Raw genomic sequence first — 72089 nt, 5'->3', positions numbered from 1 at the left:
TTGTAGTACTTACAAGGGGACCATAGCCTGCTCGTCATCACACATTCCGTCTAAATTTATGATATATGCAGAGATCGACCAGAAACGGAAGTGACAGAAGCGGGGGCTCGAGATGGCTCAGCGTTCTGAAGAAAATAGCATTTCGGCGCGGATCGGGCGAGGTATGAGCCTTTTACGTTATCGTAGTCCCAGGCAGCGGATGGTGCCGTGGAAAGAGTACAGGAACAGAAGAGTCCAGTCCCTAAGTGGCAACATTTCTATTTTCAGTTTTTACCTTAGTTGCATTGCATACAAACCAAAATAGTCCTCTATATATTGTTTTACTCACACTTTTATAAAAAGTGAGAAAAGGAAAAGAAATGAAAGTTTGGAATTAGAAATAACGTTACAAGAAGGAATTTTAATTCAAGCGTCGTCCTGTTTCGTTACGCGTGGTTTGCTCCCAAACTGTTCAGCGAGAGGCAACTTTTTATGAATGTACATCGCGTTTATTTTTCTATAGGAACTTTGAAACAACGACGTAATTGTAAAAATGCGGCGCTTATGACATGCGGAAGATGCCGAGAAAATTACTGCTACCCCCGTTTTTTACAATGAGTAGCACGACAGCACGTCCAAATCACCAACTCTAAAATAATAAAAGTATCTCATTTTGTACAGGGTGTTTCCGTTTGAGCTAGCAAAAATGTAACAGGACACAGATAATGCTACACTGATCAATTTGAAGTAGAAAACCTGGGCTCAGAGAAGCCAACTTGGGAGATATGGAAGTAAACTTGTCTTAGTCCGTCCGGTTAGCCGTGCGGTCTAACGCACGGCTTTCCGGACTGGGAAGGAGCGCCTGGTCCCCGGCACGAATCCGCCCCGGCGGACTTGTGTCGAGGTCCGGTGAGCCGGCCAGTCTGTGGAGGGTTAGGCGGTTTTCCATCTCCCTCGGCGATTGCGGGCTGGTTCCCCTTATTCCGCCTCAGCAACAATATGTCGGCGATTGCTGCGCAAACAAGTTCTCCATTTACGCGTACACCACCATTACTCTGCCACGCAAATATAGGGGTTACACTCGTCTGGTATGAGACGTTCCCTGGGGAGGGGGAGGGGGGGGGGGGTCCACCGGGAGCCGAACCGCACAATAAATCTGAAAGAGTGGTTCGGTGTGGGGCAGCGGAGAGATAAAGTGGACTGCGGTAGTCGTCGAGGGGTTGTCGACCACTGCGGCTGCGGCAGGGACGGAGCCTATCCGTCGTTTCTAGGCCCCCGCTTAACATACAATAAGCCAGATTACGCCGAGTTTCATTGTCTGTGGCTTGCCTACTGTCCCTTTTGTAAATCAGTTTATTACTAGGCTACGAAACACCTGCAGAAGAGGCAAAGTCCGACGCTTGGGACGGAAGATCCTCAGGTGAGTGATCTGCTAGGCTAATCTACTGCAGTTACTTCCACCACAAACCCAAACGCTACATCTTACTTGTTGAACCCTCGTAGAATAATTTTTATTCGGTTTCAAGGGTTGGAGCTGGTTCCTCCGTTGGCAGCGCTCAGACCCTAATGTGGCAGACGCAGAGAGATGACGGCGTGCCTCTAATGGGCCGTGTAGCGATCACCGAGGCAGCTGCGGGGCTGCAGGTGCCCGCAAATAGCAGTGTGTGTGGTGTGCGGGCTCGGCTGCCCTCCGTGGCTTCACTGCCCGCCCCCGCCGCACCGCCTAATCCCCTGAAGCCAGCGCTAGACCTGTAGACAGCTGACGTCACTGCGGCCGCTGCTTCCTCAGTACGACAACACGGCGGGTTCCACTCTGACGTCACGTCTGCTGAGCGCTTCTATAAATAGCGACGGCAACAAGTGACCCGTACCACCGACACCCACCCAGCCAGGGAGCAAAGTTGCAAAGTCGTTAAGGCGCTGGCCGCGCATTCACGAGCAGTTTCCTGTAGAAACCTCTTTGTGTCACAATTCCGTTCTCCACTTACAAGCCGGCCGGTGTGGCCGAGCGGTTCTAGGCGCTTCAGTCCGGAACCGCGCCGCTGCTTATGTTGCAGGTTCGAATCCTGCCTCGGGCATGGATGTGTGTGATGTCCTTAGGTTACTTAGGTTTAAGTAGTTCTAAGTTCTAGGCGACTGACGACCTCAGCAGTTCAAGTCCCATAGTGCTCAGAGCCATTCGAACCATTTGATTGCCGGCCGCGGTGGTCTAGCGGTTCTGGCGCTGCAGTCCGGAACCGCGGGACTGCTACGGTCGCAGGTTCGAATCCTGCCTCGGGCATGGGTGTGTGTGATGTCCTTAGGTTAGTTAGGTTTAAGTAGTTCTAAGTTCTAGGGGACTTATGACCTAAGATGTTGAGTCCCATAGTGCTCAGAGCCATTTGAACCATTTGAACCATTTGATTATCAGAAATGAAATTAGCGACAATTTTAAAATTAGAACTGGGGACCACGAAGTTGACGAAGTTAGGTAATTCTCCTACCTTGGGAGCAAAGTAACAAATGTTCAAATGTGTGTGACTTCTTAAGGGACCGAACTGCTGAGGTCATCGGTCCCTAGACTTACACACTACTTAAACTAACTTACGCTAACAACAACACACACACCCATCCCCGAGGCAGGATTCGAACCTGCGACAGTAGCCGTCCAGACTGAAGTGCCTAGAACCGCTCGGCGACACCGGCCGGCGCGCAATCCGTGACACGGCACCTCAAACCTCGCGGCCACTCCACGCCGCAGCAAAGTAACATATCACGTACGAAGCAAGCAGATTAGCATAGGGAAAGACAGCCTTGTAGTAATGAGAAGTCTACTAGTATCAAACAGCGGCAATTCGAGCAAAGAATTTCTAAGTATAAATGTCTGGAGCACAGCACTGTACGACAGTGAATCATGGACTGTGCGAACACCGCATAAGAAGAAAATAGAAGCTCTGAGGTGAGGTGCTGCAGAAGGATGTCGAAAACTAGGTGGACTGATGAGATAAGGAATGGAGAGGTTCATTTGTTTATAGGAGACGTCCTGAGGTATCTATGAGTGGTTTAATTGGGAATGGAGATAAGTTCCAGGGATAAAAATCGTAGAGGCCTAACTAAATCAAGTGTGAATAGATGTAACCTGCAGGAGTTGTGCAGTTCTGAAAAGTCCTTTTGGTATCGGGAGCATAGTCATAAATTTATTAAAAGATAATTTCGTTTACTACTCCGACTGCAACGATCAAGCCATTTACTGCAGACGATCAGCTGATTTCGGCGATGGGCGAGTGTCAAGCGCTTACTCATAATGCCGCCGCAGTTAGCTGAGAGTCTGAAATAAATGTCTTCTGCAGCACCTCACCTCAGACCTTCTATTCTCTTCTTTTTCAGTGTTCGCAAAGTCCATGATTCACTATCGTACAGTGCTGTGCTCCAGATACTCATTTCTAGAAATTTTTTGCTCGAATTTACGCCGATGTTTGATGCTAGTAGACTTCTCATGACAACGGAGGATGTCTTTCCCTATGCTAGTCTGCTTGCTTCGTACGTGATTGTTACTTTACTCACAAGGTAGGAGAATTACTTAACTTCGTGGTCGCCAACTCTGATTTTGGGGAATTGTCACACGAAGAGGTTTCTACAGGATAAACTAACCCGGACAGCTGTCTTCATACTACAAACCGCAACAATGTCCGCCGCTCGTGGTCTCGCGGTAGCGTTCTCGCTTCCCGAGCACGGGGTCCCGGGTTCGATTCCCGGCAGGGTCAGGGATTTTCACCTGCCTCGAGATGACTGGGTGTTTGTGTTGTCCTCATCATTTCATCATCATCCAGGAAAGTGGCGAAATTGGACTGAGCAAAGATTGGGTAATTGTACGGGCGCTGATAACCACGCAGTTGAGCGCCCCCCAAACCAAACATCATCATCAAACCGCAACAATAACAACATGAGGAAGTGCGTTCAGGATGACATATTACTCGGCACGGCGACGTGTTTACCCGGCCTTTGCGGGAACTAACTTGACGTACAGTGACGAGGTACAGTCACGTGCCAGTTCAAAATAGCAGTGCGCGTTGTTACCCCGCAGTGTGAGCGCGCAAAATACCTAGGCGGGAAGCTGCGACAACTTGCTGTTCACATCACCAGTTTTGCTGACAATGAGAAAGAGACAGGTGAGATCGTACCGATAGAGAGCGCAACGGAAGATGTAATCAAATGTTAACACGCAAATGTTTAGACAGTCAGTGGTGTGCAAATTACAGGAGGCAGAACACGATGCCGAGTGGAATAGCATTCAGATATCCGCTGCAAAAGATAAAAAACTAAATGCATTTAATAAATTTTTCATCGATGGTATAGATAAATCTGTTGCTAGGAATTACATTTTTGCGATATTATAAACAAGACAAGGAAACAGTACGAGGGTCACTCAAAAAGAAACGAACACTATTTGTTTAAATCCATCTTTTATTCTATGTGTTTGAAAGTTTTACAGTGTGTAGATACATCCTTTAGGAACAATATTTTCATTCCTCCACATAATTTACACCCCCTCTCAACAGCCTTACGCCATCTTGGAACCAGCGCTTGTATACCCGCACGGTAAACTTCTGGACCAACCTGTTGGAGCTACTGTTTGGCAGCGTGCACAAGGGAGTCGTCATCTTCAAACCTTGTTCCACGAAAAGAGTCTTTCAGTTTCCCAAAGAGATGATAGTCACATGGAACTAGGTCAGGACTGTGAAGGCGGTTGTTTCAGTGTTGTCCATCCGAGTTTTGTGATCGCTTCCATGGTTTTTTGACTGACATGGCCGTGCACTGTCGTGTAACAGCAAAACATCCTGATTTTGCCGGCGTGGTCGAACACGACTAAGTCGAGCTTGAAGTTTCTTCAGTGTCGCCACATATGCATCAGAATTTATGGCGGTTCCACTTGGCATGATGTCCACTAGCAAGAGTCCTTCGGAATCGAAAAACACCGTAGCCATAACTTTTCTAGCAGAAGGTGTGGTTTTGAATTTTTTTTCTTGGGTGAATTTGCATGATGCCACTCCATTGATTGCTTCTTCATCTCTGGTCAAAAATGGTGGAGCCATGTTTCATCACCTGTCACAATTCTTCCAAGAAATTCATCTCCACGATTCTCGCACTGTTCCAAAAGTTCGCTGCATACCGTTTTTCTTGTTTCTTTGTGGGGCACTGTCAACATCCTGGGAACTCACCTGGCACAAACCTTTTTTAACCCCAACACTTTCAGTATTCTGCAAACACTTCCTTCCCCTATGCAAACGTAGCGTGACAATTCGTTCACTGTGATGCGTCTGTCAGCTGTCACCAATTCGTTAACTCTCTGCACATTGTCTGAAATGTGTGCAGTACGAGGCCTGCCGCTGCGAGGACAATCCTCAATATTGCCGTGCTGCTTTCATCACGTAACCTGCTTGCCCACCGACTAACTGTACTGCGATCGACAGCAGCAACTCCATACACCTTTTTCAACCTCTTGTGGATGTTTCCCACTGTCTCGTTTTCACAGCACAGGAATTCTGTGACAGTACGTTGCTTCTGACGAACGTCAAGTGTAGCAGCCATCTCGAAGACATAATGTGACGGCGCCACTCACCGGAACAGGTTGAACTAAGTTTGAAAACAGGAAGAAAGGATGTATCTACACACTGTAAAACTTTCACTCATGCAGAATGAAAACTGTATTTTTACAAAAATAGTGTGCATTTCTTTTGGAGTGACCCTCGTATCTTTGCAAAAACTTTCTAGACTAGCAAGAAAGATCTGAGAAAAACTCGTTCCGTCTATGGGATTTGACGAACAGCTGATTCACACACAGTACAATCACACACGGTACACTGCGAATAAATATTGCAAAGTGACAGTGTGCGAAAAGGACTGTTAAACGTTGTTCCCGTCGACGTTTGCTTGTGAATGTGGCTACGTTTCGTCCTCACTTCTCCTCTATAGCTATAACAGGAAAGAGTCGGACTATTACGTGGAAATGGAGAAGAAAGATTAAAAACGGAGACAAGGGACGCCGAATTTTTGGCATTATTTAAAGAGTAACAACGCTCTCCTGTTTAGTCCATTGACAAAATTTTGCACGTAAACGGTAGCCTCTCTGCTTTCGCCACGCTATCTAGACCTGAATCCTACAGAACTGGTCTGGAATCTGGCAAAGAATAATATCCGTAGTCGTAACATGTCTACGCAGGCCACCGTACGGTGCGTGGCGTAAGGTGCCCTGTACCACAACTTGTCATTTGCTCTCCTGTTTTACTCGCAAATACAGCGAGGGAGAAACGTCTGTCTATGTGCCTCCGTATGAGCCCTGATTTCTCGTAACTTATCTTCGCTGTCCTTAGGCGCGATGTGTGTTGGCGGCAGTAGAATCGTCCGGCAGTCAGCTTGAAATGCTGGTTCTCTACATTTTCTCAATAGTGCTTCTCGAAAAGAACGTCGCCTTCCCTCCATGGATTCCCATTCGAGTTCCCGAAGCACCTCCGTAACACTTACGCGTTGTTCAAACCTACCGGTAACAAATCTAGCACCCCGCCTCTGAACTGCTTCGATGCCTTCCTTCAGTCCGACCTGGTACGGATCCAAAACACTCTTGCAGTACTCGAGAATAGGTCGCACCACCGTCCTATATGCGGCCTCGTTTACAGGTGAACCACTCTTTTCTAAAATTCTCCTAATAAACCGAAGTTGATCACTCCCCTTCCCTACAACCAGTTCTCACATACTCGTTCCATCTCGTATCGCTTTGCAACGTAACGCCCACGTACTTAAACTAGTTGACTGCGTCTCAAGCAGGACACTAGTAATACTGTATCCGAACATTACTGGTTTCATCTTCCTACTCATCACCATTAACTTATATTGCTCCACATTTAAGGCTAGCTGCCATTCATCACACCAACTGGAAATTTTGTCTAAGTCGTCTTGTAGTAAGGTTTCGCCGCTTTAATATCCGAGAAGCTTTTCAGTTATCCTAAGAATATTGAGGGAATCTCTTTGCAGACGGTTCAACCAGAAGAAAAATTGAGGTGGTCACTGGGAATCAAAACTGGGACGCCGGCGGTACTGGCCAGAAACGCTAACCACGGGATCACGTGGCCAGTCTGCCGTTCCTGTTGCGATATTAGGTTTTAGTATTCTGGCCCTCATGAGTCATACAGCCAAGATTTTTGAAAGAATTTTACTAAATTGAATAAGTGAAAAGATAGAAAAGGAGCTGAGTGAAGAACAGCATTGGTTTAGGAAAGGAAGAAGCACTATCGACCTGATATTTTCAATCCGTCAACTGATGGGAAAACGTTGGGAGTATAACAAAAGGGTGATAATGGTTTTTATAGACATAGGAAAGGCATATGACTCAGTTAACAGGGAAATACTCTGGGAAGAAATGAAGAAGATAGATATAGAAGATGGATACATTAATGTAATACAGACAATGTACAGAGGACACAATTGTAGAAGTAGAACATCATTGGGGAACTCTGAATACTTCGAAATAAGAAAAGGACAGGCAAGGAAGTATTCTATCTCCTGCACTTTTCATTGTTGTGATGGAGGGAATTGATAGGGCAGTTAAAGACGTAGTAAAGCAAAAAGACAAGAAGATGATTTTTGCAGATGATATGGTAATATGGGGTGATAAAGAGGTAGATGTACAGGTACAACTTGATTCGTGGAAGGAAATAATGAAAAGGTATGGATTAAAAATAAATAAATATAAAAGTGAAGTAATAGTATTTGGAAGAGAGAAAGGGATCAACGAAAATGCTACCTTGAATGGAGAACCCCTCAAAGTGGTAGAAAGTTTCACTTATTAAGGAAGTGAAATATCTAGGGATGGAAGAATAACTAAAGAAATTAATGGGAGGTTACAGAAGGGAGGTAATTTCTACCAAACAATAAAACACCTGATTTGGAATAAGGAAGTTTCACAAAAAGCAAAACTCCTTATGTATAAGAATTATTACTTCCCTGTTGTCACCTACGGTGGAAAAACATGGACAATGACAGAAAGGCACTGGAGCAGACTGCAAGCAGGGAAAATGAAATTTCTCAGAGCAGTTAAGGGAAAAACAAGAATGGACAGAGTAAGGAATGTAGAGATCAGAAAAGACCTTAAACAAGAAAGTATGAGACAGCAAATCGAAAAAAAAGGAGATTAACATGGTATGGTCATGTTCAGAGGATGCATGGGCAGAGACGCCCCAAAATTATGGAAGAACTAAAGATGGATGGGTTCAAAATGGTTCAAATGGTTCAAATGGCTCTGAGCACTATGGGACTCAACTGCTGTGGTCATAAGTCCCCTAGAACTTAGAACTACTTAAACCTAACTAACCTAAGGACAGCACACAACACCCAGCCATCACGAGGCAGAGAAAATCCCTGACCCCGCCGGGAATCGAACCCGGGAACCCGGGCGTGGGAAGCGAGAACGCTACCGCACGACCACGAGATGCGGGCTCAAAATGGTTCAAATGGCTCTGAGCACTATGGGACTTAACAGCTGTGGTCATCAGTCCCCTAGAACTTAGAAGTACTTAAACCTAACTAACCGAAGGACATCGCACACATCCATGCCCGAGGCAGGATTCGAACCTGCGACCGTAGCAGTCGCGCGGTTCCGGACTGCGCGCCTAGAACCGTGAGACCACCGCGGCCGGCAAGATGGATGGGGAAAGACCTATAGGGCGCCCAAGAACACGGTGGAAAATGGTAGTGAGAATATGTGTGGAAAGAAGACGTGTGACCAGGCAGGAAGTGGAGGAAGAAAAGTGGAGAGGACTCGTCAGCACCCAGACCCGGCAGTAGCTGGAGCGGGATCCGGATATAGATAGATAGATATTCTGACTAGATAACTAGAGGCCACGTATCACGCCAAAATAGTGTGCGATTCCTGCTGGAGGAGAGGTACTGTGAAGGGCGAGGAAACACAAAATAAAACTAAATCAGTCGGCACAGATTCCAACAAAGAGTCGGTATTATCACCAGCGACTGACCAACAGATGTACCTGAGGGAAATAGGTACATCATCAGGGATGTTAGTTTTACGAGTACTGGTAGCGAAGCTGACGTCGTGTGCAGCCAAGGCGAGATACAGTGTGCGTCCTGCTTCTGTTCTTGTACTAAATGGGCGCTTCATTCAGCAGCGCCTACAGGCCTGTAGCAAGTGCCAACACTGCAAGTGTAAGAGTACCGAAGTGTACACTGTCACCGCCTACCCTCCCTGCTTCTCGGACGTAAACACAATGGTGCTGCCACCGTAGCCATGTAACAAGTTAGCCTCATTGTTTGAAAAGGGGTTAATTTATTTCGAATGCCAGTTGCAAATGCCAAACCGCCCGTCACCTTTTTAGACTGAGCACTGCTGTAAAGGTACTGGCCATAACAATTACGTATTGCTAACAATATATCCTGACAATGTTATGTTGTGCGGCAACACTGCAGCCACACGAACACCAGCTTCGTGTACTACAGCGTTACCGGTCGCTATTGCCCGGCAATGTTCACAACACGGGCCACAAGTGTTTACACCAGGCCACACTATAGCCACAAAACGGACGGACGCGAGGTAGTGGAAGCGAGTATGGCTCTACCGCTTTCACATTACACAAGGGATAAAGTTACGAAGAAGAAGAGAAATCGGGTTTTGTGGATGAGTCCCCTTATAAAATTTTCTGAAGCATTACACTTAATTAAGTGGAAATTTAATAAGGGAACTGATGCTGGATACATACACTATGTGATCAAAAGTATCCGGATACATGGTTGAAAATGACTTACAAGTTCGTGAGCCCTCCATCGGTAATGATAGAATTCAGTATGGTGTTGGCCCATCCGTAGCCTTGATGACAGCTTCCACTTTCGCAGGCATACTTTCAATAAGGTGCTGGAAGTTTTCTTAGCGAATGGCAGCCCTTTCTTCACAGAGTGCTGCACTGAGGAGATGTATCGATGTTGGTCGGTGAGGCCTGGCACGAATTCGGCGTTCCAAAACATGCCAAAGGTGTTCTATACGATTCGGGTCAGGACCATGTGCAGGCCAGTCCGTTACAGGGATGTTACTGTCGTGTAAACACTCCGCCACAGGCCGTGCATTAGGAACAGATGCTCGATCGTGTTGAAAGATACAGTCGCCATCCCCGAATTGCTCTTGAACAATGGGAAGCAAGAAGGAGCTTGAAACATCAATGTAGGCCTGTGCTGCGATAGTGCCACTGGCCGGCCGCAGTGGCCGGCGGTTCTACGCGCTTCAGTCTGGAACCGCGCGATCGCTACCGTCGCAGGTTCGAATCCTTCCTCGGGCATGGATGTGTGTGATGTCCTTAGGTTAGTTAAGTTTAAGTAGTTCTAGGTTCTAGGTGACTGATGACCTCAGATGTTCAGTCCCATAGTGCTCAGAGCCATTTGAACCATTTTCGAGCCGGCCGCGGTGGCCGTGCGGTTCTGGCGCTGCAGTTTGGAACCGCGGGACTGCTACGGTCGCAGGTTCGAATCCTGCCTCGGGCATGGGTGTATGTGATGTCCTTAGGTTAGTTAGGTTTAAGTAGTTCTAAGTTCTAGGGGACTAAGATGTTGAGTCCCATAGTGCTTAGAGCCATTTTCAACCATTTTCGAGTGCCACGCAAAACAACAAGAGGTGCAAGCCCCCTCAATCAAAAATACGACCACACCATAACATCACCGCCACTACACACGCTGGCAGATGACGTTCACCGGGCATTCGCCCTACCCACACCCTGCCATCGGATCGCCACATTGTGTACCGTGATTCGTCACCCCACATAACGTTTTACCACTGTTCAATCCAATGTTTACGCTCCTTACACCAAGCGAGGCAACGTTTGGCATTTACCGGCGTAACGTGTGGATTATGAGCAGCCGCTCGACCATGAAATTTTAGTTTTCTCACCTCCCACCTAACTGTCATAATACTTGCAGTGGATTCTGATGCAGTTTGGAATTCCTGTGTGATGGTCTGGATAGATGTCTGCCTACTACACATTACGACCCTCTTCAACTGTCGGCGGTCTCTGTCAGTCAACAGACGATGTCAGCTTGTACGCTTTTGTGCTGTACGTGTCCCTTCACGTTTCCACTTCACCATCACATCGGAAACAGTTGATTTAGGCATGTTTAGCAATGTGGAAATCTCGCGTACAGACATATGACACAAGTGACACCCAATCACTTGACCACGTTCGAAGTCCGCGGAGCGCCCCAATTCTGCTCTCTCACGATGTCTAATGTTTACTGAGGTCGCTGATATGGAGCACCTGGCGGTAGTTAGCACCAGAGTGCACCTAATACGAAAAACGTATGTTTTTGGGGGTGTCCGGATACTTTTGATCATATAGTGTACCTGTTCCACAGGTAAACTATGTGTTCCTATAGTTTTTAATTACTGGTTAAATAAGTTTATTGGATTTCCTTCTATTGCACTATCATCACCAAATCTCTTGGTAACAGAAGTACGCAATGGTTTGTTTATTTTTGTTCTCCATCACACACCATTGTTTACTCTATCATTTCGTGTTTCAGGAACGTCTCGAAATAACTCATGACATCAAATGCAAACCATGTGGACGCGCTTCCACTCTTCCTACGCATCTCTGTTGCCCCGTCTTTGGCACAGGTTAGATGACTTCGCAATTTTTTACGTACTTCACCAAGCGTGTTTCAAAGCTCGTCGGTACGAGCTTGCCAATTTCTTTCAGATTGTGATCTTCGTATACATTACTTTCGACGTCCCACAGCCCAGGTCGGAGATGAATCGCATTTATAAAATTCATAGTTCCCCGTCAGTCTCTCCATTGCTATATACTACAAACTCACGACAACAAACAACTACAAAACATATGGCTATAAGTATGCGCTTAGACTTTCGAACAAAAGCGAAACAATGTACACTACTGGCCATTAAAATTGCTACACTAAGAAGAAATGCAGATGATAAACGGGTATTCATTGGACAAATATATTATACTAGAACTGAAATGTGGTTACATTTTCACGCAATTTGACTGCATAGATCCTAAGAAATCAGTACCCAGAACAACCACCTCTGGCCGTAATAACGGCCTTGATACGCCTGGGCATTGAGTCAAACAGAGCTTGGATGGCGTGTACAGGTACAGCTGCCCCTGCAGCTTCAACACGATACCACAGTTCATCAAGAGTAGTGACTGGCGTATTGTGACGAGCCAGTTGCTCGGCCACCATTGACCAGACTTTTTAATTGGTGAGAGATCTGGAGAATGTGCTGGCCAAGGCAGCAGTCGAACATTTTCTGTATCCAGCAAGGCCCGTACAGTACCTGCAACATGCGGTCGTGCATTATCCTGCTGAAATGTAGGGTTTCGCAGGGATCGAATGAAGGGTAGAGCCACGGGTCGTAACACATCTGAAATGTAACGTCCACTGTTCAAATTGCCATCAATGCAAACAGGTGACCGAGACGTGTAACCAATGGCACCCCATACCATCACGCCGGGTGATAGACCAGTATGGCGATGACGAATACACGCTTCCAATGTGCGTTCACCGCGATGTCACCAAACACGGATGCGACCATCATGATGCTGTAAACAGAATCTGGATTCATCCGAAGAAATGACGTTTTGCCATTCGTGCACCCAGATTCGTCGTTGAATACACCATCGCAGGCGCTACTGTCTGTGATGCAGCGTCAAGGGTAACTGCAGCCATGGTCTCCGATCTGATAGTCCATGCTGCTGCAAACGTCGTCAAACTGCTCGTGCAAATGCTTGTTGTCTTGCAAACGTCCCCATTTGTTGACCCAGGGATCGAGACGTGGTTGCACGATCCGGTACAACCATGTGGATAAGATGCCTGTCATCTTGACTGCTAGTGATAAGTGGCCGTCGGGATCCAAGACGGCGTTCCGTATTACCCTCCTGAACCCACCGATTTCATATTCTGCTAACAGTCATTGGATCTCGACCAACGCGAGCAGCAATGTCGCGATACGATAAACCGCAATCGCGGTAGGCTACAATCCGACCTTTATCAAAGTCGGAAACATGATGGTACGCATTTCTCCTCCTTACACGAGGCATCACAACAGCGTTTCACCAGGAAACGCCGGTCAACTGTTGTTTGTGTATGAGTAATCGGTTGGAAACTTTCCTGATGTCAGCAAGCTGTAGGTATCGCCATGGGCGCCAACCTTGTGTGAATGCCCTGAAAAGCTAATCATTTGTATATCACAGCATCTTCTTCCTGTCGGTTAAATTTCGCGTCTGTAGCACGTCATCTTCGCGGTGTAGCAATTTTAATGGCCGGTAGTGAAGTTCTCGCTCAGTCACGTGACTGTAGCGCGTGACTGCAGCGCTTTCGGTGGGACAAGTATAGGAAATGACGAAAGTGAGAGAGAACCATTTGCGGACAACGACAGAGATAGATATTGCCTTGCAATCCGTGATATTCTTCTTTGGTGGACAATACCGGCAACCCCTCGGCAGTCAATCGACAGCTACCTGCAAGAGCCTGCAACATCAGTTGTGTTGCCCAGCCATACCGCAAAATTGCCGTTATTGTAGCCACAGTGCAACAGCGTTGACGGCAAGGCTCTTGCGGTCAACAGGTACCGAAAGTACGAGTTGAAGCCGCCTCAAGCGGCGCCGATGTCGCCTGAGACTGCTGCTGGAGAACCTGGAATCTGGAGCTGGAATGCCCCACATGGCCGCTATTTTTACACTCGCGTCTCCAGGTTGCCTGCGTGACTCACCGCAGGATACACACCCCGTATCGCCGGTGCCAGCTTCCAGAAAAACGTTGCTTCAGCGTCTATCCTCTGCTACATTTTCAGTTTTTCATCGCATTTCGCTATTGAGACGCTCACAGGACTGAATCAGGAAACTGGTTGCACCAGCGGAATTTGATACGCCTACTGTCATCTCCTTTCACCTGTCCTCAGTCATTAAAGGTTTTCTCTGCACATATCATTGCTCTAGTAGTCATGGTCCTGTTGGAGGTGGTATGCCCATGTACTTGCCTCCTTCCGATCTTTGGACTGTCACGTTATGAGTAAGTACTTGAAAATAGCGTATCACCGAAGTAAGCTGATCGTGTGATGTAAATGGACGGCGTCGTAACACAGCCAAGGTGAAAATGGAATCGACTTTTAATAAATGTGTAGCTGTCGCACACGATATGAAAAAAAATCTTCCTCTCTGCACAATTCCTGCAGGGTACATCCACAGACCGATGTCACCCTCCACGAATGTTGCCTATAAACTTATCTCCATTACCAACCCAACTATTTATCGATACCGCAGGATGTGTCCTAAGAAAAAGGCCTTTCATTTAGTCAGATTGTACCGTGACTGTCCCCACCCCCACCCCCATTCTATGCAGTACCTCTCCATTAGTTATCCTATCCACGCAACTGATCTTCAGCATTGTCCTGTAGCAACACATTTCATAAGCTTCTATTGTCTTCTTGCCTGTACTGCTTATTGTTCACGTTTATCTACCAAACACGACTGCACCCTAGACAAATCTTTCAACAAACAGTTCCTAATATTTTATATTCTGTATTCTATATTCAATACTAATCCTACGACTACTCACAGAAGATAAGTTAAGGAAACGCAAATCTACGTTTATACCATTTGTAGACTTAGAGAAAGCTTTTGACAATGTTGTCTGGAACACTCTCTTTCCAATTCTAAAGGTGACAGGGGTAAAATACAGGGATCGAAAGGCTATTTACAATTTGTACGGAAACCAGATGGCAGTTATAAGAGTCGAGGGGCATTAAAGGGAAACACTGGTGGAGAAGGGAGTGAAACAGGGTTGTAACCTTTTCCCGGATGTTATTCAATGTGTATATTGAGCAAGCAGTAAATGAAACAAAAGAAAAATTTGGAGAGGAATTAAAGTCCAGGGAGAAGAAATAAAAGTTTGAGATTTGCCGATAAATTGTAATGCTGTCCGAGGCAGCAAAGGATTTGGAAGAGCAATTGAACGGAATGGACAGTGTCTGGAAAGGAGGATATGAGGTGAACATCAACAAAAGCAAAACGAGGATAATTGAATGTAGTCGAAATAAATCAGGTGATGGTGAGGGAATTATATTAGGAAATGACACACTTAAAATAATATATGAGTTTTGCTATTTGGACAGAAAAATAACTGATGATGGTCGAAGTAGAGACGATATAAAATGTAGCCTGGCAATGGCATGGAAAGAGTTTCTGAAGAAGAGAAATTTGTTAACATCGAATAGAGATTTAAGTGTCACGAAGTCTTTTCTGAAAGTATTTGTATGGAGTGTAGCCATGTATGGAAGTGAAACATGGACGATAAACAGTTTAGACAAGAAGAGACTAGAAGCTTCTAAAACGTGGTGCCAACAAGAATGCTCAAGATTAGATGGGTGAAGCACGTAACTAATGAGGAGGTACTAAATAGAATTGGGGAGAAGAGGAATTTGTGGCACAACCTGACTATAAGAAGTGATCGGTTGGTAGGACACGTTCTGAGGCATCAAGCGATTACCAATTTAGTACTGGGGGGAAGTGTGTGGGGTAAAAATCGGTGAGAGAGACCAAGAGATGAATACACTAAGCAGATTCAGAGGGGTGAAGGCTGCACCAGCTACTGGGAGATGAAGAAGCTTGCATAGGATAGAGTAGCATGGAGAGTTTCACCAAACCAGTCTTTGGACTGAAGACCACAACAACAACAATATTCGAGATTAAAAAAATTCTCTTCATCATCATTTCTTGCTGTTACAAATCTGTAATTTATAATGTTCTTTATATCCATAATTCGAAATTTATTCACTGACTCCGAATTCTTTAAGATAAAATGTACGTGTTTAAGATGTACTACCTATTAGTGGAATACGAAAATTTGCGGCTGAGTGGGACTCGAACCCGCATTTCCTGCTAATCGCGGGCGGTCCTTTAAGCACCTGCCTGCTCCCCGTACCGACCCAGACCTCCATACGTCACATTGTCTACGTTTCTCACGCCGCAGTCCATTGCATCCATCGTCTAAGGTTCGGCAACGTTGTTGTTATAGTCACTAAGCCACTATTAGGCCGTACATCTGTATCTAAAACGTCTGAATTCAAAGAATTCGCAGTCAGCGAATAAATTTCGGATTATTTCGTTACAGCCGTGGATCGTCAACAAGGTCTGTTCTTTCAGACATGCAGGCAGTATCACAAGCCTAGACGGGCAGATCTCTTGTAGTCTCATTCTCTATGCCGCGTGAATCCAATTAATAACGTCAGCGAGCATTAGGTGATAAAAACAGAGGGGCTGTGGCATTAGGATGTAGACAATGTGAGGGGTGGAGGTTTGGCTGAGGGCAGGGAGCGTACGTATTGCGGAAAATGACGACATCGTGTTGATGTATGGCTATTGTGATCAAAATGCCCAACGGGCGTGTGCTGTGTATGCTACTCGGTATCCTGGACGACATTATCCAAGTGTCCGGACCGTTCGCCGGATAGTTACGTTATTTAAGGAAACAGGAAGTGTTCAGCCACATGTGAAATGTCAATCAGGACTTGCAACAAATGATGATGGCCAAGTAGGTGGTTTAGCTGCTGTCGCGGCTAATCCGCACATCAGTAGCAGGCAAATTGCGCGAGAATCGGGAATCTCAAAAACGTCCGTCGGTGTTGAGAATGCTACATCAACACCGATAGCACCCGTCATATTTGTATGCACCAGGAATTGCATGGCGACGACTTTGAACGTCGTGTACAGCTCTGCCATTGGGCACAAGAGAAATTACGGGACGATGACAGATGTTTTGCACGCGTTCTATTTAGCAACGAAGCGTCATTCACCAACAGCGGTGACGTAAACCGGCATAATTTGCACTATTGGGCAACGGAAAATCCACGATGGCTGCGACAAGTGGAACATCAGCGACCTTGCCGCGTTAATGTATGGTGCGGCATTATGGGAGGAAGGATAATTGGCCCCCATTTTATCGATGGCAGTCTAAATGGTGCAATGTATCCTGATTTCCTACATAATGTTCTACCGATGTTACTACAGGATGTTTCACTGCATGACAGAATGGTGATGTACTTCCAACACGATGGATGTCCGGCACACAGCTCACGTGCGGTTGAAGCGGTACTGAATAGCATATTTTATGACAGGTGGATTGGTCGTTGAAACACCATACCATGGCCCGCACGTTCACCGGATCTGACGTTCCTGGATTTCATTCTGTGGGGAAGTTGAAGGATATTTGCTATCGTGATCCACCGACGACGCCTGACAACATGCGTCAGCGCATTGTCAATGCATGTGCGAACATCACGGAAGGCGAACTACTCGCTGTTGAGAGGAATGTCGTTACACGCATTGCCAAATGCATTGAGGTTGACGGACATCATTTTGAGCATTTATTGCATTAATGTGGTATATACAGGTAACCACGTTGTAACAACATGCGTTCTCAGAAATGATTCGTTCACAAAGGTACATGTATCACATTGGAACAACCGAAACAAAATGTTCAAACGTACCTACGTTCTGTATTTTAAATTAAAAAACCTGTTCGTCTAAAATTGTGAGCCATATGTTTGTTACTATTACAGCGCCATCTATCACAAAGCGAAAAAAGTGGTCCAACTAAAACACTCATATTTCTTTACGTACTACACGAATATGTCATAAAAAATGGGGATTCCTATTTAAAAAAAATAGCAGTTGATGCCCGCATCTCGTGGTCGTGCGGTAGCGTTCTCGCTTCCCACGCCCGGGTTCCCGGGTTCAATTCCCGGCGGGGTCAGGGATTTTCTCAGCCTCCTGATGGCTGGGTGTTGTGTGCTGTGCTTAGGTTAGTTAGGTTTAAGTAGTTCCAAGTTCTAGGGGACTGATGACCATAGATGTTAAGTCCCATAGCGCTCAGAGCCATTTAGCAGTTGATATCCGTTTGGCCTATGGCAGCGCCATCTAGCGGGCCAGCCAAAGCGCCATATGGTTTCCCCTTTCAAGCTAGACAAGATATTTTGCCCGGTCACGACCAATGGACCACCCTGTATAACATTTTGAACAGGAACCCATATCCAGAAAACACCGTTTCCGTGTTACAGCCACCTGAAAACATGTTTTCTAGGTAGCTTTGATACACGATAGTCCTGCTTACTTTGGATTGGCTAATGTCAGTTGACGTCTATTCTACCTCTCTTATCTAGTTCAAGCCCCACTCATGTGTCTGTGGGTGTCAGAGGTGGTATGGAGTGTTGACGGTGGTATGCATGTACTTACTGGTCCAGAATGAGATTTTCACTGTACAGCGGAGTGTGCGCTCGTATGAAACTTCCTGGCAGATTGAAACTGTGTGCCGGACCGAGACTCGAACTCGGGACCTTTGCCTTTCGCGGGCAAGTGCTCTACTAAATGAGCTACCCAAGCGCGACTCACAACCCCTCCTCACAGCTTCTTCGCGGAAGAGCTTCTGTGAAGTTTGAAAAGTAGGAGACGAGGTACTGGCAGAATTGAAGCTGTGAGGACGGGTCGTGAGTCGTGCTTGGGTAGCTCAGATGGCAGAGCACTTGCCCGCGAAAGGCAAAGGTCCCGAGTTCGAGTCTCGGTCCGGCACACAGTTTTAATCTGCCAGGAAGTTTCGTTAGTTACTGTTCATCCACAACATATGAGACGGTGCTGGGAACGACATCCATTGCATGCACAATCGATCGTGTACTCGTTAACGTGTTCTCTTCAACACGATGCAGTACGGCCTCTTCCAGTTCGGGTGTGCGGCGTCTCCTTGCATCACAGCCACGCCTACAGACGGTGGAGGTATCCCTTATTTGAAGCAGTTGAGTAATTGTGGCGGAAAAGGGTATGCGTTGGAGTCAGACGTTGTCCATAACGATCCAGAATAACGGTGACGAGCAGTTGTTCCATAACGGTGAGCTTCGCCATACAGATGGATCACGTCGGTGCATTCTGCAAACGTGTACTCAACCTTGTTGCTCTAACAGACAGGTGAATGAGGTTCCAACCAGGTCAGAGATGTAGGATGTGCATGAAATGACATCAGCAGATCAGACCTAAGCATCCGACCCCCCCCCCCCCCTCCTCACCACTTCACCACTAAACTGCTGCAGACCTACCCAGCAAACACGTTTTCAAACAGCTGTAGCAAGGAAACGGTACGTTTCCGGATATACACTACTGACCACTAAAATTGCTACAGCAAGAAGAAATGCACATGATACACGGGTCTTCATTGGATAAATACATTATACTACAACTGACATGTGATTACATTTTCACGCAATTTGGGTGCATACATCCTGAGAAATCAGTACCCAGAACAACCACGCCTGGGCATTGAGTCAAACAGAGCTTGGATGGCGTGTACAGGTACAGCTGCCCATGCAGCTTCAACACGATAACCACAGTTCATCAAGAGTATTGACTGGAGTATTGTGACGAGCCAGTTGCTCGGCCACCATTCACCAGACGTTTTCAATTGGTGAGAAATCTGGAGAATGTGCTAGCCAGGGCAGCAGTCGAACATTTTCTGTATCCAGGAAGGCCCGTATAGGACCTGCAACAGGCGGTCGTGCGTTATCCTGCTGAAATGTAGGGTATCGCAGGGACCGAATGAAGGGTAGATCCACGGGTCGTACCACATCTGAAATGTAACGTCCACTGTTCAAAGTGCCGCCAATGCGAACAAGAGGTGACCGAGACGTGTAACCAATGGCACCCCACGCCATCACGCCAGGTGATACGCCAGTATGGCGATGGCGAATACACGCTTCCAACATGCGTTCACCGCGATATCGCCAAACACGGATGCGACCATCATGATGCTGTAAACAGAACCTGGATTCATCCGAAAAAATGACGTTTTGTCATTCGTGCACCCAGGTTCGTCGTTGAGTACACCATCGCAGGCGCTCCTGTCTGTGATGCAACGTCAAGGGTAACCGCAGCCACGGTCTCCGAGCTGGTAGTTCATGGTGCTGCAAACGTCGTCGAACTGTTGGTGCAGATGGTTGTTGTCTTGCAAACGTCCCCGTCTGTTGACTCACGGATCGAGACGTGGCTGCACGATCCGTTACAGCCATGCGGATAAGATGCCTGTCATCTCGACTGATAGTGATACGAGGCCGTTGGGATCCAACAAGCCGTTCCGTAATACCCTCCTGAACTCACCGATTCCATATTCTGCTAACAGTCATTTTATCTCGACAAACGCGAGCAGCAATGTCGCGATACGATAAATCGCAATCGAGATAGGCTACGATCGGACCTTTATCAAAGTCGGAAACGTGATGGTACGCATTTCTGCTCCTTACACGAGGCATCACAACAACGTTTCACCAGGCAACGTCGGTCAACTGCTGTTTGTGTATGAGAAATCGGTTGGAAACTTTCATCATGTCAGTACGTTGTAGGTGTCGCCTCCGGCGCCAACCTTGTGTGAATGCTCTGAAACGCTGATCATTTTCATATCACAGCATCTTCTTCCTGTCGGTTAAATTTCGCATCTGTAGCACGTCATCTTCGTGGTGTAGGAATTTTAATGGCCAATAGTGTAGGTTCCTGTTTAAACATTATCTGCTCACACGTGTTAGAAGTTTGCAACGGGAATTTCCGAGCACCCGATATACCTAATACATCTGGTGTCTAAGACTACGAGCTTCAGTCCGGAACGACGCGGCTGCTACGGCCACAGGTTCGAATCCTGCGTCGGGTATGGATGTGTGTGATGTCCTTAGGTTAGTTAGGTTTACGTAGTTCTAAGTTGTAGGGGACTGATGACCTCAGATGTTAAGTCCCATAGTCCTTAGAGCCATTTGAACCATCTAAGAATACTTTTGGTGTTATTTTATCCCTGCTGGATGTAGTGAACTCAGCGCCCATTCATGATAAGTGGTGAATGACGCAGCCTGCCATAAACAGTTGTTAAATGTTTTACTTTACGGCCACAACAGGTGTCGTGCTAGTATGCTCGTCTTCAGATGGCTAAAGGTTTCAGCTGTTCAGACGTTTTGACCAGCAGCATGTCGTCTCCTCCCACAATAGATGGTGATTTACTTTGCTGTAGTCCATGTGGTTTTCGAGATACACACTACACATTTATTTATAGTATGTGTGCTGTGCGGAATTCAATAAATACACATCCACCTAGCAAACCACATGGAGTACAACACAGCAAATCGCCATGTATTCGTATTTACTATGTCAGCAGATAACATGCTGTTGGTCAAAAGACCTGCCCAACTGAAAATACTAGTCACCTGAAGGTGAGAATGGTAATCCGAAATTGATTATGGCATGAAGTATAACATTAAAAAACTGTTTGTAGGTGGTTGCGTCGTCCACTGAATACGTTTCTTTCAATAATTTTTTGTTTGTTTCTTTTTCATAAGGCGGGGCCACAGTCATAATATATTTCTTTAAAGTCAGTACCGCCATTAGACTGTTGTTTATTTACAGTGTTACATTTACACTTACACAATCATTATTTCGACTTTAAAGTGCCATTATCAAGTGTTTCAAGTGTTATATATTGCCTAAGATGGCATACTGTCGTACGTGCCATTATCAAGTGTTTTAAATGTTATAAATTGCCTAAGATGGCATACTGTCGTATGTGTATTTTAATACGACAGTATGCCATGTAAGGCAATTTATAGCACTTAAAACACTTGATAATGGCACTTTGAAGCCGAAATCGTGATTGTGTAAGAGTAAATGTAACACTGTAAATAAGTAACAGTCTAATGGCGGTAATGACTGTAAAGAAAAATTTCTTTCAGTGGCGTATTCGTTATTTCTCCTGGGCATATACTTACAAATGTTAACACAAAGTTTGATTGTCCCACAATCACTCGTTTTTCGTGGACGCTGTATTTTCACTATTTGCTGCCAACAGGAGCCGGTGTGTGTGTGGGGCGCTCGCTACGCCTGTTGCCCGCGGCTTGTCTGCGGCGGCCGAGGCAAGGGGAGCGGCGCTCGCCCCTCGCCCTCGCCGGCAGGTGTCCGCTTCCGGCCAGATTAGATACCAGCTGTGCGCCGCCCACGCGACGCGCACTGCGCTGGCCCGAGACTCGCCACGCGACTTCTGACAGACCACGCGTACTGCGTACAGTGCGCGCAAAATACCAAACACGGTGGTCGCTAAAATGTGAAGTCGGCTGGGGAAGCGTGGGCAGAGTGGCTGGGTGGGCGAGAGCAGGGGAGTGGGGGGGGGGGGGGGGGGGGGGGTGTCCCTCAGAGCGCTGGAGGGGAAGCGCCGTTCTAACCTGAAGCCTACGCTCACTTTTATTCTAAATATTTGTTTTATGTAATCGAGTGGCTAGGCCCCCCCGTCGAGCAGACCGCCGGGTGCCGGTCGTTCAATTTGACGCCACTTCGGCGACCTGCAGTCGATGAGGATGATAGGATGATGACGAGGGCAGCACAACACCCAGTCCCTGGACGGAGAAAATTCAGGCCGGCCGGTGTGGCCGTGCGGTTCTAGGCGCTTCAGTCTGGAACCGCGTGACCGCTACGGTCGCAGGTTCGAATCCTGCCTCGGGCATGGATCTGTGTGTGATGTCCTTAGGTTAGCTAGGTTTAACTAGTTCTAGGTTCTAGGGGACTGATGACCTCAGACGTTAAGTCCCTTAGTGCTCAGAGCCATTTGAACCATTTTTTAGAAAATTCCCCGACCCAGCCAGGAATCAAACCCGGGCCCAGAGGACTGACAATGCGTCACGCTGACCATCTAGCTACCGGGGCCGGACTAAATATTTAGTGCCGCCCCCCCCCCCCCCCCCCACGTCCACACTTGCATTGTGACCATTGAACGAGATCTACTGTCACATCTGCTTTCGATAGTATCTAAAAAGAATTCAGCCGAAATTGCCGCGATTAATTTTCGCCTGCCTTGTTAACCATCTGTAACTTTCAGAGAAGCGTCATGACTAGCGAAATTTGAATAAAACCTACGCATTTGTCGGGTTACCATGACATTATTTGCTTATTTTACCAAAACACAGCTCGAGTTTACACTGTCTCACCTCGCTTAACATGTTGTGCACACACAGTTACGAGACACAGTGGTGTATTAAATTCATTAAGTGAGGAAATGTTAAATCAGTACCTTATGAAAAGGCATATCCTCGGTACAATAAACGTTGTAATGTCTTCACATTTTGTTGTTCCAACACCCATAGCATTTCTCGTTTCGCCAGCTATCGACGGTCCTTAAAAATTACATTTTTTCATCGAAAAATCTGTAGTTATTAGAGTAATACGGCAGATAATGAAGTTTTACATAATAACGATAAGGCAAAATACTATTCTCTTTGGGAGCTATCATTTGCCAAATTCTCATTTCGATATCTGAAGCCGTTTATGAAATATCTGGCTTTATCACTGGCGCTGCGCGGTCGCAAATAAGTCTGTTACCTGGTTAAAATGGCTCTGAGCACTAACTGACTTAACATCTGAGGTCATACGTCCCTTAGAACTTAGAACTAATTAAACCTACCTCACCTAAGGACATCACACACATCCATGCCCGAGGCAGGACTCGAACCTGCGACCGTAGCGGTCGCGCGGTTCCAAACTGAAGCGCCTAGAACCGCTCGGCCACAACGGCCGGTGTCTGTTACCTCACATCAGTTTTGTGGCGATTAGTGATAGATAGATACCTCTACCAACGTCTAAAGAAAACTTCAATATGTTAGCTCAATTTCATACGCAACAGCACATTGTGTAATGTGCAATACACGCAAAATCATAGCGACGTCTATTTTTCACTGCACACTTTTCCGAATCTCCCGCAATGTCTTAGTTTCAGGTAAATATCACAACAACTGTGACCATTAATGAGATGGTGGGCACATCGTCATGAACATGACATATAGAGCTATAAGTAAATCAAAAGTTAATTTTTTTACTTAATAGTTTCTGTAAAACCATTTGAGAAAGATTGCAGCGTGCACCCCTCGATTCCGTCATCGCTGGCCGGCCGATGTGGCCGAGCGGTTCTAGGCGCTTCAGTCCGGAACCGCGCTGCTGCTACGGTCGTGGGTTCGAATACTGCCTCGGGCATGGATGTGTGTGACGTCCTGAGGATAGTTAGGTTTAATTAGTTCTAAGTCTAGGGGATTGATGACCTCAGATGTTAAGTCCCATAGCACTCAGAGCCATTTGAACCATCATCGCTGACCGGCCGAAAGGTGGAAAACACTTTTGGCCCCCCTTGCCAACAAACGAATCTGAAAGAGTCAGATAGAAAGCTTGACCTTGAAATATTACTTGGTTCTTTCAATTTGACACCAGTTGATTTTCCTACTCGAGTGGTACAGGAAAGCAGCACACTGATAGATAATATTTTCATAGACCAAGATAAATTTAATCAAATAAAAACTTTTCCTGTAAAGAATGGTCTGTCTGATCATGATGCATAGCTAGTTACAGTATATGATATAGCTCCATACAGTAATGCAAAACAGTCCTCCAAAACAGTGCGCTCCATTAACGATTTAACACTTCAAAATTTTAGGGAAAGCTTGCAACAGTTAGACTGGGATGAGATGTACAGGGAACATGATGCTAATTTAAAATTTTACCTATTTCATGATACCTTTGTGAGTATATTTGAAAACTGTTTCCCTAAGAAAACAGTGAAATATAATTGTAAAAAAACATGTAAAAAGCCATGGCTTGATAAAGGGATAAAAATATCTTGTAAACAGAAAACGGAAATGTATCTTATAGCTAGGAGGAGTAATGACTCTGAAACAATGAAACATTATAAAAACTACTGCATTGTATGAAGAAAAGCTATTAAAAAGTCCAGAAATATGTGCATTATGTCTGAGATTGGCACCTCTGATAATAAATTTAAAACAATTTGGAATATTGTGAAAAGGGAAACAGGGCAACCGAGAGCACAGGAAGATTGTATTTCTATCAAACACAATGAAATGTTTGTTAGCAGGAAGTCAGAAGTAGAAAACATTTTTAACAATCATTTTTTTTAAATGTTGTACAGAAAATAGGTTCCAACTATTCATTAGAAAATGCAAGGCAGTATATGGATGAGGCAGCACCTACGAAATTTGATAAAATTGAAATTCAATCCACCTCTCCTAATGAAATTAGGAAAATAATAAATTCACTCAAAAGTAAAAGCTCACATGGAATTGATGGCATTTCCAACAGAGTACTAAAAGCTTGTTCCCAAAAAATAAGTAGGATTCTTAGCCACATATGTAGTAGCTCACTGAAACAGGGAATTTTTCCAGATAGACTGTAATATACTATTGTTAAACCATTGCATAAAAAAGGGATAGATCTGATGCTAACAACTACCGCCCAATCTCACTTCTGACAGCTTTATCCAAAATTCTTGAAAAATTAATGTATTCAAGAGTACCATCACATATTTGTAAAAATGAAGTACTAACAAAATGTCAAATTGGTTTTCAGAAAGGCTTTTCTACAGAAAATGCTATATATACTTTCACTGAACAAATATTAAATGCAATGAATAACCGAACATCATCCATTGGGATATTTTGTGATCTCTCAAAGACTTTTGATTGTGTGAATCTTCTAGATAAGCTTAAGTATTGTAGTATGGGTGGGACAGTGCACTAATGGTTTAATTCATACTTAACTGGAAGAATGCAGACGGTTGAACTTAACAGTACAGATAGTCTACAAAAAGCAGCAGAGTCCTCTAACTGGGCAGGTATCAAGAATAGTGTCCCACAGAGTTCAGTCTTGGGTCCCTTATTGTTCTTAATACACAGGGTGAGTCACGTAAGACGTAACACACCCCCATTATTCCGGGGGCGATTGCACGTATCGACAAGCGGTGTTAAGCGAATCATAGCGTACTATGGGGCACATACGCTGGTACATGCACAATAATCACAACGTTTATATTGACCGAGATAATGAGGCAAGTACATGTTTTTTCAGTGGGACGCTATACTTTTTTTACCATCATTCGAACGCTCTGGAAAAGAGGCGTATAGTGATGTAACGCATGTTGCTATTGTGATTCAAACTTCTCTTAAAAGACGCTGGGAAGTACTGTACGATTGAAGGTCGAGGCGGTCGGAAGCGGCTGCAGACTGTAAACACGCCTCGCGCGACCCGCAGGCCGAGTTGCCGTGCTCTATGCAGCATGCACGGCCTACGCTACGTAGGTAAATCCTCATCAGCCCTCTTTTAAGCAAAGTTTGAATGACGGCAGGTGCTCTGCGGGCAAGTCACACAGTAAGGAAAGTGCACAGGGTAATTCCGTGATTTTCAGGGATTTGTAGAGAAGGGTACGTGTACCAGTCTGAGGTAAGGGACCCTGGTCCAAAAAACATCGAGTCGAAAGTTATAAACGAAAATCGTTCTGATACCTCTGACAACGGGGTACATGTACTGGTACTGTTATTGCTAAGAGTGTAGGGTAGACAACTTCAGGTGGTGGTGTGGGCCAAAACAAAACAAAAAGTCCAGTAAACATGAGCTCTACGAGCATGAGCTATGAGCAATTGTTCACGTTCGCTCCTGTGGAACACATCTCTTCTACTGAATACGTGCCCATAGCTGGTACGGGGGACGTTCATGAAATTGACGGAAAATGTCAATTTTCAATTTATTTTTCATTTATTAATAGAACTGATGGACAATAAGTTCCCACAATGTGAATAGCGAAATCGCATCCGACGTGTCCGAAAATGTCTGGTTAGAAATTGCGAGGTGTTCAATAAGTAATACTACACATTTTGTTACGGCCAATGACGGTTAAAAAATGCGGAATTTGTTGTGGGACATCGCAAAATATTCCCGTTTCAGCCCTTATAGTTTCATGAGGTTCCAATAGGTGGCGGCGCTTTACGTAGCCTTCAAGACGGCGTCTGCAACGGAGGTGCGTATCAAGCAGATACATGCTTTTGAGCTTCTTTTGGCGGAAAACCAGAGCATCACAAACATTCGCAGGCGCCTGTAGAATGTCTACAGAGTAGCTGACAGTGGAGAAAAGCACGGTGAATCTTTGGACGAGGCGTCTGTCATCACCGGAACGAGGTCGCGCTGACCTGTCCGATCTCCTGCGTGCCGACCGGACACACGCAACTGTGCAGTTCGATTGTTATAAAAGTGGTGGGGTATATGTGTAACGAATAAAATATCCCAGAACCAGAAAGTGTATGTATTGGCATATTTATCTGAGGCAATTAAATAAAGTGTTCGAAGTCACCCCATTGATTGGGGTGATTTCGGACACATGTCTTTTGTAAATCTCTGTCCGAAGTTACAGTATACAGAGGGTGAATTCGGACAGTTACTGCCTTTTTTTAAATTCTACATCATTTGGTTTTGGTGACATTTTACCAATTTTAAGGTAGCCCTTTGTTACAAATAAGTGATATGGAATGATGGTTTCATCATTATTGATCATGTTGCTAGGTGGGAGATTTTCCTGCTTTGTCTTGATATTGGAGAAAAACATCTTAATAGTTTCTTTGTTCACTTCTGCACGAGCTCGTGGCTTAAGCGAACGGAAAGATCTTCTGACTGTCGTTTGAGGAATAAATGCACCATTTCTTCTCCTGGCAAATTATTACGAAATTTCTTCTCTTTTCGGCCAGACTTATCAAGGTAGCATTTAACTAAATATCTAATATCCAATTTAGTGAAGGGAAATCCCCAATGTGCAGCCCTCAAGATACCTTGCTTCAACATTTCTTCTTCTTCTTTATTTAGCACTGGCTCTCCTCCCATTTTTTTCGGATGTGCTTCATGCACTTTATTTTGTACGGTTGATTTAGGTATACAAATCACACGCTTTTGCTGGCCGGTGTGGCCGAGCGGTTCTAGGCGCTTCAGTCTGGAACCGCGCGACCGCTACGGTCGCAGGTTCGAATCCTGCCTCGGACATGGATGTGTGTGATGTGCTTAGGTTAGTTAGGTTTAAGTAGTTCTAAGTTCTAGGGGACTGGTGACCTCAGATGTTAAGTCCCATATTGCTCAGAGCCATTTGAACCATTTTTGAACACGCTTTTCTGTACAATAATTCACCACTCTGAATATCACGGACAGCTTTATCTAAAAGTTCCGGGTCATAATTACACCGTACTGTACCACCTCTCCCGCTCTTATACATTCTTGGCATTGACCGAAATCACCCCACACAGTACACGTTTTTTACAAAAACCGTCGTTATTTTATAACCTTGAACGAGAAACTCGACAAACTTCTACAGAAATTGTCTCAATACTGTTAGCTACTGAGCGCGTCGACAATTACGGTTACAAGAACTTCCCGCTCGACGCAACAATAGAAAGTCTCCAGTTTACGATAATGCATGTATTTTTAACACTGAGGCTGTTTGCCAATTATTCACCTAGGGAAACAACTGACGCAAAATAAAAGTTGTGGAAAGCGATAAATGCAATCTTGTGCTTAAAATAACTGGTGCACGGACGTTAAAAAAAGTAACTCCTTGTTTCTATGCAGTGGAAAAGAGCAAATAAGCCACGCTGTCCGAATTCGCCCCAATGTCCAAAATCACTCCGTTTGACGGCACTCGATATTGCCATTTTTATTTCGATATACAGATATATCGGTGAAAATATGTCGCCTTTATATATATACTTTCTGGAAAAAATATCGATATTTTATCAAATGCCCAAGTGAGAATCTGGAAGCGAGCTTTTGGGTTTCTGCGTTCGGTGCTGTTATATTCGCCTGGTACTCGATTCCACCGCATACCAGGACGGCCGTGCGGGCAGCCGCCCACCCAGGAGGACTTGCGTAAAAAGCTCGCAGTTAGCCCGGCGGATTGCTAACCGAAGTGGACCGGGTTCGATTCCCGTCCGGGTCGGAGATTTTCTCGTCACGATCGTACCGTCATAAGTTACTATTGAGATTCCTCTATGCACACGTCTTGAATGCCAATAAAAAAAATATAAACGCCAAGGTTATTTCCTTCTCTCTGTTGGAGTTACACGTCGGCTACAGTGTGCTGGGGCGGCAACCTCGCCGACAGCGCTGTCTGCTAAGCACTGTTTCGCTGCGCCAGGTCACACGTCCTCGCGGGTCCACGCGGATACCCACCCGCGCCCGACAATTTAGGCCACCGCCGCACCGTGGGAAGTCATTTGCGTCGTACGCCCGAAGTCGGCAGCTCCAGCATTTCCGTCCGGCTGTATCACCAGTTCAGTCCCAGCGCTACGAGTTCGCTGTACCAGCAGTTTCGTCTGAGCGCTCCACGCCGGCAGAAACGGTCCAGTTCGTCCTGGCCTTCACCAGCAGCACGACAGCCGTCAGATGCCGACATGAATGGCCCAGTCACGTCCCAGGTCCTCGCGCTGCCATCTACTACGATACTAGGGTTCGTCCTTTAAGCACATCACAGGCATCATCATAGAGGATACGTTTCTGTTGTATGTAGTTGTGTGGATATTTATCCAAGGACATTATAAGTGAGTTTCGTTTTGCTAGTAAAGTTAATGTTTTAAACCGTCTTTCATAACTCCTGATTAAGACACTTTAGGTCCTAAGTTTTGCGGACTTCTAATTCTATTGGTAAGAGTACGCTGTCTCGCCCACAAAGCTTGGAGTGCTTGCTTCATTCATTTCTACTCAAATGAATTTCCAATGGCTTTCACTCACTTCAGTTATCAACATCCTTTGCACAGGAGCCAGCCGCTGTGGCCAAGCGGTTCTAGGCGCTTCAGTCCGGAACCGCGCTGCTGCTACGGTCGCAGGTTCGAATCCTGCCTCGGGCATGGTTGTATGTGATGTTCTTAGGATAGGTTTACGTAGTTCTAAGTCTAGAGGAAAATCAAAATGTTCAAATGTGTGTGAAATCTTATGGGACTTAACTGCTAAGGTCATCAGTTCCTAATCTTACACACTACTTAACTTAAATTATCCTAAGCACAAACACACACACCCATGCCCGAGGGAGGACTCGAACCTCCGCCGGGACCAGCCCCACAGTCCATGACTGCAGCACCTTAGACCGCTCGGCTAATCCCGCACGGCTAAGTCTAGAGGGCTGATGACCCGAGATTTTAAGTCCCATAGTGCTTAGAGCCATTTGAACTTTTTTTTTTTTTTTTTCACAGGAGGTGCATTACAGTTAACCTTGCGGCAACCGTCACTCTTATTAAGGGATTACAGATTCAATGTGCTTGATATTTTTTGTGAAGTGGTCACCAGTTCACAGTCCCATCCCAAAACCGCAGATGTTCATTTGTTCAGTCTTGTTATTGATCGCACAATTGCGTGTTTCTTATGCGCACGGCATATAATCTCCGAGAGACGATAGTGGCAATCTACCTGCCTATTATGTTATTTATTCATGTGTCTTTCTGTCGTAAATTCCGATTCTTAACTACAGCTTTTATTTAACGCTAATTCCATGATGATAGTTCACTTTCGTTGAACAATAACGTGCGTAGGGGACATAACACGATTGATCTTTTAGGGCCACTCAATGAATTATTTCAGTATCGTTGCATACAGTTATTAGAATCACATTTCTGTCAGTGGGAGCAGAAATCAATTAAACTGATATTCCGTTTCTGGATTTTCATCGATCAGGCCCGCATTTCATTTAGAGCACTACACATAAATAACGGCCCCTGACTTAATAGTTCCACGTGCAATTGGTATGATTCGTTGTAATAAATACGGGAAAACTCATACTGGTGGGTAAAGGAATTTCACATTTACTTATTTTCGTGTTATAACTAGCGTGGTATGAAAGTACATCGTTTTAAATGAACGGCACGGTGAGGATTCGTCGAAAACGCATTATTCTTCGAACAATTTCTCATAATTAAATTTTAATTAATAAGATATCGACAGTTACGTTGAGAACATCTTAACTAAAATACTACGTCGGTTCTTATAGAAGAGCTGTGTAGCTTAAATTGCTTGAGCCGTGCGTGGCTCGTGTTCCCGCCATCATGTATTTTACACCGTTTTTAACGTACTCCCACCTCACTACGTTAATTTAAATTACTACTGTCACTGAGTTGCCGCTTTGCCTGACCGCGAGCCGCGTTAGCAGCACGTATCGATATATCCCCTCTCGTAGTATCTTTGCTCCACTGCTATAACTTCCCGGTCGTTGTCTGTCGTAAGGCAGTTCGGGTCGCCAGTTCGGGTCTGCCAGTCAATTGGAACTAGAGATGGGCAAAACTGTTCTTTTCAGAGATCGGATCAGAACTGTTCACTCCCTGAAATGAATTAGCTCTTTTTCATGACTCACCACTCATTTACAATAGAAAATAAATGGAAGGCACACTGCCCTTTAAACTCGGTTTATTCCAGTACTATACCTGTATTTTGATCTTATTTGATCCTATTTTGAAGTAACACAGATAATGAGTAAGAATTTTGTATTGTTTATTGAAATTTCCACGATATGACAAAGTTTTTGATTATTGATTTATTTTGCACTATCGTGGTTTTTTGGGTGATCGGAAAATGTTGTAACTTGAGATTTACATTAACAATATATTTGGCTATAATGTATTAAAATTTCATTAACCTCATACAAATACATCGCAAGCCATATATTTTTAAAGTGAACGTTTCCTTCCGAAGACGCCTAAAATCGAAAAATCCGTACCAGAATAAGAAAAAAATATATAAATTTGACTGTAAAACGAAAGTGCTGCATATAGCCTTACGCAGAATAAAACAAGGAAAATATTGGTGTATCACATTTTGCGATACGTTTATCGGTTCGCTCGTAATTAAAGCGTAAATTCGAGTGTCCATAATAAAAATCCTATAGTAAGAGGAGTCGTCAGGAACCTAATCTGATCAGTTTAAACAAATAAAAATAAAATAAAAACAAATGATGTATACATAACATAATAATGTAATATACATAGCGGTATTACTACGAAGAACAATATCCAGTAGAGACGAACTCCGATGCAGAAGCACTGAGTCGAGCAGGTCGAGCCGCGAGCTGTATTACTGCGTGAGCTGAGACCGCAGAGAGCAGAGTGACACCTGAGTTGCTTTGCTCAACGCTCTGGCTAGAGTTGAGAACGGTGGGGTGAGCGTTGAGTGGGCGAGTTCCGAGGGTGGGGGGAGCGGTGAACTCACCCGCTCCGAGACAAATCGTCCGTTCCCTTGCGAGCAGGTTGTTGCAAGTAGTTCCTATGTTATCCGCTAGGTGGCTCTCTGTCCTGTTGCTTGCATCAACTGCCCAGAGGGCAGGACGTGCGACTGAAACGATCGCCGACAGAGTGCGATGCGAAGTTAAGCTGCGCCAGACACTGCACGCGGCAGACGACCCACAGAGATGGCACGGCATATGTGAAACACAAAATCCAATGGGGCACTGCACAATGCAGGCAGGCAAGGTAGAAGCAGGGCAGAGGCCGGCGCTGGCTGTGTTGTGTAGCGTGCACTGTGCTGTGACCAGCAGAGGCGCTGCTGATATGCTCCGTCTCTCTCTCTCTCTCTCTCTCTCTCTGCCGTGGGAAACGTTTGGAGCTACCGTTCTTTTTTTCTGAATCACTGATTGTTCACTCCTTTGAAAGATTCAACTCTATGAATCAGTTCAAGAGCGGATCCCCCATCTCTAATTGGAACGCATCTGGAGCGCAGTCCAGACCTGCCAGTCGCGGTGTTGCAATGCTGCGCTAGTGCAGTCGGGTTGGAGCAGTGAGGTCTGCGTCAACATGGCTCGCCCGCCCATTGCCGCCACGCATCACTTGAGCCGGGCCACGGCCTTGGTGCATCATCGGTCAGTCGTCCTAATGGACGACGCGTTTTGGCTCGCAGATCGTTTATGAGTCGGCTGTATGTGTGTGTGCATCGACTCCCGATTTGTCTTCGTGTGTGCTTAGTTACTGTTGGGTATTGTTCAGGTCTTCGTGTAAGTGTTTGTCAGGTTGTGTGTGTAGTTGGTGTTATTTCCACTGACGACTGTTTTAGATAATGTCGGCATTCTGAGGGAAGAGTCGGTCGGTTGCTGCGGACCAGGGGAGTTATCTCCATGCGGTGCAGTCGGCTGGGTCCGCTGGCGGTCCCTGTGCAGTGTCGGAGCGTGTGTGGAGCTGTCCGATCGCTACGAGCTTCGTGGTTCACCGACCCAGGACATCAAGGTTTAGTAGTGGCTTCAGCTACACAAGCCACGTCCATTCATGTTGTGTGGTTCGTTTCGGTGGTTCGCTGTTGGGGAGGTTTTCCTGTGAGCAACACCGAGTGTTTCTATTGATGAAATTTAGGAGCCATGCGGTGCAATTAACTGTATTAGATGACTACAATTCTAGTGCTCCAGCGGAATTTTCTGCCTTGTGGCCCTTAGTGTTTTGGTTACCTGTCCTGAACACTGACTTAAATTCAGGCATTGTTTCTTTTGGGTCAACTTAACTATATTGTCGTATTTCAAATTCAAGTGTACCAGCGGAAATTTCTGGCTTCTGGCCGTTAGTGTTCCGGCTACCTGCACTGGCCACTAACGTAATTTCAGTCAGTGTACTTTCCACACCTGTTGTCGCTGTCCAACACGGTGTGTAGTTTTGACAGCTTAATACACACACACACACATCTGAATATGAATAATCACGCCCGTAACATTCTGTGTTTGAATTCTCGTGTACCGATTGGTGGTAAGCAAGTCGTTTGTCGGTCGGTCTACGGCTGTCCCTTGGTTGGGTTCTGACGCTTCAAGTGTAGTTGGGCTCACCGCCTGTCTCACCTAAGTGGACGAGGGCAGACCGGCCTCCCTGGAGCCTTCTGAGTGCCGTTTCCTTTATTGTCCTTCTCACCGATGTTTAATTGCCTGTTTATAATCTATCATAGGCAATGACTTAAGAAATTCTTGCTTCTATTGGATTTTATGTATTTTTGAATTTTGGAAAATCAATTGTGGGCCATCACCCACTTAAATCTCTATTCTAAAAAAAACATTGCGGCCTGCTGCCTTTGAAAGGTTATGGTAATTTATTTTAAAATCTTGAACATTTTATTGTGGGCCTTCAGCCGTTTGTATTTCATCTTGTTTATGTTTGTCTATTAACCCTTGCCTCGAGGCCCTCAGCCTCGCTGTATTATATATATATATATATATATACACTCCTGGAAATTGAAATAAGAACACCGTGAATTCATTGCCCCAGGAAGGGGAAACTTTATTGACACATTCCTGGGGTCAGATACATCACATGATCACACTGACAGAACCACAGGCACATAGACACAGGCAACAGAGCATGCACAATGTCGGCACTAGTACAGTGTATATCCACCTTTCGCAGCAATGCAGGCTGCTATTCTCCCATGGAGACGATCGTAGAGATGCTGGATGTAGTCCTGTGGAACGGCTTGCAATGCCATTTCCACCTGGCGCCTCAGTTGGACCAGCGTTCGTGCTGGTCGTGCAGACCGCGTGAGACAACGCTTCATCCAGTCCCAAACATGCTCAATGGGGGACAGATCCGGAGATCTTGCTGGCCAGGGTAGTTGACTTACACCTTCTAGAGCACGTTGGGTGGCACGGGATACATGCGGACGTGCATTGTCCTGTTGGAACAGCAAGTTCCCTTGCCGGTCTAGGAATGGTAGAACGATGGGTTCGATGACGGTTTGGATGTACCGTGCACTATTCAGTGTCCCCTCGACGATCACCAGTGGTGTACGGCCAGTGTAGGAGATCGCTCCCCACACCATGATTCCGGGTGTTGGCCCTGTGTGCCTCGGTCGTATGCAGTCCTGATTGTGGCGCTCACCTGCACGGCGCCAAACACGCATACGACCATCATTGGCACCAAGGCAGAAGCGACTCTCATCGCTGAAGACGACACGTCTCCATTCGTCCCTCCATTCACGCCTGTCGCGACACCACTGGAGGCGGGCTGCACGATGTTGGGGCGTGAGCGGAAGACGGCCTAACGGTGTGCGGGACCGTAGCCCAGCTTCATGGAGACGGTTGCGAATGGTCCTCGCCGATACCCCAGGAGCAACAGTGTCCCTAATTTGCTGGAAAGTGGCGGTGCGGTCCCCTACGGCACTGCGTAGGATCCTACGGTCTTGGCGTGCATCCGTGCGTCGCTGCGGTCCGGTCCCAGGTCGACGGGCACGTGCACCTTCCGCCGACCACTGGCGACAACATCGATGTACTGTGGAGACCTCACGCCCCACGTGTTGAGCAATTGGGCGGTACGTCCACCCGGCCTCCCGCATGCCCACTATACGCCCTCGCTCAAAGTCCGTCAACTGCACATACGGTTCACGTCCACGCTGTCGCGGCATGCTACCAGTGTTAAAGACTGCGATGGAGCTCCGTATGCCACGGCAAACTGGCTGACACTGACGGCGGAGGTGCACAAATGCTGCGCAGCTAGCACCATTCGACGGCCAACACCGCGGTTCCTGGTGTGTCCGCTGTGCCGTGCGTGTGATCATTGCTTGTACAGCCCTCTCGCTGTGTCCGGAGCAAGTATGGTGGGTCTGACACACCGGTGTCAATGTGTTCTTTTTTCCATTTCCAGGAGTGTATATATATATTAATTATTTTATTTTTTAATTTTAAGTGCATGTTTTTACCACTAGAGATTTATCTTGTGTCTTGAAGACGTCTTGTCTGAAGGCCTTCAGCCGTGAAATAATTGCCTTTTTGAAACTCGTAGTTCTAAAGGTGTTATTAAATTACAATAAATTACAATTTTGAGTGAACCTGACCGACACCTTATTTGGCCCTTTCCACAATCCTAATCACCTGTTCTGCCCTGCGGGTTTAGCGGGCGTATCAGCGCTGAGTTATGAAACAAAGTGCAGCAAGTTTGGGTATCCGTCCCAACACTCAGAACTGAGAAGCTCCGATATTTGAAAGTTTTACGTTAGGTGACAAAAGTCATGTCATACCTCCTCTTGCCTGGCGTAGTGCGACAACTCTTCTTAGAATGAACTCAACAAGTTGTAGGAAGCCCCCAGCGCCGGTCGCAGTCGCCGAGCGGTTCTAGGCGCTTCAGTCTCGAGCCGCGCAACCGCTCCGGTCGCAGGTTCGAATCCTGCCTCGGGCATGGATCTGTGTGATGTCCTCAGGTTGGTTAGGTTTAAGTATTTCTAAGTTCTAGGGGACTGATGACCTCAGAAGTTAAGTCCCATAGTGCTCAGAGCCATTTGAAGCATTTGAAGCCCCTGCAGAAACACTGAGCCATGGTGGTGGCTCTTCAGCCATCCGTAACTGCGAACGTGTTGCCGGTGCAGGATTCTGACCTCTCCATTATGCATTATGTCCCATGCATGTTCAATGGGAATCATGTCGGGCGACCTGGGTGGTCAAACCATTCCGCTCAAATTTTCCAGGACGTTCTTCAAATCAGTCGCGAAGAATTGTGGCCAGACGACATGACCCATTGTCATCCATAAAAAATCGATCGTTATTAAGGAACATGAAGTATGTGCTGCAAATGGTCTTCTAGTAGCCGAACATAACCATTTCCAATCAATGATCGGTTCAGTTGAACCAGATGATCTATTCCATTCTATGTAAACATAGCCCACGCCATTATTGAGCCACCACAGCGCCTTGCTCACAACTTGTGTCGGTGTCTGTGTGATATCTGCGCCACACTCGAACCCTACCATCAGCTCTCACAAACTGAAATCCGGACTCATCTGTCTGGGCCACGGCTTTCCAGTAATCTAGGGTCCAAACGATGTGGTCACGAGACCACGAGAGGCGCTGCAGGCGAAATCGTGCTGTTGGCAAAGGCACTCGCGTCGGTCGCCTGCTGCCACAGCCCAATAAGGGGCTCCAGAACGCCCTATACTTGCAATGTTAAAATAACGCTTATAAATTACATCTTTCCTCACAAAGTATTTGAGGTAGGAAGTTGAACTTTTTACAGATTATTTATTGGAATATGGGCTACAACTTAATACAGGGATTTTACAAAATTTTAGTTCAGTTATTAAAGATGATTTTTTTTTCAATTGTAATTAAAATTCACAAAAATTTTTTGCAATGTTTTATTTATATATTCAAAAATATACAGTTTTTTGGAAAAAGGCTGTGTTAAATTATGCAGAAGGTACTGTGTAACATTTACTGAAAGTTTGAAACAAATATGTTTGGAAGATCCTTAGAAAACATGTAATTAGTAAGAGAAAATAAAAGTTTTGGGAATCGAGCGACAAAGATTGGATTAACTTTTTAGTGCATTCCAGGTCCATAGGATGGATTATCTTCATCCTCTGCAAACTCCTCCTCCACCTTCCTCTTGTTCCTCCTCCTGTTTACTCTCGCTTGTATTTCTAGACTCTTTACAGCCCTGTCTGCAGCCCGAAGGCGTTCCTTGTCTAAAGCAAGCATCGCTCGTACCATGTTAGAATGTTATTATTTACAGTAATAACACATACCTTTGGCTTTCCAACATTTCTCCTTTTCTTAAAAGCTTTCAGAGGATTTCTAATAACTTTACTTTTACTCATTATTACACTTCAACAAAACAGAGACTCAAGAAACAGAATTAATTACGAATATTTTCGAGATAACGACAGAGTAAATAAACATGAGACAATCGACAATCACACCAGCGATATATATTGAACCATCACAGGTTAGCCACAACACATACTTTATCTCACATCACTAAAATGTACCTGATGAACACGGACGTTAATAATAACACCATTTGACAGCAGTTTAACAGCGCCACAGTGGGTCACGCCCATGTAGAATACATTTCAAAAAAAAATTTAAAAATAGTTGTAGTCTTCGGAATTGAATAAATTATATATCTATTAAAAGGTAATAGTCTGCAGATTCAGAAAACGCAAAAAAGTAAAAATTGAACTTTTCATGATTTTGAGCCTTTCCGGAGCCCCTTACGGGCAAATTTCGCCGCACTGTCATAACGGATACGTTCGTCGTACATCCGACACTGATCTCTTGCAGTTAGTTCACGCGCTGTGGCCGCGTGGTCTGAGGCGTCCTGTCACGGACTGCGCGGTCCCTCCTGCCGGAGGTTCGAGTCCTCCCTCGGGCACGGGTGTGTGTTGTTCTTAGGGTAAGTTATTTTAAATAGTGTGAAAGTCTAGGGACCGACGACCTCAGCAGTCTGGTCCCTTAGGAATTCACACGCATTTGAACACGCGGTGTTGCTCGTCTCTCAGCACTCACAACTCCGCGCAAACGCTGCTCGTGTCGCTCGTTCAGTGAAGCCCGTCGGCCATTGCGTTGTCCGTGCCTGAAATGTGGTATTCTCGGTACACCCTTGGCACTGTGGATCTCGAAATATTGAATTCTCTAACGATTTCCGAAACTGAATGTCCCACGCGTATAGCTGCAACTACCATTCCGCGCTAAACGTCTGTTAACTCGTGTCGTTCGGCCATAATCACGTCGGAAACCTTTTCACATCGATCGCGTGAGTACAAGTGCCAGCTCCACCAACACATCTCCCTTTTATGCTTTGTGTACGCGGTATCACAGCCGTCTATATGTGTGCATATCACTATCCCATGACATCAGTCACTTCAGTTTATAAGCTAGTGTCCTTACTAGTGGACATGGGAAGTCCATTTTTCTCTTATAATATCTTCATAGAAACTGAAGATTTTATTTATGTGTAAGCAAAGTGTGGTGTTTAGGAGCCAGATACGGCATACAAATGCCACTGGTCGCAAATCACGATAATCAGCACGTCTCGTGTGCTGCTACGTCTCACGAGGCTGGATTTCCCGTCCGCGCCCACGTCAACATTAGCTGCCTCGTGCAGTGTAAGGGCGGCGGGCGTTAAAGCCGTCGGCCACGGACCGCACTGTCGAACGTCAATGCTGAGCGTGCCAAGTTCAAGGTGCTGCTGAATGCTCAGAAACGACGCCACTTGGGCGTACGGAGCGCAGCGCGTGTCTTAACGAGGTATAAGCGATCGCAGCACTCTCCAGTGGCAGACGTCGGCTGTATTCGGCTCGCTAATCATACTGAAATGGACAGCCGTAAAATTCCTACGTTAGCTCTATTAAAACGCTCATTTGCTCCATTGTACATATGTTTTTGTTGTTGTTGTTGTTGTTGTGGTCTTCAGTCCTGAGACTGGTTTGATGCAGCTCTCCATGCTACTCTATCGTGTGCAAGCTTCTTCATCTCCCAGTACCTACTGCAACCTACATCCTCCTGAATCTGCTTAGTGTATTCATCTCTCCCTCTACGATTTTTACCCTCCACGCTGTCCTCCAATGCTAAATTTGTGATCCCTTGATGCCTCAGAACATGTCCTACCAACCGAACCCTTCTTCTAGTCAAGTTGTGCCACAAACTTCTCTTCTCCCAAATCCTATTCAATACCTCCTCATTAGTTAGGTGATCTACCCATCTGATCTTCAGCATTCTTCTGTAGCACCCCTTTCGAAAGCTTCTATTCTCTTCTTGTCCATCTACTTATCGTCCATGTTTCACTTCCATACATGGCTACACTCAATACAAATACTTTCAGAAACGATTTCCTGACATTTCGATCTATACTCGATGTTAACAAATTTCTCTTCTTCAGAAACGCTTTCCTTGTTATTGCCAGTCTACATTTTATATCCTCTCTACTTCGACCATCATCAGTTACTTTGCTCCCCAAATAGCAAAACTCCTTTACTACTTTAAGTGTCTCATTTCCTAATGTAATTCCCTCAGCATCGCCCGACTTAATTCGACTACATTCCATTATCGTCGTTTGGCTTTTGTTGATGTTCATCTTATATCCTCCTTTCAAGACACTGTCCATTCTGTTCAGCTGCTCTTCCAGGTCCTTTGCTGTCTCTGACAGAATTACTATGTCATCGGCGAACCTCAAATTTTTATTTCTTCTCCATGGATTTTAGTGCCTACTCCAAACTTTTCTTTTGTTGCCTTTACTGCTTGCTCAATATACAGATTGAATAACATCGGGGAGACGCTGCAGCCCTGTCTCACTCCCTTCCCAACCACTGCTTCTCTTTCATGTCCCTCGACTCTTATAACTGCCATATGGTTTCTGTACAAATTGTAAATAGCCTTTCGCTCCCTGTATTTTACCCCTGCCACCTTTAGAATTTGAAAGAGAGTATTCCAGTCAACATTGTCAAAAGCTTTCTCTAAGTCTACAAATGCTAGAAACGTAGGTTTGCCTTTTCTTAATCTTTCTTCTAAGATAAGTCGTAAGGTCAGTATTGCCTCACGTGTTCCAACATTTCTACGGAATCCAAACTGATCTTCCCCGAGGTCGGCTTCTACCAGTTTTTCCATTCGTCTGTACAGAATTCGCGTTAGTATTTTGCAGCTGTGACTTATTAAACTGATAGTTCGGTAATTTTCACATCTGTCAACACCTGCTTTCTTTGGAATTGGAATTATTATATTCTTCTTGAAATCTGAGGGTATTTCGCCTGTCAATGCGTCTTCATCACCAGATGGTAGAGTTTTGTCAGGACTGGCTCTCCCAAGGCCGTCAGTAGTTCTAATGGGATGTTGTCTACTCCCGGAACCTTGTTTCGCCTCAGGTCTTTCAGTGCTCTGTCAAACTCTTCACGTAGTATCTTATCTCCCATTTCATCTTCATCTACATCCTCTTCCATTTCCATAATATTGTCCTACATCGCCCTTGTATAGACCCTCTATATAATCCTTCCACATTTCTTCTTTCCCTTCTTTGCTTGATATTCATACAAGTGGCTCTCTTTTCTCCAAAGGTCTCTTTAATTTTCCTGTAGGCAATATCTATTTCACCCCTAGTGAGATAAGCCTCTACATCCTTACATTTGTCCTCTAGCCATGCTGGTTATTCTAAGAAATGGTTCAAATGGCTCCAAGCACTATGGGACTTAACATCTGAGGTCATCAGTACCCTAGACTTAGAACTACTTAAACCTAACTCACCTAAGGACATCACACACATCCATGCTCGAGACAGGATTCAACCTTCGACCGAATCGCCTAGAACCGCTCGGCCACAGCGGCCTGCGCTAGTTATTCTGTTCTGCCTGCAGGATACATAAAAAACTTCACTATCCATCGACATGTTAATAGGCAGAAAGAAAAGTACCATGTCCAGTCAATAAGGTCATGGGCTTTTTAAAGATCCGGTACAAATAATGTGATACAAGTTCTTACTTGATCACTGTTCCTATTCGGCAGCAGAATCCTTACAGCACGCAAAATAGGGAAATTAAAACAAGAAACTCGAAAATATCTTACTACAAGTAAGCAAGCTGTCTTGCAGATTAAGCCGATCAAACGAACTCACTCCTCAGAAAGAGCGAAAGCATCAGACCCTATTAGAAAAACCGAAGCCTAGTAACAAAAATATTTACATCTAGTGCGAGGGCGAACTAAAAACACATCAGCCATTAATTTACCATTCTCTGACGGTACTCACTGCACCAAGCCGACCATGATTGTTGAGTGACCGTAATTTGCCTTTTACCATCTACTGAAAGCTTTAATCGTAGCTAAGTTATTAACTGACATTTGTTTACTACAAACTGTAGCAAAAACATTGCATTTCCTATGGTTCCTAAGTATGCCGTTGCCTTCAAATAGCATGCTTTCATAATACAAAAGTTGCAATAATTCTTTAACATTAATGTTGAGCCGTGGCGGGACTGGCGCCAGGGATATCTTTGGCATAGGCACTATCAATTCCCTTTGGCAGAAGTTTGTCTTTGGAGCCTGGGCCGGTCAGGATATAGGGGGCAGTAGCGAGTGGTAAATACGCGCACTTCCGGTCAGCAACAGCGGGTTGGCGCTGTGGCTTCTTGACAACCTCGTGAAGCTGTGCGTGTGCTCGCTTCCGTGAAGGAACACGCTGTTACTATTAGAGATGGGGGATCCGCTCTTGAACTGATTCATAGAGTTGAACCTTTCAAAGGAGTGAACAATCAGTGATTCAGAAAAAAAGAACGGTAGCTCCAAACGTTTCCCACGGCAGAGAGAGAGAGAGAGAGAGAGAGAGAGAGAGAGAGAGAGAGACGGAGCATATCAGCAGCGCCTCTGCTGGTCAGAGCACAGTGCACGCCACACAACACAGCCAGCGCCGGCCTCTGCCCTGCTTCTACCTTGGCTGCCTGCATTGTGCAGTGCCCCAGTGGATTTTGTGTTTCACATATGCCGTGCCGTCTCTGTGCGTCGTCTGCCGCGTGCAGTGTCTGGCGCAGCTTAACTTCGCATCGCACTCTGTCGGCGATCGTTTCAGTCGCACGTCCTGTCCTCTGGGCAGTTGATGCGACCAACAGGACAGAGAGCCACCTAGCGGATAACATAGGAACTACTTGCAACAACCTGCTCGCAAGGGAACGGACGATTTGTCTCGGAGCGGGTGAGTGGTGGCCATTCACCACTACCCCCACCCTCGGAACTCGCTCACCCCACCATTCTCGACTCTAGCCAGAGCGTTGAGCAAAGCGACTCAGGTGTCACTCTGGTCTCTGCGGTCTTAGCTCACGCAGTAATACAGCTCGCGGCTCGAACTGCTCGACTCAGTGCTTCTGCATCGGAGTTCGTCTCTATTGGATATTGTTCTTCGTAGTAATACCGCTATGTATATTACATTATTATGTTATGTATACATCATTTGTTTTTATTTTATTTTTATTTGTTTAAACTGATCAGATTAGATTCCTGACGACTCCTCTTACTATAGGATTTTTATTATGGACACTCGAATTTACGCTTTAATTACGAGCGAACCAATAAACGTATCACAAAATGTGATACACCAATATTTTCCTTGTTTTATTCTGCGTAAGGCTATATGCAGCACTTTCGTTTTACAGTCAAATTTATATTTTTTTTCTTATTCTGGTACGGATTTTGCGATTTTAGGCGTCTTCGGAAGGAAACGCTCACTTTAAAAATATATGGCTTGCGATGTATTTGTATGAGGTTAATGAAATTTTAATACATTATAGCCAAATATATTGTTAATGTAAATCTCAAGTTACAACATTTTCCGATCACCCAAAAAACCACGATAGTGCAAAATAAATCAATAATCAAAAACTTTGTCATATCGAGGAAATTTCAATAAACAATACAAAATTCTTACTCATTATCTGTGTTACTTCAAAATAGGATCAAATAAGATCAAAATACAGGTATAGTACTGCAATAAACCAAGTTTAAAGGGCAATGTGCCTTCCATTTATTTTCTATTGTAAATGAGTAGTGAGTCATGAAAAAGAGCTAATTCATTTCAGGGAGTGAACGGTTCTGATCCGATCTCTGAAAAGAACAGTTTTGCCCATCTCTAGTTACTATCGGACTAAGCAACGTCTGGCGTCTTCGCCACACGGATCCAGCAGCACGCATCAATGACAAGTGAAATATAATCGTGATTGCTCGAGCCAGCAAAGTGTTGCAAGGACTGTGATGTGATATTTCATGCCTCTCATTAACTGTGTGCTTCGCTCCTTAATAGTATTGTTCTTACTTCAGCTGGCAAGAGTCCAAAAAATAAATAAATAAATAAATAAAAATAAAAAATAAAAAAAATTAATACATGTACGTACCCTTACCGAGCAATCTACATTCTGTGTCTAAAGATTGCTGTGTGGTACTTTACAGGCCCACATAAGGTGCTCCATTTTTATTTCATCTCCATGGATTTTAATTCCTATTCCGAATTTTTCTTTTGTTTGCTTCACTGCTTGCTCAATATACAGATTGAATAACATCGGGGAGAGGCTACAACCCTGTCTCACTCCCTTCCCAACCACTGCTTCCCTTTCATGTCGCTCGACTCTTATAACTGCCATATGGTTTCTGTACAAATTGTAAATAGCCTTTCGCTCCCTGTAATTGACCCCTGCCACCTTCAGAATTTGAAAGAGAGTATTCCAGTCAACATCGTCAAAAGCTCTCTCTAAGTCTACAAATGCCAGAAACGTAGACCAACCACCATATGGGCTTCAATTGAAAGCCAATACGGTGTCCCTCGTGTCTGTACTGAAGAGAGGTGGCGTGCATGTGACGTAGGCGGCTTTCTTCCATATCACTTGTCAGCGTTCAAACGCACGTTCAAAATATTTGTCATGTTCGATATAGCTCTGCACGTTCGAAAAGATACCCCAACGCGTTTTTCTCGCGCAACGACGTAGGAAACTTGGCACGCTCAACGCTCGAGCGCAAGGTCCGTGTGCCTACGGCTTCAGAGCCGCTACGGGCGCGGCGGCAGCCGCTAGACAAGCAGGCAGACCTGACTGTGGTTCGGCAACTGCCGCACGCAGACAGGCTGGCATTCCGCCGCTGGCCGCGGTGTGTGGACCGGTTCTGCGGCCAGAGAGAGGCAAGGGCGGGCGCACACACACACACGGCTCCCTGCTGGACTGCAGCCGCCGTTCACGCCGGCCTCCCAGCTGACGTTTACGTTTCTTAACGCGACAGCGCCAAACGGTGAAAGGCCGGCGCCGGCTGCCGGGTTTCGTACGGGTGGTAATTACACTCACTGGCAAAAAAGGCAGGCGCTACGCAGAGGAGCAACCGGGACGAAACCTCACAAGCTGAGAGGTCTCATGCTTTTACTTGAACGAGAAACAAAATCAACATAAACGAACAGCGAAATACTCTCTACCACATCTACATCTACATCTACATCTACACATCTACGTGATTACTCTGCTACTCACAGTAAAGTGCCTGGCAGAGGGTTCAACGAACCACCTTCAAGCTGTCTCTCTACCGTTCCACTCTTGAACGGCACGCGGGATAAACGAGCACTTAAATTTTTCCGTGCGAGCCCTGATTTCTCTTATTTTATCGTGATGATCATTTCTCCCTACATAGGTGGGTGCCAGCATAATGTTTTCGAAATCGGAGGGGAAAACTGGTGATTGAAATTTCATGAGAACATCCGTCGCAACGAAAAACGCCTTTGTTTTAATGATTGCCACTCCAATTGCATTTGCGGCCGAAGACTTCCGGCATAAGAACCTCATTCTGCCAACGGCCTTGTCAAAGAGGGCGGAGGAGCGGATAGAGGTTCAGGGCACTCTCTTGTCCTCGGGGTGGGAAATTGCCCCTAAAGGCGGAAGAACCAGCAATGATCAACGACATGAGGATGCAGAAGGCAATGGAAACCACTGCATTAAAGACACGTAACGTGTATCCACAGGACATGTGGCCTGTATTTGAAGAAGTGTCATGATGATCTCTCCATTGGCAAAAGATTCCGGAATAGTCCCCCATTCGGATCTCCGGGACGGGACTGCCAAGGGGGAGATTACCATGAGAAAAAGACTGAATAATCAACGAAAGGATAACGTTCTACGAGTCGGGGTGTGGAATGTCAGAAGCTTGAATGTGGTAGGGAAACTAGAAAATCTGAAAGGGGAAATGCAAAGGCTCAATCTAGATATAGTAGGGGTCAGTGAAGTGAAGTGGAAGGAAGACAAGGATTTCTGGTTAGATGAGTATCGGGTAATAACAGCAGCAGAAAATGGTATAACAGGTGTAGGATTCGTTATGAATAGGAAGGTAGGGCAGAGGGTGTGTTACTGTGAACAGTTCAGTGACTGGGTTGTTCTAATCAGAATCGACAGCAGACCAACACCGACAACGATAGTTCAGGTATACATGCCGACGTCGCAAGCTGAAGATGAACAGATAGAGAAAGTGTATGAGGATATTGAAAGGGTAATGCAGTATGTAAGGGGGGACGAAAATCTAATAGTCATGGGCGACTGGAATGCAGTTGTAGGGGAAGGAGTAGAAGAAAAGGTTACAGGAGAATATGGGCTTGGGACAAGGAATGAAAGAGGAGAAAGACTAATTGAGTTCTGTAACAAGTTTCAGCTAGTAATAGCGAATACCCTGTTCAAGAATCACAAGAGGAGGAGGTATACTTGGAAAAGGCCGGGAGATACGGGAAGATTTCAATTAGATTACATCATGGTCAGACAGAGATTCCGAAATCAGATACTGGATTGTAAGGCGTACCCAGGAGCAGATATAGACTCAGATCACAATATAATAGAGATGAAGAGTACGCTGAAGTTCAAGACATTGGTAACGAAGAATCAATACGCAAAGAAGTGGGATACGAAAGTACTAAGGAATGACGAGATACGTATGAAATTCTCTAACGCTATAGATACAGCAAAAAGGAATAGCGCAGTAGGCAGTACAGTTGAAGAGGAATGGACATCTCTAAAAAGGGCCATCACAGAAGTTGGGAAGGAAAACAGAGGTACAAAGAAGGTAGCTGCGAAGAAACCATGGGTAACAGAAGAAATACTTCAGTTGATTGATGAAAGGAGGAAGTATAAACATGATCCGGGAAAATCAAGAATACAGAAATACAAGTCGCTGAGGAATGAAATAAATAGGAAGTGCAGGGAAGCTAAGACGAAATGGCTGCAGGAAAAATGTGAAGACATCGAAAAAGATATTATTGTCGGAAGGACAGACTCAGCATACAGGAAAGTCAAAACAACCTTTGGTGACATTAAAAGCAACGGTGGTAACATTAAGAGTGCAGAGGAGAGAGCAGATAGGTGGAAAGAATACATTGAAAGCCTCAATGAGGGTGAAGATTTGTCTGATGTGATAGAAGAAGAAACAGGAGTCGATTTAGAAGAGATAGGGGATCCAGTATTAGAATCGGAATTTAAAAGAGCTTTGGAGGACTTACGATCAAATAAGCCAGAAGGTTAGATAACATTCCATCAGAATTTCTAAAATCATTGGGGGAAGTGGCAACAAAACGACTATTCACGTTGGTGTGTAGAATATATGAGTCTGGCGATATACCATCTGACTTTCGGAAAAGCATCATCCACACAATTCCGAAGACGGCAAGAGCTGACAAGTGCGAGAATTATCGCACAATCAACTTAACAGCTCATGCATCGAAGCTACTTACAAGAATAATATACAGAAGAATGGAAAAGAAAATTGAGAATGCGCTAGGTGACGATCAGTTTGGCTTTAGGAAAAGTAAAGGGACGAGAGAGGCAATTCTGACGTTACGGCTAATAATGGAAGCAAGGCTAAAGAAAAATCAAGACACTTTCATAGGATTTGTCGACCTGGAAAAAGCGTTCGACAATATAAAATGGCGCAAGCTGTTCGAGATTCTGAATAAAGTAGGGGTAAGCTGTAGGGAGAGACGGGTCATATACAATATGTACAACAACCAAGAGGGAATAATAAGAGTGGACGATCAAGAACGAAGTGCTCGTATTAAGAAGGGTGTAAGACAAGGCTGTAGCCTTTCGCCCCTACTCTTCAATCTGTACATCGAGGAAGCAATGATGGAAATAAAAGAAAGGTTCAGGAGTGGAATTAAAATACAAGGTGAAAGGATATCAATGATACGATTCGCTGATGGCATTGCTATCCTGAGTGAAAGTGAAGAAGAATTCAATGATCTACTGAACGGAATGAACAGTCTAATGAGTACACAGTATGGTTTGAGAGTAAATCGGAGAAAGACGAAGGTAATGAGAAGTAGTAGAAATGAGAACAGCGAGAAACTTAACATCAGGATTGATAATCGCCAGCCGCGGTGGTCTAGCGGTTCTGGCGCTGCAGTCCGGAACCGCGGGACTGCTACGGTCGCAGGTTCGAATCCTGCCTCGGGCATGGGTGTGTGTGATGTCCTTAGGTTAGTTAGGTTTAAGTGGTTCTAAGTTCTAGGGGACTTATGACCTAAGATGTTGAGTCCCATAGTGCTCAGAGCCATTTGAACCATTTTTTGATTGATAATCACGAAGTCAATGAAGTTAAGGAATTCTGCTACCAAGGCAGTAAAATAACCAATGACGGACGGAGCAAGGAGGACATCAAAAGCAGACTCGCTATGGCAAAAAAGGCATTTCTGGCCAAGAGAAGTCTACTAATATCAAATACCGGCCTTAATTCGAGGAAGAAATTTCTGAGGACGTACGTCTGGAGTACAGCATTGTATGGTAGTGAAACATGGACTGTGGGAAAACCGGAACAGAAGAGAATCGAAGCATTTGAGATGTGGTGCTATAGACGAATGTTGAAAATTAGGTGGACTGATAAGGTAAGGAATGAGGAGGTTCTACGCAGAATCCGAGAGGGAAGGAATATGTAGAAAACACTCATAAGGAGAAGGGACAGGGTGATAGGACACCTGCTAAGACATGAGGGAATGACTTCCATGGTACTAGAGGGAGCTGTAGAGGGCAAAAACTCTAGAGGAATAGAGAGAATGGAATACGTCAAGCAAATAATTGAGGACGTAGGTTGCAAGTGTTACTCTGAGATGAAGAGGTTAGCACAGGAAAGGAATTCGTGGCGGGCCGCATCAAACCAGTCAGTAGACTGATGACCAAAAAAAAAAAAAAAAAACTCCAATTCACGTATCATGTGTGTGACACTATCTCGCAGCGCGGGATTAGCCGAGCGGTCAGATGCGCTGCTCTCATGGACTGTGCCTCTGATCCCGGCGGAGGCTCGAGTCCTCCCTCGGGCATGGGTGTGTGTGTTTGTCCTTAGGATAATTTAGGTTAAGTAGTGTGTAAGCTTAGGGACTGATGACTTTAGCAGTTAAGTCCCATAAGATTTCAAACACATTTGAACATTTTTTTTCACACTATCTCCCCTACTTCGCGATAATACAAAACGAGTTGCCCTTCTTTGTACTTTTCCGATGTCATCCGTCACTCCTTACCTGATGCGGATCCCACACCGCACAGCAGTACTCCAGAATAGAGCGGACAAGCGTGGTGTAAGCAGTCTCTTTAGTAAACCTGTTGCACCTTCTAAGTGTTCTGTCAATGAATCGCAGTCTTTGGTTTGCTCTACCTACAACATTATCTATGTGATCGTTCCAATTTAAGTTATTTGTAATTGTAATCCCTAAGTATTTAGTTGAAATTACAGCCCTCAGATCTGTGTGACATATGGCGTAATCGAAATTTAGCTGATTTCTTTTAGTACTCATGTGAATAGCTTCGCACTTTTCTTTATTCAGTGTCAATTGCCACTTTTCGCACCATACAGATATCTTATCTAAATCATTTTGCAAGTCGTTTTGATCATCTGATGACTTTACAAGACGGTAAATGACAGCATCATCTGCAAACAATCTAAGACGGCTACTCAGATTGTCTCCTATGTCGTTAATATAGATCAGGAACAATAGAGGGCGTATAACACTTCCTTGTGGAACGCCGGATATTACTTCTGTTTTACTCGATCACTTTCCATCTATTACCACGAACTGTGACCTTTCTGACAGGAAATCACGAATAAAGTCGCACAACTGAGGCGATACTCCGTAGGCACGCAGTTTGATTAGCAGACGCGTGTGAGGAACGGTGTCGAAAGCCTTCTGGAAATCTAAAAATGTGGAATCAATTTGACATCCCCTGTCGATAGCACTCGTTACGTGATGAGCATAAAGAGCTAGTTGTGTTTCACAAGAACGATATTTTCTGAATCCGTGCTGACTATGTGTCAATAAATCGTTTTCTTCTAGGTACTTCATAATTTTCGATTACAGTATATGTTCCAAAACCATACTGCAAATCGACATTAGTGATATGGGCCTGTAATTCAGCGGATTACTCCTACTTCCCTTTTTGGGTATTGGTGTGATTTGAACAATTTTCCAGTCTTTAGGTACGTATCTTCCTGCGAGCCAGTGGTTGTATATAATTGCTAAATAAGGAGCTATTTTATCAGCATACTCTGAGAGGAACCTGACTGGTATACAATCTGGACAGGAGTCCTTGCCTTTATTAAGTGATTCAAGCTGTTTCGTTACACCGAGGATATCTACTTCTATGTTTATCATCTTGGAAATTGTTCTTGATTGGAATTCAGGAATATTTACTTCGTCTTCTTCGGTGAAGGAGTTTCGGAAAATCATGTTTAATAACTCTGCTTTAGTGGCACTGTCATCAGTGACTTCAACGTTGTCGGGGGGATGCTACACACATAGGCACGAATGCAGGGCTAGGGAGGAAGATGGAGGGGCGTAGGGGTGTCACAGTTACGTATTTCCTCCTCCGCCCTCGAAATATACAGTGACGGGGAAAAAAACGCAGCGCCGAGAAGGTGGCGACATAAACGATAGTGTAAGTAGCCTGTTTGTATGTTAGCAGCGCTATAGACTGTGTTAATATCGCTGACAGCGCTCTGTGCCCTCGGAAAGAAGTTCTGTGGTTGGACGGACTAGCAGTTAGCCAGTGGATAGGGAAGTGTAGGGACATGATATTTTTAGTGGAGACTCTGTGTTGGTAGGCCACACAATGTAAACTGAGATGAAATGATGTGTTTATAAGAAAATATGCAAGGAAATGTATGATGATGAATGTTGTCGATAATGTTTGCGTAGTGGAATTACGGACAAATATATAATTTTTGGAACTGGATCTCACACGAATAAGGTAAAATTTTCTGAATACTTTCTTTGCTCTTCAACAAAATCTTTCTTTTGCTAACCTTATGCCTCCTAGTAGTTAGAATTTTTTCATTTAGCTGTCTGTTGGTGCTACTTGCTGTAATTGCTGTAGTTCCAGTTATGAAGATTTTCTGTGAGGTAAGTGACTTATTAAAAAAAGAACGCACTATCGGAATTCGTGACTGAAATGAGTTTAGGCAATTACCAGAATTGGAGGTAGTTCTTTAATTTCATATCTTTTCGATTTGTATTATTGTTAGGATTTATTGCAATTCAGGCTATTCTTTTGTGTCAATTATTGGAAGTCATGTTGTCAATCTATAGCAGTCAGTTTGCGTTGGGCTTGTATATTGTGGCTAATAAATGGTTCAAATGGCTCTAAGCACTATGGGACTTAACATCTGAGGTCATCAGTCTCGTAGACATAGAACTACTTAAACCTAACTAACCTAAGGACATCACACTTAGAACCGCTCGGCCACAGCGGCCAGCGGGTAATAAATGAATAGGTTAAGTTTGAGTCGTCTTTTTAAGGAAAAATTCTGTAGGTCAGTGTTTAATTAAAAAAAATAGTTAGTACTCGTGTGACTACGTCTGAGAGATGATGTTTATTCAACATTCGCGCCAGTCGTATAAGACTGGCGCTAGTAGCGCTATTATGAGGATGTAAATCACATATGCTTTAAGTACACATTCGTGAGCGTTATTTACCTTTTAGATTGGACGTGGCGAGTCGATGTTAGCCAACAATGTTTTTAAGGCGACAAAGACGCCATTATCAACACCTCACTGAGTTTGAAGCAGGTCTTGTAGTAGGGCTACGAGAAACTGGATGTTCCTCTTGCGATATTGCAGAAAAACTCGGCAGGAATGTAGCCACTGTACATGACTTCAGGCAGCGGTGGTCACGAGAATGTACGGTCGCAAAAGACCAGGGTTCGAACATCTACACTCCTGGAAATGGAAAAAAGAACACATTGACACCGGTGTGTCAGACCCACCATACTTGCTCCGGACACTGCGAGAGGGCTGTACAAGCAATGATCACACGCACGACACAGCGGACACACCAGGAACCGCGGTGTTGGCCGTCGAATGGCGCTAGCTGTGCAGCATTTGTGCACCGCCGCCGTCAGTGTCAGCCAGTTTGCCGTGGCATACGGAGCTCCATCGCAGTCTTTAACACTGGTAGCATGCCGCGACAGCGTCGACGTGAACTGTATGTGCAGTTGACGGACTTTGAGCGACGGCGTATAGTGGGCATGCGGGAGGCCGGGTGGACGTACCGCCGAATTGCTCAACACGTGGGGCGTGAGGTCTCCACAGTACATCGATGTTGTCGCCAGTGGTCGGCGGAAGGTGCACGTGCCCGTCGACCTGGGACCGGACCGCAGCGACGCACGGATGCACGCCAAGACCGTAGGATCCTACGCAGTGCCGTAGGGGACCGCACCGCCACTTCCCAGCAAATTAGGGACACTGTTGTTCCTGGGGTATCGGCGAGGACCATTCGCAACCGTCTCCATGAAGCTGGGCTACGGTCCCGCACACCGTTAGGCCGTCTTCCGCTCACGCCCCAACATCGTGCAGCCCGCCTCCAGTGGTGTCGCGACAGGCGTGAATGGAGGGACGAATGGAGACGTGTCGTCTTCAGCGATGAGAGTCGCTTCTGCCTTGGTGCCAATGATGGTCGTATGCGTGTTTGGCGCCGTGCAGGTGAGCGCCACAATCAGGACTGCATACGACCGAGGCACACAGGGCCAACACCCGGCATCATGGTGTGAGGAGCGATCTCCTACACTGGCTGTACACCACCGGTGATCGTCGAGGGGACACTGAATAGTGCACGGTACATCCAAACCGTCATCGAACCCATCGTTCTACCATTCCTAGTCCGGCAAGGGAACTTACTGTTCCAACAGGACAATGCACGTCCGCATGTATCCCGTGCCACCCAACGTGCTCTAGAAGGTGTAAGTCAACTACCCTGGCCAGCAAGATCTCCGGATCTGTCCCCCATTGAGCATGTTTGGGACTGGATGAAGCGTCGTCTCACGCGGTCTGCACGTCCAGCACGAACGCTGGTCCAACTGAGGCGCCAGGTGGAAATGGCATGGCAAGCCGTTCCACAGGACTACATCCAGCATCTCTACGATCGTCTCCATGGGAGAATAGCAGCCTGCATTGCTGCGAAAGGTGGATATACACTGTACTAGTGCCGACATTGTGCATGCTCTGTTGCCTGTGTCTATGTGCCTGTGGTTCTGTCAGTGTGATCATGTGATGTATCTGACCCCAGGAATGTGTCAATAAAGTTTCCCCTTCCTGGGACAATGAATTCACGGTGTTCTTATTTCAATTTCCAGGAGTGTATTTGGTACCATCGAGAGGGAAGACCATCGTGTTCGGCGTATGGCCCTGCCGCATCGTACTACATCTGCAGCAGCGACTGGAGCAGCAGTTGGCACCACAGTGACACAACTAACTGCTACAAACCGCTTTCGTCTCAGGAAGCTCCGAGCTGGTCGCCCTGTCGCGCGCATTCCACTGACCCCAAACGACCACCACATACGATTTTAGTGGTGTCAAGAGAGAACTCATTTCACGGCACGATGGAGGTCATTCTCATTTTTTGATGGAAGTTGTTTCTATTTTGCTGACAGTGATGGCCGTGTGTTGGTTAGGAGGCCAGGTGAGGACCTGCAACCAACCTATCAGCGTGCTAGACACACTGGAGCTACACCTGGAGCAGTGGTCTGGGATGCCATTTCGAATGACAGCAGCAGCACTCCGATCGTCATCCCACGCACCGTGACTGTAAATGTTGTGTCTAGACAAGACAGTCTAGACACAAGGCGAGGAAACCGAAAGGGCACACGTCAACTCACGCCGACTGGCGTGAAGTCTGGAACAGGATACGTTATGAATGCTATAAAGAAAAGTACGTAGCTGCGGTTATACTTAACTTTAATCCATCATTTGTATACAGCATTCTTGATTATACAAGTGAGACTCTCTATAGAAATGGTTAATGGCGCCTTGCTAGGTCGTAGCCATGGACTTAGCTGAAGGCTATTCTAACTATCTCTCGGTAAATGAGAGAAAGGCTTCGTCAGTGTAGTCGCTAGCAACGTCGTCGTACAACTGGGGACGAGTCCTACTACGTCTCTCTAGACCTGCCGTGTGGTGGCGCTCGGTCTGCAATTACTGACAGTGGCGACACGCGGGTCCGACATGTACTAATGGACCGCGGCCGATTTAAAGCTACCACCTAGCAAGTGTGGTGTCTGGCGGTGACACCACAGTAAATGTGTACGTCAGCCAGGTAATTCGGCCTGTTGTGGTTCCATTTATGCACCGTATATCAGGGAGGATTTTCCAACAGAATAACGTTCGCCCACATACCGCTGTTGTAACACAACAAGCTCAACACAGTTTCGCGTGCTCGATCACCAGATCTATACACCAGAACATCATCGGACAGGAACTCCAGCGTCATCCACAACCAGCATTAATAGTCCCTTTATTGACCGACCAAGTGCAAGACACGTACTTGCAAACCTCAAACTGGCATCCGGTATCTGTACAACATTACGCGTGCCCGTTTGCATACTTTCATTCAACATTCTCGCGATTACACCACTAATTAATGTGTTAGCATTATAGATTTGCAACTGCTTATCTCGCGCATAATTGTGATCTTGCTATGTTAATCACTTAAATACGAGGTGCATTCAAGTTCTAAGGCCTCCGAATTTTTTTCTAATTATCTACTCACCCGAAATCTATGAAACTGGCGTTACTTCTCGATATAATCGCCCCGCAGACGTACACATTTTTCACAACGCTGACGCCATGATTCCATGGCAGCGGCGAAGGCTTCTTTAGGAGCGTGTTTTGACCACTGGAAAATCGCTGAGGCAATAGGAGCACGGCTGGTGAATGTGCGGCCACGGAGAGTGTCTTCCATTCTTGGAAAAAGCCAAAAGTCACTAGGAGCCAGGTCAGGTGAGTAGGGAGCATGAGGAATCACTTCAAAGTTGTTATCACGAAGAAACTGTTGCGTAACGTTAGATCGATGTGCGGGTGCGTTGTCTTGGTGAAACAGCACGCGCACAGCCTTTCCCAGACGTTTTTGTTGCAGTGCAGGAAGGAATTTGTTCTTCAAACCATTTTCGTAGGATGCACCTGTTACCGTAGTGCCCTTTGGAACGCAATGGGTAAGGATTACGCCCTCGCTGTCCCAGGACATGGACACCATCATTTTTTCAGCACTGGCGGTTACCCGAAATTTTTTTGGTGGCGGTGAATCTGTGTGCTTCCATTGAGCTGACTGGCGCTTTGTTTCTGGATTGGAAAATGGCATCCACGTCTCATCCATTGTCACAACCGACGAAAAGAAAGTCCCATTCATGCTGTCGTTGCGCGTCAACATTGCTTGGCAACATGCCACACGGGCAGCCGTGTAGTCGTCCGTCAGCATTCGTGGCACCCACCTGGATGACACTTTTCGCATTTTCAGGTCGTCATGCAGGATTGTGTGCACAGAACCCACAGAAATGCCAACTCTGGAGGCGATCTGTTCAACAGTCATTCGGCGATCCCCCAAAACAATTCTCTCCACTTTCTCGATCGTGTCGTCAGACCGGCTTGTGCGAGCCCGAGGTTGTTTCAGTGTGTTGTCACACGATGTTCTGCCTTCATTAAACTGTCGCACCCACGAACGCACTTTGACACATCCATAACTCCATCACCACACACTCCTTCAACTGTCGATGAATTTCAATTGGTTTCACACCACGCAAATTCATAAAACGATTGATTGCACGCTGTTCAAGTAAGGAAAACGTCGCCATTTTAAGTATTTAAAACAGTTCTCATTCTCGCCGCTGGCGGTAAATTTCCATCTGCCGTACGGTGCTGCCATCTGTGGGACGTATTGACAATGAATGCGGCCTCATTTTAAAACAATGCGCATGTTTCTATCTCTTTCTAGTCCGGAGAAAAAAAAGTCGGAGGCCTTAGAACTTGAATGCACCTCGAATGTTACCTAGACAAATGTGTTCCCGAAATTTCATTACTCTACGTTAATTATTTTTTGGTGTTGCGATTCTTTCCCATCAGGGTATAGTTAGCTATGATTCTTACTTTTAACCCTTTCACTACTGATACGTGATTTCCTTAGTCGTACCACACTTACACATCATATCTTAAATACCAGAAAAGAGGAAGCGGGATGGAATCATGGTTGGTAGTCACAATTTATAATTAAGACAGTTTATTGACACCGTTTCAAAAAAAATTGACAGTTACAAATTGTGGACGAGCCGCTAGATAAAACTTTTCAAATACTGTTAGAAACCCAACGTACTCAGAACTCAAACAATTCCAAATTGAGAAAACTATGTTACTGACAAACTTGATAACTTCAAACTCCCATGTAGGACTTCCCTCGAAACAGATATAATGAATACAATTACAGGTAAAGGGTGACTTAATAACACTTGGACACTAGTGACAAGCTAAGATGCCATTATATAACATGATAGAACCCCGTAAATAAAAAACTACAACAGAAACACTGATCTTTACAAAATAAATGTTCACGTGCTCCGACGTGTTAATAAAAAATTTCTAGGAAAAGCTGCACAAGGAACTTAGCAGCTGCTATGCAGTATAAGGTTTAGCCAGTTCTCAGTACCTAATATTTAAGAAAACAAGTTCATATACAAACAGGGTACATACATAGGAAGATAAATACTAAACTATGGAAGGCGATATGTGAACAACTCCGGTAGTGGCCAGCTTCTTAAACACTACCAGGCCTAGACCTCGGATGACATTTCACTCCCCGCAGGCGTACGGGCACAATCACAAAATTTCTGCCCAACAAATCACAAAGATATTCTGGTACATACAAAGGAAGATGAATACTAAACTATGGAAGGCGATATGTGAACAACTCCGGTAGTGGCCAGCTTCTTAAACACTACCAGGCCTAGACCTCGGATGACATTTCACTCCCCGCAGGCGTACGGGCACAATCACAAAATTTCTGCCCAACAAATCACAAAGATATTCTGGTACATACAAAGGAAGATGAATACTAAACTATGGAAGGCGATATGTGAACAACTCCGGTAGTGGCCAGCTTCTTAAACACTACCAGGCCTAGACCTCGGATGACATTTCACTCCCCGCAGGCGCACGGGCACAATCACAAAATTTCTGCCCAACAAATCACAAAGATATTCTGGTACATACAAAGGAAGATGAATACTAAACTATGGAAGGCGATATGTGAACAACTCCGGTAGTGGCCAGCTTCTTAAACACTACCAGGCCTAGACCTCGGATGACATTTCACTCCCCGCAGGCGCACGGGCACAATCACAAAATTTCTGCCCAACAAATCACAAAGATATTCTGGTACATACAAAGGAAGATGAATACTAAACTATGGAAGGCGATATGTGAACAACTCCGGTAGTGGCCAGCTTCTTAAACACTACCAGGCCTAGACCTCGGATGACATTTCACTCCCCGCAGGCGCACGGGCACAATCACAAAATTTCTGCCCAACAAATCACAAAGATATTCTGGTACATACAAAGGAAGATGAATACTAAACTATGGAAGGCGATATGTGAACAACTCCGGTAGTGGCCAGCTTCTTAAACACTACCAGGCCTAGACCTCGGATGACATTTCACTCCCCGCAGGCGCACGGGCACAATCACAAAATTTCTGCCCAACAAATCACAAAGATATTCTGGTACATACAAAGGAAGATGAATACTAAACTATGGAAGGCGATATGTGAACAACTCCGGTAGTGGCCAGCTTCTTAAACACTACCAGGCCTAGACCTCGGATGACATTTCACTCCCCGCAGGCGCACGGGCACAATCACAAAATTTCTGCCCAACAAATCACAAAGATATTCTGGTACATACAAAGGAAGATAAATACTAAACTATGGAAGGCGATATGTGAACAACTCCGGTAGTGGCCAGCTTCTTAAACACTACCAGGCCTAGACCTCGGATGACATTTCACTCCCCGCAGGCGCACGGGCACAATCACAAAATTTCTGCCCAACAAATCACAAAGATATTCTGGTACATACAAAGGAAGATGAATACTAAACTATGGAAGGCGATATGTGAACAACTCCGGTAGTGGCCAGCTTCTTAAACACTACCAGGCCTAGACCTCGGATGACATTTCACTCCCCGCAGGCGCACGGGCACAATCACAAAATTTCTGCCCAACAAATCACAAAGATATTCTGGTACATACAAAGGAAGATGAATACTAAACTATGGAAGGCGATATGTGAACAACTCCGGTAGTGGCCAGCTTCTTAAACACTACCAGGCCTAGACCTCGGATGACATTTCACTCCCCGCAGGCGCACGGGCACAATCACAAAATTTCTGCCCAACAAATCACAAAGATATTCTGGTACATACAAAGGAAGATGAATACTAAACTATGGAAGGCGATATGTGAACAACTCCGGTAGTGGCCAGCTTCTTAAACACTACCAGGCCTAGACCTCGGATGACATTTCACTCCCCGCAGGCGCACGGGCACAATCACAAAATTTCTGCCCAACAAATCACAAAGATATTCTGGTACATACAAAGGAAGATGAATACTAAACTATGGAAGGCGATATGTGAACAACTCCGGTAGTGGCCAGCTTCTTAAACACTACCAGGCCTAGACCTCGGATGACATTTCACTCCCCGCAGGCGCACGGGCACAATCACAAAATTTCTGCCCAACAAATCACAAAGATATTCTGGTACATACAAAGGAAGATAAATACTAAACTATGGAAGGCGATATGTGAACAACTCCGGTAGTGGCCAGCTTCTTAAACACTACCAGGCCTAGACCTCGGATGACATTTCACTCCCCGCAGGCGCACGGGCACAATCACAAAATTTCTGCCCAACAAATCACAAAGATATTCTGGTACATACAAAGGAAGATAAATACTAAACTATGGAAGGCGATATGTGAACAACTCCGGTAGTGGCCAGCTTCTTAAACACTACCAGGCCTAGACCTCGGATGACATTTCACTCCCCGCAGGCGCACGGGCACAATCACAAAATTTCTGCCCAACAAATCACAAAGATATTCTGGTACATACAAAGGAAGATGAATACTAAACTATGGAAGGCGATATGTGAACAACTCCGGTAGTGGCCAGCTTCTTAAACACTACCAGGCCTAGACCTCGGATGACATTTCACTCCCCGCAGGCGCACGGGCACAATCACAAAATTTCTGCCCAACAAATCACAAAGATATTCTGGTACATACAAAGGAAGATGAATACTAAACTATGGAAGGCGATATGTGAACAACTCCGGTAGTGGCCAGCTTCTTAAACACTACCAGGCCTAGACCTCGGATGACATTTCACTCCCCGCAGGCGCACGGGCACAATCACAAAATTTCTGCCCAACAAATCACAAAGATATTCTGGTACATACAAAGGAAGATGAATACTAAACTATGGAAGGCGATATGTGAACAACTCCGGTAGTGGCCAGCTTCTTAAACACTACCAGGCCTAGACCTCGGATGACATTTCACTCCCCGCAGGCGCACGGGCACAATCACAAAATTTCTGCCCAACAAATCACAAAGATATTCTGGTACATACAAAGGAAGATGAATACTAAACTATGGAAGGCGATATGTGAACAACTCCGGTAGTGGCCAGCTTCTTAAACACTACCAGGCCTAGACCTCGGATGACATTTCACTCCCCGCAGGCGCACGGGCACAATCACAAAATTTCTGCCCAACAAATCACAAAGATATTCTGGTACATACAAAGGAAGATGAATACTAAACTATGGAAGGCGATATGTGAACAACTCCGGTAGTGGCCAGCTTCTTAAACACTACCAGGCCTAGACCTCGGATGACATTTCACTCCCCGCAGGCGCACGGGCACAATCAAAAATTTCTGCCCAACAAATCACAAAATTTCTGCCCAACAAATCACAAAGATATTCTGTTACATACAAAGGAAGATGAATACTAAACTATGGAAGGCGATATGTGAACAACTCCGGTAGTGGCCAGCTTCTTAAACACTACCAGGCCTATACCTCGGATGACATTTCACTCCCCGCAGGCGCACGGGCACAATCATAAATTACTGCCCAACAAATCACAAAGATATTTTAATAACTTTGAAACAGTCGGCAGAACCTTTACTCACTTACCCATGGACAACTGTATCAACAGAGTGCAGGCTATAATAACGGCAACATAAAATCATTTGACTGCAAGAGACACAAAGCACTAGTAAAGCTTCTGAGAAAATTTTCAAATAACGGCCACCATTTAACCAGGCCAACTGAACTCTTCCACCCCGTCTTAAGTTTCGACTGTTGAAGTCTCACCATAACAATAAAGTTTAAAATCTCTGAGTGCGTTGGTGAACAAACAATTACAACGACTTCCTCCATATCAGGTACATAAAACGAGGGAGCGGGTTCCACAGCTTCACCGCTTCCCTTCAAATTTTGTTCCCAGCGAAGTCACAGAACTTGTATCTCCAAGCTGCCCATGTCGGCAAAACGCCCAACCAATTTCACATCACACCGTGTTACGCTCATCACGCTTGTTCGGCAGCCGTTGACACTCGTCTCCCCGTGCATGTCACGAGTTCTCCAGCGTTACCCCTCGAAGGCGAACAACCCACTCGCTTCGCGTGCCAAGCCGCAAGATAAGACACGCGGAAAGAAAAGGTAGCTTACCTCAGCCACAATCGATCTCAACGATAAATGAACAAAATAAGACTGGCGGCAGCTCGCCACGGCTCAACTACCATCTGGACGTGTTTGTCCGACAGATTATCAGGGAACTAGCGGGAATATACGAGGGCTGACCAGAAAGTAAGTTACGATCGGTCGCGAAATGGAAACGACTATGAAAATCCGATAAAGCTTTGCAAAGATGTGTTGGGCAGTGTCTCTAGTATGACTCTAGGTAGAATTATGTCGCTCTTTTCATTCCTGAGCTCTTAGTGAGCGCGTAAAGATGTTATAGAAAATAGTGTCTCCCGCCAAGTACGAGGGCCTGGTGAGAATTTTCCCCTGAAGCAATGCAACCAACATTACATAACTGTCGTGCGGTTTCTTCTTCAAGACAATTCTCAGCCTCATTCTGCAGGGGCAATGAAGATGTTCCCTCATCCTTTCAATTGGAAATGTTTGGTTACCCACAATACAGCGCGTAATTGTGTCCCACTGAGTTTCATCTCTAATCAAACGTACCGCTGGCTATGAAGACAACATTTTGGCACAGACAACGAGCTTTAGGCCAGCGTAGAGAATTGGCGGAAAGCACTGGCGGCTGCATTCTATGATGAGGGTATTGGAAAGTTGGTACAACGCTACGACGAATGGCTGAGTCAGAACGGCGACTACGTAGAGAAGTAGCTGAAAGGTGTAGCTAACTGTTACAAATGAAACATTTCTGATTTTCACTGTGATTTTCGTTTCGCGATCAATCGTAACTTACTTTCTGGACAGCCCTCCTATTACATGTTGTTGTTATGTTCATTGACTCACTGTTAAAGGGAAGCCTGCTAATTGTTTGCAGAATTCTTATAATTACGGCTTGTAGACTGTCCTTTATACATGATTCACTCTTAACCCTCTGCTCCATTGTGCTCCGTACTGTCATATCGAATCAGTTGATGCCTACAGATAGGCAACCAAATGGACATATATGCACAAGGGCTGCCATCGCGTCTTCGCCAACAGATCGTCTCAAGTGACTGCACGCACATACTGCCGTTTGCTATGCTAGACGGAGCATCTCTAACATGAATTAAAAATTGGTAGTTACCTGTCAACTGTATGTCTAGTAGTTTCAGTGTGTTCGTTTTCTGATATGGTAGAGGCATTTATAGAGAGCCCTGTATGTCCCAACCCTCCCGGCATTGGAAAACGAAACGGCTGGATTTTTTTTTTTTTTTTGTATTGTTCTTCGTCACTCTGAAATTAATTAAAATATCAAATCATTAATGTGTTTGACTCCAAAAACCTGGTAGTGAAAGAGTTAACGTATCGTAATTACCTAGGACTTAATAATAATGACAAAATATGTAAAATACTGTGACATAATGATAATCTTTAATGTTACAGAGAATTTAGCGTAACATACGAAAGAAATAACTTACACAAAACGAAATCAAAGTGTGCATTCACTATTATGAATTTATTATTTTGTCCATCTTCAGCAACTGTAGTTGTGTGTAATGAAATAAAAAACAACCAGCTGCATACAAGAAATGTAATTTCCTGACCGGGGCGCTTAGTGCATTACCTATTGCATTATTATTGACACACGCAAATAATGCGATAAGCACAATCTTCTGAAGATGGGCACTAAGTGCCCGAAACCCATCAAGAAATTTAATTTCTTATATGGAACTGCTCGCTTATTATTTTATTATATACTATTATGAATATATCACTCAGGACTACGTCACGAGACAATGGCACCGTCAGCCTGTAAACACTAGAGTAGCAAGATTCTTGTTATTTCTTCTTCCTTAGTGGACGTCTTTTCCCTTTGTGTCTTGCCTTACTGAACTGCCTGTGGTTCTCAGTCCTGCGTGTGGTCTCAATAAGCGAGTCAGGTTTGTTGTTATAGCACGTACACTAAACCTTTGAAGGGGCCCCTTCAGCTGGTTAGAACGCTGTCTGCAGTAAAATGTAACAGAATGTTGACCTAGTGAAAAGTAATCACGTGCATCGTTTATAGACACGATAAACAGTGACCTGTGGTGCTGTGTCCATTGTAAATTACAGTACCTCTATCGGAATTAAGTTGGACTACGTAATGATAATACAGTCACACACACAAACATTAAAATACACTAATGGCCGTTAAAATTGCTACACCAAGAAGAAATGCACATGATAAACGGGTATTCATTGAACAAATATATTATTCTAGAACTGACATGTGGTTACATTTTCACGCAATTTGGGTGCATAGATCCCGAGAAATCAGTACCCAGAACAACCACTTCTGGCCGTAATTACGGCCTTGAGACGCCTGGGCATTGAATCAAACAGATCTCGGATGGTGTGAACAGGTACAGCTGCCCATGCAGCTTCAACACGATACCACAGTTCATCAAGAGTAGTGACTGGCGTATTGTGACGAGCCAGTTGCTCGGCCACCATTGACCAGACGTTTTCAATTGGTGAGATATCTGGAGAATGTGCTGGCCAGGGCAGCAGTCGAACATTTTCTGTATCCACAAAGGCCCGTACAGGACCTGCAACATGCGTTCGTGCATTATCCTGCTGAAATGTAGGGTTTCGTAAGGATCGAATGAAGGGAGAGCCACAGGTCGTAACACATCTGAAATGTAACGTCCACCGTTCAAAGTGCCGTCAATGCGAACAAGAGGTGACCGAGACGTGCAACCAATGCCACCCCATACCATCACGCTGGGTGATACGCCAATATGGCGATGACGAATACACGCTTCCAATGTGCGTCCACCGCGATGCCGCCAAACACGGATGCGACCATCGTGATGCTGTAAACAGAACCTGGAGTCATCCGAAAAAATGACGTTTAGCCATTCGTGCACGCAGGTTCGTCGTTGAGTACACCATCCCAGGCGCTCCTGTCTGTGATGCAGCGTCAAGGGTAACCGCAGCCATCGTCTCCGAGCTGATAGTCCACGCTGCTGCAAACGAACTGTTCGTGCAACTGTTGTTGTAGATATAATGCAATATTCGCTTTGTTCATCGATACCATTGTTCTGCTTCGTATCAACAGCAGTAGCACTGAAGTGCTGTTGTGTGTGACTCCTCTACGAAGCAGTCAACTGAGCTCCGCACCCTCACGCTGTGCTCACCATCGGATACCTACAGTCCCGCCACTATTGTCATTAGCAGCCAATATTGTGGTTACATGGTAGACAATATGTGGGGCGTCGAATGTCGTAAACATCATTGACACCTCACACTTATGGGGCTCCTGGTGAGTGTAAGACTATTTGCAGGAAACAACTGAATGACACTGTATCCAAGGTTCTCGGGTGTCCAGCCGGATCCGTTCGTCGAAGTTCCACGATATTTCGGCGGATAACCGTTCCGCCATCATCAGGTGGTGCTGATGGAAGTATCTGTCTGCGCTGTGTCCGTAGTATTTATGTCCGCGGGGTCCCGAGTCGTACCCCGGCGCGAAATATCGTGGAACTTCGACGAACGGATCCGGCTGGACACCCGAGAACCTTGGATACAGCACATTCGCCGGGAAAACCTGAGATCTCATATCACCAACCTCTACGGGGAGGATATGTACCAACTGGTGAAGAAACTGGATAAGCTTCGGAACCAGAAAGGACGTCTGCTGAGTTCTCTGCCTTTTTACTAAGGTGTAGCGATGAGAACACCATACCTACTTTCGCCAAAATGATGCATTACATATGCACGCCTGCAGCGAATCGTATTAAGCGAAGAGCCAGTCTGGCCCGGGTCAGGGAGAGGATTCGCTACACCCGTCTACAACTGGACAAGAACGCCAAGGAGCTGCTGCATCTTCACCTACGATTACCCTCCGTACTCAAAGAGCACTCTTAGGAATGGGTGGACGGTGTTACCTGGGCCCAGGCCGACTGGACACACCGTAAATCCACGGAGAAGCAGATCACCAAGTTTGCACGACTACCTGGCAAACCGAAACATGAGATAGTGCCCACTAGGCGGACCGTGATTAACCTCACTCGGCGACGCAGCTACAGCTGTACTTGAAAAAGGACTCAATCTCGCACCGACACCTGCATATCTGTTGTTCAATGAAATAATCTCTTCAGTAGAGCAGGCAGTCCGTGGCTTACCAGATGACAAAGTAGAAGAAATCAGAAGGGAAACTTGCCGGATTGTTTCAAGGGCAAAAACAGCCAGAAGCAACATCTCGGGAGCAGAAAGAGCAGCACTACGAGCCCTCAGAGACGATAAGGAGATAGTCGTATCTGTCTGCGCTGTGTCCGCGGTATTTATGTCCGCGGTGTCCCGAGTCGTACCCCGGCGCGGGCGGCCGGTGGGGCGCCGTGTGGTGGGAGGGGTGGGGGAAGATGCAGCCACGCCCGGTGGAAGGCGCAGTCCATCTCCGTCCGCCGTGGCGGAAGGATCTCGCGTCCGCTCGTGCCGTTGCTCTTTGATGGTGTTTAATAACGGTTTCCAGGCCTTGCTAAGTTGAAACCCGGTGTCCCTGTTGATGAGGTTATCTGTTACTCGAATTTCTATGGCCTCCTTGTAGATACTGTCCCAGTAGGCACTTGCAGCAGTCAGGATTTTTGTCTCTTCGAATTTCGCTGTGTGTCCGTTTTCAATGCAGTGTTCTGCTAGGGCCGAATGGCTGGGTTGGCGTAAGCGGGTGTGAAGTTCGTGTTCTTTGCATCGGTCCTCGACCGTGCGAACTGTTTGGCCGATATAGGATTTGCCACAGCCGCACGGGATTTTGTATACGCCCGCTTTCTTCAGTCCTACGTCATCTTTTGCCGTTCCTAGTAGGTCACGAATCTTTGCTGGCGGCCGGAAGACTGTGTCAGTCTTGTGTCGCCTTAACAGTCTCCCTATTTTTGACGACACGTTGCCAGCAAACGGCAGAAAGGCCAGAGCTTGCTTTTCTTCTTCGGGTTGTTCTTCATCTCGGTTCTTGCTGCACTTCTGTTGTCCGAAGGCCCTTTGGATTTGGCGGTTGCCATACCCATTCTTGCGGAACACGGTCTCCAGGTGTTTGAGCTCCGTTGTCAAGTTCTGTTCATCACAGATCGAGTGTGCCCTATGTACCAAGGTGTTGAGCATTCGATTAAGCTGCGCCGGATGGTGGCAGCTGGACGCATGTAGGTACAGGTCAGTGTGTGTGGGCTTTCGGTACACACTGTGACCCAGTGAGCCATCAGACCTACGTTCCACTAGGACATCAAGAAAGGGTAGTTTTCCATCTTTCTCAGTCTCCATCGTGAACTGAATGTTACTATGGACCGAATTTACATGTTGCAGAAATATCTGTAGCTGTTCCAGTCCATGTGACCAGATGACGAACGTGTCGTCCACGTAGCGAAAGAAGAAGGTTTCAGTTCGGCGGCTTCCAGTGCTTCCTCTTCGAAACTCTCCAAGAACAGGTTGGCCACCACTGGGGAGAGCGGGCTCCCCATGGCTACTCGGTCGGTCTGCTCGTAGTATTGACCATTGAAGACAAAGTACGTCGATGTTAACACGTGCCTGAACAGTTGTGACAGTTCAGGCCCGAATTTCTCACTGATTAAGTGGAGAGAATCTTCCAGCGGGACACGTGTGAATAATGAGACGACATCGAAGCTGACCATGATGTCGGATTCTTGTACTGTCATCTCATTCAGGCGGCCAATGAAGTCCGTCGAGTTCCGGATATGGTGCGCACATTTCTCCACATAAGGTCTTAGCATGCCCGCTAAGTGCTGCGCCAAAAGATACGTCGGTGCCCCTATGTTGCTGACTATGGGTCGCATCTCTTCTTTGTGCGACCATATATCCTCGGGGCTACCGCCGAACGTTGCCGAAGTCTTTTGATGTCCTTGTCCTCAAGCGCGCCATTTTTCAGAAAGGTGGCGGTGCTTTGTTGTATCTTCCTGGTCGGGTCTGTGTTGATTTTCCGATGTGCTGGATCGTCTAGCAATTGCGCATCTTCTGTTCGTAGTCGCGTCTCTCAAGGATGACTGTGGCAATTCCTTTGTCGGCAGGAAGAACGACTATCTCCTTATCGTCTCTGAGGGCTCGTAGTGCTGCTCTTTCTGCTCCCGAGATGTTGCTTCTGGCTGTTTTTGCCCTTGAAACAATCCGGCAAATTTCCCTTCTGATTTCTTCTACTTTGTCATCTGGTAAGCCACGGACTGCCTGTTCTACTGAAGAGATTATTTCATTGAACGGCAGATATGCAGGTGTCGGTGCGAGATTAAGTCCTTTTTCAAGTACAGCTGTAGCTGCGTCGCCGAGTGAGGTTAATCACGGTCCGCCTAGTGGGCACTATCTCATGTTTCGGTTTGCCAGGTAGTCGTGCAAACTTGGTGATCTGCTTCTCCGTGGATTTACGGTGTGTCCAGTCGGCCTGGGCCCAGGTAACACCGTCCACCCATTCCTAAGAGTGCTCTTTGAGTACGGAGGATAATCGTAGGTGAAGATGCAGCAGCTCCTTGGCGTTCTTGTCCAGTTGTAGACGGGTGTAGCGAATCCTCTCCCTGACCCGGGCCAGACTGGCTCTTCGCTTAATACGATTCGCTGCAGGCGTGCATATGTAATGCATCATTTTGGCGAAAGTAGGTATGGTGTTTTCATCGCTACACCTTAGTAAAAAGGCAGAGAACTCAGCAGACGTCCTTTCTGGTTCCGAAGCTTATCCAGTTTCTTCACCAGTTGGTACATATGCTCCCCGTAGAGGTTGGTGATATGAGATCTCAGGCTTTCCCGGCGAATGTGCTGTATCCAAGGTTCTCGGGTGTCCAGCCGGATCCGTTCGTCGAAGTTCCACGATATTTCGCGCCGGGGTACGACTCGGGACCCCGCGGACATAAATACTACGGACACAGCGCAGACAGATCATCCCATCAGTACCACCTGATGATGGCGGAACGGTTATCCGCCGAAATATCGTGGAACTTCGACGAACGGATCCGGCTGGACACCCGAGAACCTTGGATACAGCACATTCGCCGGGAAAACCTGACATCTCAACTGAATGACACTTTTAAGATCTTCATTTACCATTTCTTTTGCTGCTCTTGTATGTTTTGGAATGATTACAATGCTGGTGCCACTGAATGAAACGATTCTAGAACATTCTGCCGTGATCTGGGACCTTGGCTTTAGCAGCATTGGGACCGTCGCGTACCGGCGAACGTCCCGCGTGTTATGCAGTAACGTGATGACGTTATGGGTAGGGCAGCGGCAGCAGACCAGTCAGACGAGGTGGGAGCGGCGCCGGCCCTGACCTCTGCCGCCCGCCCCCGCTACTACTGCCGGTACCGCACACACACACACACACACACACACACACACACACACACCCGTCCTGCGCCTACGTAACAGCCTCCTTGTATCGCTGTGCAAATGCCGCGTGCAGCGACCGTCGAACCGTTGCAACAGCACTAACCACATGCCGGTACCCGATTCCCTCACTGCTTAGGATTTTAACCATTTCCATTTGTACAGGGTAACACAGAAATATCAAACTTTTGAATGCATAATAAAAACAAAAAAATTATCCAAAAATAAATTTTATTGACTGTAACTAAACCAATGCAATCTGCCTTTTAAGACACACTACTCAAAATTACACTACTGGCCATTAAAATTGCTACACCACGAGGAGTAAGTGCTACAGCCGCGAAATTTAACAGACAGGAAGAAGATGCTGTGATATGCAAACGATTAGCTTTTCAGAGCATTCGCACAAGGTTGGCGCCGGTGGCGACACCTACAACGTGCTGACATGAGGAAAGTTTCCAACCGATTTCTCATACACAAACAGCAGTTGACCGACGTTGCCTGGTGCAGCGTCGTTGTGATGCCTCGAGTAAGGAGGAGAAATGCGTACCATCACGTTTCCGACTTTGATAAAGGTCGGATTGTAGCCTACCGCGATTGCGGTTTATCGTACAGCGACATTGCTGCTCGCGTTGCTCGAGATCCAATGACTGTTAGCAGAATATGGAATCGGTGGGTTCAGGAGGGTAATACGGAACGCAGTGCTGGATCCTGATGGCCTCGTATCCCTAACAGTCGAGATGACAGGCATCTTATCTGCATGGCTGTAACGGATCGTGCAGCCACGTCTCGATCCCTCAGTCAACAGATGGGGACGTTTGCAAGACAACAACCATCTGATGGTTCCTGGCAGATTAAAACTGCGTGCCGGACCGAAACTCAAAATCGCGACCTTTGCCTTTCGCGGGCAAGTGCTCTACCAACTGAGCTACCCAAGCACGACTCACGCCCCGTCCTCACAGCTTTACTTCTGCCAGTACCTCGTCTCCTACCTTCCAAACTTTACAGAAGCTCTCCTGCGAACCTTGCAGAACTAGCACTCCTGAAAGAAAGGACATTGCGGAGACATGGGTTAGCCACAGCCTGCGGGATGTTTCCAGAAAAACATCTGCACGAACAGTTCTGCGACGTTTGCAGCAGCATGGACCATCAGCTCGGAGACCATGGCTGCGTTTACCCTTGACGCTGCATCACAGACAGGAGCGCCTGCGATGGTGTACTCAACGACGAACCTGCGTGCACGAATGGCAAAACGTCATTTTTTCGGATGAATCCAGGTTCTGTTTACAGCATCATGATGGTCACATCCGTGTTTGGTGACATCGCGGTGATCGCACATTGGAAGCGTGTATTCGTCATCGCCATACTGGCGTATCACCCGGCGTGATGGTATGGGGTGCCATTGGTTACACGTCTCGGTCATCTCTTGTTCGCATTGACGGCACTTTGAACAGTGGACGTTACATTTCAGATGTGTTACGACCCGTGGCTCTACCCTTCATTCGATCCCTGCGAAATCCTACATTTCAGCAGGATAATGCACCACCGCATGTTGCACGTCACATACGGGCCTTTGTGGATACAGAAAATGTTCGACTGCTGCCCTGGCCAGCACATTCTCCAGATCTCTCACCAATTGAAAACGTCTGGTCAATGGTGGCCGAGCAACTGGCTCGTCACAATACGCCAGTCACTACTCTTGATGAACTGTGGTATAGTGTTGAAGCTGCATGGGCAGCTGTATCTGTACACGCCATCCAAGCTCTGTTTGACACAATGCTCTGGCGTATCAAGGCCGTTATTACGGCCAGAGGTGGTTGTTCTGCGTATTGATTTCTCAGGATCTATACACCCAAATTAAGTGAAAATGCAACCACATGTCAGTTCTAGTATAATATATTTGTCCAACGAATACCCGTTTATCATCTGCATTTCTTCTTCGTGTAGCAATTTTAATGGCCAGTAGTGTATCACTATTTGAAAATTACGCCCTGCAGATTGCGTCCTCCTATACGTATGCTTTATTGCTACGTGCTCTGGGAGGTCCTCATTCAGTGCTGTGACATCTCAGCTCGGATACCACGAATGTCATCTTGAATTCTTTGTGTCGATACAGCCAGTGTTCTTAGGCAAGTCCTGTAGACCAGACTCCTAAGATAGCGGCCGGCCGATGTGGCAGAGCGGTTCTAGGCGCTTCAGCCCGGAACCGCGCTGCTGCTACGGTCGCAGGTTCGAATCCTGCCTCTGGCATGGATGTGTGTGATGTCCTTAGGTTAGTTAGGTTTAAGTAGTTCTAAGTTCTAGGGGATTGATGACCTCAGATGTTAAGTCCCGTAGTGCTTAGAGCCATCTGAACCTAAATTAGCCCCAGAGAAGACCACAAATGGACAAATCTGGTGATCTTGTGGGTATAGTGTCCCTTTTGAAATATTCAAGCCGATATATTTGAAGTAAATAATAAAAGCACTCTCAATAATATTAGATGGACATAAAAGACAAATTAATTATGAAAATTTATTAAATTAGCTTCAAAGGAAGACTATATCGATTGGAATGTAATAAAAAGACATTATTTATGTTAGATGAGATCGTAGTGCATAACGTTACCGAAACAAACATTATTATCTTTGTCATTACATATAAGAGAAAAAAGATATTTAAAATCACTTTGAGTCAGACAATTTCTTCTACTGTATGTTAGATACGCTTGCTATTGTAAAGCGGTAGCTTTTGTTCTATTTGTTCTCGTACGTAGCGAATAATTCAAGTGTGTATTCTGTGCCTAATGGAAATACATTTACAAAAAGTGAGTGCATTGTGTTACTTAAAGAACCCATGCAAACAATTCATCCTGAATTAATAATTGCAAGAAGTTATTTAGCATTTTTTCAGTCTCCGCGAAACGAGCAGTGGTGATCTTTGACTGGCAACAATTGACCGCCACTACGCGGCGTAATTAAATTTTTTTTTTTTTTTTTGTAACATATCACCACAGGCGGAGCAGAAAGAATCATTTCAAGTTATTCAATTAACTAAAGTGCAAAGCTTCAATAATTTTATTTCGACAAAAAAATGCATACTTTCAAAGATACGATTTATTCTAGGTCAGTGAACTGAGCCTGCATTACATTTTGCCGAAAGCATTTGAAATAATTTGTAGGGAGCCTGGCACTCATTTGAAACATAATTTAATATTTATCTTTCTCCACCGATAAATTAATATATGTATATTTCTTATATTATCCCTTTCTTGGGTTTCACTCAAAAATAATAATAATTAATAACCACAGAAAGGGAGGGATAATATAGGGGCCCAGAAGACGTCACCGAAACCTAACACGACACGGTTACCGAACAATTCCAACACAGCTACCCCTGACTGTCTTTCAGTGTGCTACATCACACCATCCTACTGAAAGCAGGTTTCGTGACTTGGAATGTTTTTCAATACAGGGGCAACAAAAAATTTGCGTCATCTCAAAAAAATGTTCAAATGTGCGTGAAATCTTATGGGACTTAACTGCTAAGGTGATCAGTCCCTAAGCTTACACACTACGTAACCTAAATTATCCTGAGGACAAACACACTCACCCATGCCCGAGGGAGGACTCGAACCTCTGCTGGACCAGCCGCACAGTCCATGACTGCAGCGCCTTAAACCGCTCAGCTAATCCCGCGCGGCGCGGCATCTCAACATACCATCGGAAGTGACAAGCCAGTGTGTTCCGCTCCTTATTTTCGAAAAAGTCAAGTCCGATGACCGCGCGTGGTGAAACTGCACACCGCCCTCTTACCTTGGTGGGTTGGTTGATTTGGGGGGAAGGGACCGAACAGCGAGGTCATCGGTCCCATCGGATTGAGGAAGGATGGGGAAAGAAACCGGCCGTCCCGTTTCAAAGGAACCATCCCGGCATTTGCCTGAAGCGACTTAGGGAAATGGAAAGCCTAAATCAAGATGGTCGAACGCTGGTCTGAACCGTCGTCCTCGCGAATGCGAGTCCAGTGTGCGGCGAAACACTGCACCACATTTCTCGGTGTCAGATTGGTTTTTTTTGGTTTTTTTTTGTTTTTTTTTTAGCAGATCTAGTCTCTTCAAGAAAAACTTTATCCAAGTTTCTATCGCGTTCTTTGAGGGAACCGGACCGTGACGCTCTAAGTTGGAAGAAACGCCGGAACTCCCTCTTTGCACTTTCCAACTATCACTGTTTTTGTACAACATTTTCATGGCAGACGCACGCTGTTGATCGTACCACTGATCCATAATTGCTAAATGGCGAGATTGTTTACGGATCGAGATTCCTGTGCCGCAGGGCTGCCAACTGCATATGGCTGCCATTACGCATTTCAGACGTTCTCGTTTCTCTGCGGCATGCGGAGCTGCAGACTGGGTTGTCTGCACCGGGATAGTCGAGAATAACACGAAAGACGTTGTAAAACATTTTTCAAATGATAAGCAATCCCCGACGTTATTCAGTCTGTGTACTGAGCAAGCAGTACAGGAAGTAAAAGAAAAATTCGCAGTAGGAATTAAAATACATGGAGAAGAAATAAAAACTTTGAGGTTCGCCGATGTCATTGTAATTCTGTCAGAGACAGCAAAGGACCTGGAAGAGCAGTTGAACGGAATGGACAGTGCTTTGAAAGGAGGATAT

The sequence above is a fragment of the Schistocerca cancellata genome, chromosome 6 (genome assembly GCF_023864275.1).
Source record: "Schistocerca cancellata isolate TAMUIC-IGC-003103 chromosome 6, iqSchCanc2.1, whole genome shotgun sequence".
Classification (NCBI taxonomy): Eukaryota; Metazoa; Arthropoda; class Insecta; order Orthoptera; family Acrididae; genus Schistocerca; species Schistocerca cancellata.
The sequence above is the reverse complement of the archived record's forward strand: the minus strand, read 5'-3'. Positions refer to the sequence as shown.